Source organism: Colletes latitarsis, chromosome 14, assembly GCF_051014445.1.
Source record: "Colletes latitarsis isolate SP2378_abdomen chromosome 14, iyColLati1, whole genome shotgun sequence".
NCBI lineage: Eukaryota > Metazoa > Arthropoda > Insecta > Hymenoptera > Colletidae > Colletes > Colletes latitarsis.
The window spans coordinates 17,336,100-17,408,188 of record NC_135147.1 but is presented as its reverse complement, the minus strand read 5'-3'; the positions used below and the strand labels follow the sequence as shown (position 1 = coordinate 17,408,188).

At 32.8% G+C, this 72,089-nt stretch overlaps 3 protein-coding genes across 4 annotated transcripts; all 3 read left to right on the top strand.

Moving 5' to 3' along the window:
* Positions 1–41,617: 41,617 nt before the first annotated feature.
* On the top strand, positions 41,618–42,642 carry Uxt (Uxt prefoldin-like subunit). Of its 2 annotated transcripts, none has more exons than XM_076781464.1 (2): positions 41,618–41,895; positions 42,045–42,642. In XM_076781464.1, exon 2 carries the CDS (start codon positions 42,056–42,058, stop codon positions 42,488–42,490), a length of 435 nt encoding a protein of 144 aa, XP_076637579.1. In that variant the 5' UTR covers positions 41,618–41,895; positions 42,045–42,055; the 3' UTR covers positions 42,491–42,642. The 2 variants fall into 2 exon arrangements, with proteins under 2 accessions (XP_076637579.1, XP_076637578.1); XM_076781463.1 differs by having other exon boundaries at positions 42,025–42,642.
* A 209-nt stretch (positions 42,643–42,851) lies between these two features.
* Positions 42,852–49,132, top strand: LOC143350134 (cysteine sulfinic acid decarboxylase). Its single transcript, XM_076781996.1, has 6 exons — positions 42,852–43,191; positions 45,428–45,674; positions 46,131–46,338; positions 46,455–46,831; positions 47,886–48,077; positions 48,810–49,132. Exons 1-6 carry the CDS (start codon positions 42,920–42,922, stop codon positions 48,981–48,983), a joined length of 1,470 nt encoding a protein of 489 aa, XP_076638111.1. The 5' UTR covers positions 42,852–42,919; the 3' UTR covers positions 48,984–49,132.
* A 5,854-nt stretch (positions 49,133–54,986) lies between these two features.
* On the top strand, positions 54,987–70,841 carry LOC143349823 (very long chain fatty acid elongase 7). The gene is made up of 8 exons (XM_076781389.1): positions 54,987–55,102; positions 56,323–56,371; positions 57,811–58,001; positions 58,987–59,067; positions 59,151–59,313; positions 60,055–60,194; positions 67,230–67,420; positions 69,662–70,841. Exons 1-7 carry the CDS (start codon positions 55,037–55,039, stop codon positions 67,392–67,394), a joined length of 855 nt encoding a protein of 284 aa, XP_076637504.1. The 5' UTR covers positions 54,987–55,036; the 3' UTR covers positions 67,395–67,420; positions 69,662–70,841.
* Positions 70,842–72,089: the final 1,248 nt, after the last annotated feature.

Here is a 72,089-nt window from a genome sequence, read left to right as displayed (position 1 = left end):
GGGACACCTTGTATAGGACATCTGGATAATGAGGATAGTGAATACGCTACCTTATTTGAACTTTCCGAATGTTCCTCGTTACTACTCGACTCCTAAGTATGCCGAAAACGAACAGTAATTAGTGGACCGTGTAAAACTGGTTTGTAATAAACTGAGCAGTATTTAACGATCGGTAGTTGCAATTACTATACTACTTGTCGTTCAATTCTGCGAGATAAATTAGAAGATCTCGAACCGGTGGAAAGGAACGATGGATGCAGAATGAAATGAAGAGGGCCGTCGAGTACTAGCGACGAAATTTTATGATAAAACTTGGTTTACTACCCAGTTACGGTTTTCGTTGTTCATCTGAATGTCGAAGAGAGATTTATCGCAAAAAGTTATGTCTTTGCCAGAAAGCACGAAACTGACAGGGTACATTGCGTGCAGCAACGTTATTGGAGTTTTTCCACTATTATTACATAAAAATTCTTATCACAGGTTCGCAAAGCATAAAACGCGGAAATATAGAGCATAGAAAATTAAATGTATTATGTATAATAACGTAAGTTGTTGGGAAATATTAAATGAATTTAAGGAGGCAATTATTATTTCGCTATTTTACGAACTACGATAAAATTAACTTCGAATAAAATTAAATACAATTAAATTGACGTAAGTATAGCTGTACTGCTTACGTAATTGTACTTAAAATGTTTTTTGACGTGTATTTAACACTTAGAAATACAGTATTATTTTAGCTTGCATAATAAATGAAATAATAAGAAACATTTTCAGCAACTGATAATTGAAAATCTTAATTTTATAACTTTTCTTTGAGTATAATACGGTAAGATCAAAGTCTATTTTCTGATTTCTGATTTATGACGTATTTTTGATAACATTTAAATCCACATGTCTCAAAAACTTGTTTACCAATGAATCTGAAATTCTTATTCTTTGTTCAGGAATAAAATTTTACTCTTTAAATGTTTTTACATAAATTACAGAGGTATCTCTATTACATTCTACGAAGAAAAATAGAAAGATAAAGATGGTGGACACTGAAGTTGAGTTCTCGTACATCTATTATTACATTAATATAATTTTTAATATGCCTTTGTTAAGTTCGACTCTACTCCTTCAAACGCCTCGATCGAGAAAACAATGGCGGCCAGGTGTTTATATTGTTAGCAGCGTGGAAGAAGCGAATTAAAGTAACAAGTTATTACAATAATAAGACGACGATTAAAATGGAATACAGTTTATGTACAACAACAGCAGTCAGGATTAGAATGTCATAGTCTAAGCGACATGTTTGGTAGTTCTAAATGAACGAAACCTGTAACGATGCAAGAAATGGAAATTGTCAAGATAATTAGTAAAAACTCGCGTTCTGTCGATACGTTATCTAATTTTTGATGCAACTATGTCGTTAGCAAAATTTATATACCGACGCAGGCTCCTCTTAAGACCAATTTGCATTTGGCAGCTCTCTCTGGCACGCACTCGCTTTGGTTTTTACATTTAATTGTATCAATTATATCATTTATATCTTTGTATTATTTTTGGCACCGTTTCAGCCCCGGTTATAAAGGGAAAACAAAACGCGGTATTGCCAGGTTATAATTAGATCGTCTTCAATTACACATATACGTTCATTCTTCTTAGCGCCAACTTTTCGAACCATTTCACAAAATACACGTGTGTTCCACGAGCTGGTGATATGCACTCCATCGCGAAACAGAAGAAAGAGAGCGCTGATTGCAATTAATATTAGCTTGTTGCAAATGCACTTTCTACCTGCAAATATAAGCAGGGAATTCTAATGAACAAATACTCTGTATTCCGAATTAAATTACAACGTATCACGGAAGTGTTCGTATACTGCCAATTGAAATCTACAGTAAATCTGATTACGTGTTCCTCAATTTTTTCACATAATTATATTACAAAATTTCCAGTTATAGGATAATTGGAAGTGAGAAATTTAATTTCGCTATGTCAAAATTCTCTCAATACCACAAGCTTTTATTTGGGAATTTAGATCTAATTTTTTAATTATTAATTTAAAAACAAACACGATGTGAAAATTTGCACTGATCAGTCACTTTTTAATGATTACGTACAGAATTATGATTAGGTACAGAATATAAAAACTGGAATGTGTTTTTTCTTAAACAATTGAAATCAATTTTCAAGTAGCAGAATATAGTTATGAAAACATGATAAAAACATATTGTATCATAGATGTATGTATTCAGAATATAATAATCGTACACCTAAACGCATGCTGCAATAAAATACTTTTCTTAGATAAGATACAAAATATATATCTCATGAAATATTAATTTTTCAACGTACCTGAATAATTTGATATGCAGAATGTTAGAAGGAATCGATTCTATTTTAGACAAAAATAAATCTTACAAAACCGTGAAACATTTTCCTGCAGGAATTCTTTCTTCCTTCGTCTAAAAAAAGCTATAATCTAGATTCTAGCTTACAATTTATCGAGGTAATATGTCTTCATTTTCTTTATATAAAGCCTAACAAAACTGTATCCCTGAGTAAATACGATTTTCAAAATCACACCCAAGTAAAGTTATAATCTTTCAACATCGTCAGGAATACTATGAACCAATACATTTAATAATATATGTATTATGTCTTACAAACAGTACTACGATATATTTATAACTCAATTATCGATCTAAAGCGATAGAAAACTCGATTTTCCGACTCCCTTAATTATGCGATCAACCCTTGCTTCGATTACATAGGATAATACAGGGACTACTATAATTGCATTTGATGTACTCATGATGATACTTCAGAACTTTTAATTCAACTTACTCCGTACTACATTCATTACAGTTTTCAGTTGTGGTTGTTTCAAAATTTATAGACTTGCATACTGACTTAACTGGTTATTAAGATACATAAATAAATCTGAGAGACGTAAATAAAGATATGTAGGCATGTTTTCGAATGGCAATGATATATTTCAAAACAAACTTGAACCAGTACTGAAGCTGTAAAAAATTAACTCGTAATAACGTATGTATCTGGGTTACTATAATATTACAGTAATTCCTGCTTTCGAGTAACCAAATTGGGACCATCGCTTGAAAACAACTCATTTTCATTCCGAACTCAAGCCAAAAAGGAATGAATAATAAAAATCTCAACTTTCTATCCGTGTTTATTTTTACTAATATTTATACATCTTTTCGTTTTAATGTTCAGAAATAACGATAGAAAATAGAAAGAAAAATATAGATAATGTTTCTCATCTTTTTACACTTACTTGAAGAAAATATGCGTCCGCCTCTAGGGGAACTTGCTTTAATTACTCCCCCAGACGCCAAAATATCTAGTCACAGCCCTGATTGCGACTCTTGGTACGGGAAATCGTAAAGTGTATAAGCAACTTTACTTTGTATTCTCAAGCCTGTGACCAATACTTATGCAGCAGCCTAATGTAACTCTCGTCTGCCTCGCGGTTTTCTTCTTTTTCCTATCGCGCGCGTGTTCCTCGCGATTAAATTCGCCGCCAAATATAGTATTGTCGTAATAAAAACGAAACCTACGGAACCGTTCGCATTTATCGAAGTATAGACACGAAATTCGATACCCTTTCGTCGACACATTTTTCGGTTATTCCGAACGTAGAAAAGGACACCAATAATTTTAAGTAAAAGAAAAAAGAGATTCTGGATCGTGGCAGTGGCGGCTTCCTTACGGTCGAACATAGAAAAGGACAGTAAACGAAAGAGAGAAAAAAGAGGACTGTGGGTCGAGGCAGTCGGCGAAATTTAAAAGTCACTTTATTACTTATGATATTAGTACAACTTCATTTTTTTTAAATTTTGATTCTTTGTGTGTAAAACGTTTCTGATTAAAATAAGACTAAATCGGATCATATTTACTTAATTGATTAAGTGAAAGACGATGAGTTATGTATTATCACTTGTTTAATGCGTATATATGACCCAAATTATGTCAGATTCTCAACTAACGTTACAAAACTCATAAATATTATTTGTTAGCGATTTATGTTGAATTTAATTGATGTAATGATATGAATACCTAATTAAAAGAAAAACTGCATTTTAATGTAACTGTCAACACAGCGAAAAACAATAAAAATATTCACAACGAGTATCTATAAACCTAGTGTTAATTAGAAATATCAATATGTTTGTAGCGTACGCCATAGCCCAGTGTTGTGTTTCTTTTACACATCTAAAACTTATTACTTCTAATGAATAAGTAAATATGATCCAAATTGCATCGTGTTTAGTCTCATTTTAATCAGAAGAATTCGACAAATATGATAATAATATTTTCATTAACGAAAAGTTAACGAAATAGTTTTACCGTCGCATTAATATTGCTCATCGACGCGAGGACTCATCTACCCATTGTTTTTTTTGTTAGTCACCGAGCCGTTCGACGACTGGTCGGCGTGTTAAATAACTCGTGTGGCTTGTTCCGAGGGGGATTCCCCCCTAGTAGTGGGGATAAAATTTTTGCACTTAACGCAGCATCAGTTTCGCCGTTACAGCGACAACATTGTATTTCCAAACACGTAAAAATACGCGTTGAACTTTGTTTTCATCGTAGACGCTCCCGCGACGTGTGCAAAAGGCTCTAACGGTTTATTATGTCGTGGAAATAAATTGCAAATTATCGACTCGCGGGTGAAATTCCCGAAATAGTGGTTTGATTTGAATAATTTTGAAATATTTTTGAACACCTTTTTCTTTTACCAATTATACACGATCTACTCTCATAATTCTACCTATACGTACACGTATACGTGCAGCGTGTGAGTAAGCTGGCACAGCGTTGTGTGAGTTCACTGTCGCGGTTTATCATGTGTTTATAGAAACCCGAAGCGAGATGCTACGTATCGGGTGATCTTTAGAGACGGACTTAATTTTTATCCACAACAGGAAATAAAATATAGTCAAATCAATTATTGCAGTTAGCCTTAATTTTCGAGTAATTTTCAAAATATTGTAAGACGTACTATATAATTGAATTCTGTTCTATATAGAATACGTCTGTTAGAGTGTCTTGTGTCTATATTTTTATTAATAGAATTCTTGAAATAGGAGCTTTGTAGAGGATTGTCTCAACCTCCTAAATATAATAATTCGTATCTTACATATTTCTTATATTTTTTCATATTAAGTGCATTCTGTAGTTTTTTGAGAACTAAAATTTCCCATAAATGCATAAACATTCGCAGAAAAGAATATACACGATATAAGAAAAAACAAAGTAGCCTATATTTCATTTCACCTTGAAAATTAATAGTTTTCTTTAACTTATAAATATAAAAAAAATAAAATTATTACAAAAATGTAAATCTTCATTTTTTATAATAGCATCTATAACTATTCTAAAAAATAATATTAAAGAAGAAATTATAGAAATTACAAAATAAAAAAGACTGAATATTTATTATTTCTTATAACTAATAAATAAATTATAGATATAATAACAATTTCTCCTATTCCTTGTGTTGGAGATACGAAATTAAGTTCACGTAACGCTGTACGTATCGAAAAAAAACTTTGATCTTACGTATTAGTGGTAAAGGAAAAAGTTGTTTAAATGCATTTTTCAACGCGTTTGAAAATCATAAAAATCGTCGATGAACCGCTCTTTCGGAAACTTCGCCGAGTTGCGTAATCGACAAGTCGGACGAGTGAATGCCAGCGACAACAGGATTGGTGGTTGGAATGGACGACAGCTCGGCGACAAAGTATCACTTTTTCGTCGCAGTCGAGCCGAACTCGACACCGCCAGTTTCCTCGGATGCTGGCAGCGTTTTGTTAAGGACTGTACCGAAGCAGAAATAGCGGGTTGCCGATCGGATCGTATCTGATCTCGTTGTACCGTAGCTTATACACACCACATGTGCGAGAAGTGCAACGTGCGTGGACCATCACAAAGTAACGCAACAGCGACATTACGGGTCTCGTAAACTATTTTTGGGCGCACGATGTACATTTCGAACGGATGCGCCTCTCGCTATCCGCTAGTAGGCGTCAACTATTAGAATTTAATCAAAATGTTGTGGCTCGACAAATACAGCGGTGTTTTCGCTTGGAAACCGAACGATGTTTTGACATTAGTGGCATCGAATCGACGCGCATAGAATTTGTTCAAAATGCGTTGAACTTTTCAGTGCACGTCGTCATGATAATAATAATAATACGTCTTTATTGCTGCATGCAGATACAAAGATTAGAAGGTTACCACAGCGATAATTATTTTATCGATACTCGTTTCATGTTTACGATTTTCCTACCACTGTCTACAAGTTTAACACATTGAGTGCCATACAAACATAACTGGACATACATAAGTATTGGCACGGAATGGTTGTGGAGGTACAAATGCTTATAACTATTAAATAAATTGATTTGAAGGAAAAACTATTTTACATATTCGTTTATTATCTATTTTAGTTTATTAGATAACAGAAACAATAGTATACAGGATATTCGACCACCTCTGAGAAAAATTTTAATGGGAGATTCTAGAGGCCAAAATAAGACTAAAATCAAGAATACCAATTTGTTGGTTGATGTATCGTTAAAAAGTTATTAACGTTTAAAGTTTCGTCTGTAGAACAGCAATCTCTGCGCGCGCGCGATAGTAGTTCTCACCACAGGCGAGGTATAGGAGTAGACCTTACACCTTTTTTCGGTTCCAGAGCTCCATTACTACGTACTGATTGAATTGTGAATCATTAAAATCCTTCAATCCGCCCAGAAGTTGATTTTTTAAACATACGCATGAAATTTCGAGGAAACATTTCTGGCCACACAGTATGTTTTCAGTAAAGAATTTTTTTCTCGAAAGTGTGTAGGATTTCGGGAGTATGTCTATTCACCAAAAATGATTATAATTGACCCCTGCAACTAATATTAATTTTTTTAGAACGATTTGAAATTTTTTTTCTTCGTTGAAAAATTTAGGCACCTACGCCCTTGTCGATTTTTCTTGAAAACCCGTTTTTCATTTTTAATAAATTTGATTGGCGCTGTACAGAAAAGTTGTCTAATACTTTTTTGTAGGTATTCATGAAATCTACTTCTCAAAATTTGAATGAAATATATTCACTATTGTAGGAGTTATGGCTGTTTGAATATTGGATCATTTTTATTGGGTTTTTCTCATTTTGCGGAATGAAGGAATAACTTTTCGAATATTTTTAAAATTCCATAATATTCTTCACCGAAATATGCGTTGTTCGCCTTGTGAAACATTAATATTCCCCAATCCGTTCAGAAGTTATGACATTTTAAAGATAAGTATGAAATTTCAGGAAAGCATTTCTGGCCTCAGATACGATGCATGAAACAATTAGTTCTCAAGATTAGATGTTAAAGAAAATAAATCTGGATAGGACTCTTGAATTTTAACGAGTCTGTAAAAATAAGTTCAATAACAAATTATGGGTATGTTAGTTTCCAGTTGTCTAAAGAAAGTTTTATTTTCGTGATTTAAGGGATTTAATCTGGCAGTAAACGTGTTAAATAAGGAACCAATCTTTAAACTTGGCCAAATCATCAAACCTGACTTTGACATTGTGATTTTATCGAAATTGAATTTTTCAAAAAATTCTAATGGCAAAGACAATATAATATATTAAACTGTAAAATCTGTTAAATCGATTAAATCTAACACACTGTGATTACGTATTACTTGTAGTAGCTATTCCAAATCCCACCCCTCAGGAAATATAAACAGAAATAGAAATCTTAAAGTTTTAATGATTATTCATTTATCAAATATTATAGCCACCATTATTTAAATACTTTGAATATTGTCATAAAGAACTTTCTTATCCTGTTTTAGTATCTACCACAACTTGATGATAGTATGATAGCTGATGAATGCTAAGTTGTTTGCTTTTTATTACTTTTCGTTGAGCTCACATTTGAGATACGATTCAATTACTTGTACTGTTCCCAGAGAAAGATTAGTTACTTTTACGAGGATATTACTTACGCATAATTATAGAACCTTTAAAATAATTACAGTATCTAACAAGCTTTTTGATTTCTATACTAACAGTCATTCACACCTTAATCGTTGCTTTAGGTCAAAGGTCGGCAGTGAGCATATCAGTAAATGGATGCTGGGATATGCTGATCTGTAGTTAATAAATGAAAGCAATAATAATAGAATATAATGTATTATTAATGATATTTTAAGTACTTTTTATGTCGCGAAGTCATAAATTATATCAATTAACGTGATTATTAGGCAATAAGCTGAATGAGGCACGGATGAAGAATGTAATCTTTACTTTTTTTCATCCGTAAATACCACAAATATTAAGGGTGTCGATAATTTATCAAAATGTATGCCAATTAATGTTAAATAATACATGCTATTCTTCTGTCTTAGTCCCTGCTAATTTCTATACTTTGCTCTTTTTTTAACTGCTACTTTCATTTGTTTGCGTTTTCCTATCAGATATTTATTTCGTAAATAACTGCTTGGCGAAATGTATTATTTGTTTTAAAAAATTGCGACATATCAGTGTTTTTAAGTTAATTTACAGTTTTACTTTTGGATAAAAAGATCATCTGACTGTTATACTATTAGTAAAAAACTGGTGATTTATAAAAACAAAACTAAGGAAATTGATGTTTATACGAGATTCCTCAAATTCTTCTACTGTGTTATAGGGGGGTTACCTGTATTTGAACTGCACGAATTCAAGTTTGTATAAATTTCAGATTCAAGAAAGGTATTTTCTGCAAAACTTTTTTAATGTCGCCTTCTCTGCAAGAAATTTAGATTGTAATAGATCATTTCACTGTATCTTAATCAATTCCAATTGGACATTGTCTGGTATGGTGCCGAGTTTCGCGTCAAACAAAATGCTAAAATGTCTGAAATCACTTTTGATCGAAGGAATGTCAACAAAACGAGAGGTAAACTCAGTTTGCAATTCACTTATCACAGTCATAAATATTTTTGCGTCAGTTGATATAGTGTAGAGAAACGAGCATAGTTTGGTTTCAAAAGCTGACATTCCCAGAGTCGTAGTTTCGGCGTTCATAATTAGTAAACACCTCAGAACACACTCATATACACGTATACCACAAAAGATCGACATTTAATAATATCAGTATCAAGCAGAACATGTCTGTTTTTGTCAAAAGTTACATTTGATTGGTCATATACTTTAAAAAATTCACTTTATATTGGACATATTAAAAATATCCATATGTGTATAAGAATATGTCTACGATTGTATCGATTTAAAAAATGCATGTATAAATAAATATTTCTTGCTTTTATATTAAAATTAAGGAATTGTAAGTGCCAATTTCGTCTAAAATGGTTACATTCTTAAAAGTTTTAGAATGATACTACGTGGCAAAACAACATGAAAGTCAAGAATGATGAAATCATATTTATGTATTATCTAAGGTATTGTAATTCAGACACTAGAAAATATTACATCTAAACTGTTGAATAGACTGTACACACTAGAAATCATTTTCAGAGTGTTATGATACGTTTCTGATGAATATTAATTTGCTCAGTGGGTTGATAATCTATTCTAGATTTTAAATGTCGCGAAGTTGTTGACAAGTTATTGTTATTTCGTAATGATTTATGCAGCCCGTTGAATGTACGACATAGTCGCATCGAAGTTAGATGTTATTAAAGGTTCGAGGCCCCGTATCGTATGGTCGGTAGCATAATGATTCTGTGCACGTCGTTGCATCGTTGTAGTAACACGAGTACATTTAGTATACGTAGGTGCAGAAATTCCTGCCTGACCCTTTCATTAACTTTATCCGATCCGCAAAAAGTTAAAAACGACTCTTTTACAATTTTTAATCAAGCGATGCAGCACATTTATTTACAAAACTTGGCAATTATGAACAAGAATAAAAATAAAACCACCGAATCAATTGAGAAATGGAAGTCTGTATTATTTTTTATGCAACATGCATTCACTTCAAAGAGCAATTAACAAAAACTCATAACAAAATTCGTGATTTTGAGAATTCGAAAACTCCAACCTTAGAAATTATAAATAGAAGCGATTAAAATTAAAAAAGTAATTTTTTTTTTATTAACGTGACCCAAGTTCCTGAGTTTCCTTTTCTTGTATCCGCCACTGTACAATACTGTACATTCTCCATCGATTGCACTGACAATGGGAAATAAATACCAATCTGAATTCATAAATCTTGAATATCGCGTGGCTTTAACGATCTAGTACATAAAACGATATTTTCATCAATAAAATACATACGTAAAATCATATTACAGATAACACTTATTCAATGATTTGTGAGAATTTGCAATCCCATGGATTATACATTTATAAAAAATGCATAAGAAAGTTGTAACTTGTTGGTTTCTAATGGATGAAACTGTTGGCAAAATTTGTAAATTCATAAATTTTGTTTATAATTTTCTTTAGTATAGGAAAGAAACGTACAAAAGATATACAAAATGTGTAGTTTATTCGTTAAAATAGTTACTTTCTGCGAACGAGAAATAAGTTTATAAATTCCGCTTTTATAGAAAATTGCGATCTTTAGAGTCTAAACAGTTCTCCAGTAGCTGTTTTTACAGCTTCGTTGCTTTTGAAGCTCTGATTCCGTAGGTGATTATAGTGCTGGAATTATTACGAGCAAGGACGTGCCTAGATATTATAACGCCCGGAACAATAATGTCTTCAAAGTAGATACACATACCCAACCACCTTAATTTTACCACTTGTTATACGTACATGTGATAAAAGAATACAAGATTCACTATTATTATAAAGAAGTTAATAATATAGGTCATTTTACTGTTTTCTTGAGAGAAAATATTTCTAATAAAAGTGCAGCGAAACCTCGATTATTGCAAGAAATCGAGATTGACAATTTTTTGACAATAATCAAATTAACTGCTATAATATGAAGTTATTTCATGTAATGTACTCGCATGTTTGGTGCCCCTAATCTTACTTTCTGCTTAATAACTATCCCGACTACTTGTTAACACCATTCAATGAATTATACTCTCATACAATAGTCGAAATTCTACTATGTATATATAAAAATAGTTCTTTCGGTGAATAAAAATTAATTTGTACTGTACTGGGCATATATGTATATAGGTGTTTTGCATTCTTATGCAATGCATTATTAAATTTTAACACTAAAACTACCTAACTGGCCAAAATGACCTATTCGTAATTTCTAATAAAAAATTTTACAAGTTTACTAGACGGAATTTTTGCAAAGCCGTGGTTAAAAATAAAAAATAAAAGAATGAATAAATATTTATTTCCATTGCATTATACGTTTCTTCAAGTATCTATTATTCAAATTTAAATAAATATTTACTTAAATTTGCATATAAAATATGCAAAAATATAAGAAATACATAAAGTAAGGTACGAATTATTATATATACAGGTTGAGGCAACCCTCTGCAAAGCTCCCACTTCATTAATTCTATTAATAAAAACATGAATTTGCATAAAGATTCACAGACTAGATATCAAAATATTGATTTCAAATTTTTGGCGAAAAAAACCGAATCGAATAAAACCATTCTCGTAAACGTATGGGAAGATTTTACGCGAATTATGTGCGTGATAAATTGTTAACGCAGCTGATTTAATTTGTTGTTTCTAATTTTAAAAAGGCCTTTCGGTAAAAGGAAGTGTAGTTATTAAAGAGTATACTGACGAGTCTTCGTCGTTATGTATGCAGATAGCATCAAAAATAACGATAAAAAACACAATACCGGTTTTTGCTCCCTCGGTTAAGAAAAATCTTGAAAATTGTAATGTTACAGATAGCAGATTAGGTAAATATATACGTAACGGTAACATTATAAATAACGGATAACGATTATCTAACAAAAGTATTCGAACAAAAATATTTTGTCCAGATTCTTTGGCACAAAAATCTGCCAATTACTACAGGCTTTCTACGCCGCGTTGTATCTGTTCATACGTGGCCTAACGAATGAAGTCGATCGCGATTGATCCGAAGAGAAATGGTTGATGATCGTATAACAAAGTCTTGCACGGTATGCAACGCTCGTTCGCGGTAAAACGACTCTGTCCCTTATTTTTTTTACGTCCCTCTATTCGTGTCAGTCGGTATCGTCGAGGATGATCCCTTTGGAGAACGCACACACCGGCCTTACATTTTGACAGCGTGCAACACAAGCGGCCATCCGTTCACGTGCAACGCGCATCGGCGTCCGCGTCACGATTTCGCGATTACGCGCGTGTAAATACACTAACACGCATGCAGGATCGTAAATTGCTTGGTGCCCTGGAACAAAATACCGTACTGCGGTTTATACGTTCATGTTGCTTTTACGTCCGAGATTTTTGCCCGCGCTGCCACCGTCTTGGGTTACAAATTCTGCCGGTACCTCTTTTCTCTCCCTGTCTTATTGTTAGCGCACCGATTTTTTCTCCTCCCGGTCGCGTCTGCATCGGTATTCGCGTCCACCCGTTGATTGTCTCGTTCCCGGACCGATCGCTCGGACCCCCACGATCGAATCGCGACCGAGAAACGCGCGGGAATACCGCAAAAACGTGACGCCGTCGCGCGCCAACGTCGACTAATCGACGCGCGTCGCGTACAATGATCGCGATTGCCCCTCCGATTTCACGTTTTTCGGAGCGGAATCGCGTGAGATATTTATCTCGGTCGATTTCGAGGGGATTGCTCCCAGCGAGCTGTCCGCTTCCACAGAGTGAGTGAGCAACGACATCCCTGGAAGACAACTTGTCATGCGCGGCGCAGGGATTTTAATAAGTCGAAAAAGGGTCCGTGGGGCGTACGAGGGGAGGAGGGTGGGAGAAGAGCGGGGCCCGGGCTGCTCGCGTACACGGTTAAAGTAAAAAGGTATGAAAAAGAATAGACAAAGAGAGGGCCAAAAAGATGGAAGGGTAGATGGACGCGAGGCAGTCGACGGCGAGAAAGGCAGCCGTACGAAACACAAGAAAAAGGCTCAATAAGTCCTTTAGTGTCCGAAGGTTGCCTTTAACAGATCGCTGTCTTGTACATGTTGTAAATGGTAATCGGTGCTATTCGATGTATCAAACCCGGAGCCGCTCCTTTTACTCGCGGTCGACGTGCCACGAGGAGCGCCGAAGAGAGTCCCTCGATGTCTGTTACGCCAATGCGGGCGCCGCCGATGATCGGTCGGCTGCGCAATGCCGACCGCTGCGTGTTTCTTCCTTGCACTCCTCCCTCTACGCGCGTTTCTCTAGCTACCTTAAGGCCGGTTCACAACGCGTGCGCCGTCCACGCCGATCCGCGCCGTTCCACGACTCGTTGCCCGCGTCGATCGCGGTGTGAATCGGGCCTAATTCGGCCTCCTGCCGTCACATCGACTGCTTCCACATCGTATGTCTCCTCGCCGACAAAGTAGCAATGTTGCAGTCGGTCTTCTTCCATACCATTCATCTTCCTTGGAGCTAAACTCTCCATTCAAGATTATACTTGGACCAAGATATCAGCCAGTGGCGTAAGCAGCCGATGAATTCTTGCGGACTCGATACGCCGCAATACACGCGTGGCTTTCGACATTCGTTTCTCCTTTTCCTTTTTTCCTCCGCCTAGAACAGATATTCTCGCCGACAGGACGACTGTATCTCTGCGATTGTTGACAAGCTGTCATATTATTGTTTAGGATTCGGGACGCGCGTTACATTTTCCGATGTACAGTTCGTCGCAAAATTGTTGGCAAAGGTAAATATTTAATAATAATGCCGATAAGTGGTGTTCGAATCGCTTCGAGGCGTGCATCTGTTGGGGATGTAAAAGTTCCTAGCCCTTACAAAAAATATCTTGAAGGTTATTTCAAGGTCATCGATATTTTTTTGCGACGTTGCACTCGACATCGAGGAGGGTTCAACGATCTACGATGTTACGACCTTGAAGCGACCTCGAGGAAGAAAAATGCGTTAAATTGGAATAATGTAAAAATGAAAATACAGAGAGAACATTAATAAATCACCGGATTTTATGTGCGCCCGCATGAGTATATTTCTGCACACGGTAAATGAACGATTGAACGGTATTTTTCGTGGCGTTTCCGCGGTAGATTAATAATGCACGATGCGTGTATTTAACACTCGGACTGTTTTGTAGCTGTCATAAAACCCATTTGCGAAACTGAATACGATTTTTTGGAAATCGTCATCACGATTTATGTGTATACATAATACGAATGATATTCTTTTTAACATTCATCACACAGATCATCGTGTTATTCCTGGTGGTTAACATTTTGAACACATAAACACATCTCGTTTCAATTTAAACTCATTTTTCTTCCTCGTGACCGTTTCAAAATCATGATGATCATAGTCGTTAAATTTATCTTAATGCCAACTACAAAACCTTTAATGCCTTGAAACTATTTAAATCCCTCTTTGTCATGTTTTCTTACCTTTTATAGCAACGGAAATTATCCAGACGTTCGATTTAAACGAGACACTCTGTGTAGTTCAGGTGACAAGGAAATTAAATATTTTTATTGCGTTTATTCGTTCAATTTCTAAAAATAAATGTTCTTATTTTAAAACAGGAATATCCTAACGTGTAGATCAGTCTCTGTTTTATACTGTTTCTTATTTCGTTACGCCTTCTGTATTAATTCAGTTATAAATATTAGTCATTCAGACGCTTCGGAACAATTATGTATTTCTAGGTGCTAATTTAACGCGATTAATATTATCGAGAGCAAAACAATATGGTTTTATCCATCCCAGTAACTGGTTTTCAAATCACGTAAACTTATTACAGCCGTCAAGATCTTAACGTCCAGACACAAGAAACCCTTATAAAAATCCTCTCGTCTGTGTTTCACTCGTATGATTTGATTTTGAGTGACTCGTGCGGTAATTATCTCGAGAGGCGGGGGCAAATCAATTAATGGTTTCTCAGTAATAATACGTTTTACGTTTCATCATTTTATACTCCCAAGAAAAATTAAAATTCCCTTTATCTCCGGACGCAGACTGATTGTAAAACAAGAGTAATTTATATTAACTCTTTGAAGTTTGAAATATTGTTTAGGATTTTAGAATTTTATAAACAAAAATTGAATCGTGATTGAAGTTCAATCTTAAAAATTATCGTTTTAATATTATGATTCTATGGTTCACAATTTCTAATGAGAATTAACCTTACTGTTATTATTTTGATAACTCTAAAACAAATTGTGCATGTTTACACAAAATAGAACCAGATGGAGAAAGGGAGTAGAAACGATAATATTACGAAAGTATTGTAATAAATATATTTACGAGGGAGTATTAAATTTGTATAAACCGGACAGAGTAGATAAAATAATTTTAATATCGGAGTTAAGTAATCTTGATCGGAGGTAACTGATAAATTGTCAATTACAATTAGCAATTGATAATCCAGTGTCCATTGTTCATCTATTGTACATTTTGTCCAACACTTATGTAGACCCAGCTTTGCACGCACGGTGGAATTTTAGCTCGAGATCGAAATCATAACCTACTTACATTGCTTTTAAACGAACTTGAGGTCCCAATTTTGTCACTTAAAAGCGGGAATTACAGTACTTGGAATTTTACTCCCTTCTTAATACATGCTCTGGCACGTAGTTGTTATCGATGATAGGTGGTAATGAATTGGTCTATCATTGTCTTAAATGATATCCTCTGCTCATTTATCGGTAGCGAGCAGATAGCTTAGAGTTAAACATGATTGCAGCGTCATTTATACCTGTAATCTATCAAGTAGAAGAAAAATTAGTATGCATTAAATTCTGCATTAAAAATGAAACAGCTGGTGTAGAAACATTACAGTCGCTGAGAACTGTTTTCGTGATAATTACACGAGTTGAATAGTAATTTACCGAGACCTTAAAAGATTTCTAGAACGCTGGGAATCCTTTAACACTACAACTACCGACCACTTAGGTGTATCCAGTTCTACCAAAGGGTTATAAATGATTTATTTTTGAAAATAACTGGTATTAAGTATCAATAAGCATATTCTTTGCATGAGCGTGAGCAATGGAAAATGTAAAATAAGAATAGATATCCAACAATTGAGCAAACATAACAAACAAAGTTTTGTTGACAATTCTTGTACAACGTATAAGTTCTGTCACATATTTACTTTTCGAAAAAAATATTTAAACTTCTGAAATCACAACGAAATCAAAAGTATACCTAAATTCTGTAAGGAGTCAAAATGAAAACAAAAATTTCAGAAATAAAAGTGTACTAAAAATGATTAATTATCACAGTAAAGATTTGCTATATGTTAAAAAGATCTCTACTATTCAAGTAAAATTTCGTTCTGTCCTTTTGATCTCCTTGGTAGATCTAGTGTTAAATATGATCCTAGATTGATTTTCATTGAATCATATGAAAAAACAGTTGTTCAAGTTCTTGAAACTATCCTTCCTGATTGCTATTTAAAGATATAGATCTCTTGAAAAGCAGGCTATATTAACTCCAGAAAATAAATTTCATTATATTAAAAAACTAAACTAATAAATTTAGTTCTTCTCCTATTAAGTTACAAATTTTATCCTCACCAGTCTGAGAAGGGTGAATGTCTTTCAGTTTAGGAATTTTTTACCAAGAAAAAAATTTTCATACCCCACTGTGACTTTGTCCTCTTTTAAAACGAAGCTAGGAAAGAGAAGATACGATGTCATCGACAAAAACAAACCGTAACAAAGAGTGAAATTTAAAATATTCATTTGTAAACTAATTTTTGAAATAAAATTTCACTCTTTATTACGGTTTGTTTGGATTTAAAATATTCATTTGTTATTCGTGAATAAAATTTGCTCAACTCTGGTCAATAACCTCTCACAGAAAAATTTGAAGTCTTATTTTCAGAAGTACTAGGGACGTTGGAGTAAGTTGTATATATATTTTTTTTTAAAAAGACTATTAGTGCTCAGCGTACCTGTACTGAAAGTTACATTTTAATGGAGAATTCTTAATATTTTCTACCGCATCTTGTACGTTATAGTAATCAACACCGTTGTTATAAACAGATTACATTTGTATACAAACTACATTTACATCGAGTGTAATCGAATCACATAATGATGATAGAGGCGAGCACGTTACGGTTGGTAAGAATGTGGTGGTGAAATTTCATCTAGCCGCAACAAGCTGTCGATGATAACCGACAATGTGTGGCGTGGTCTGTCATGTCCGTCGGATCCACGGTGAAGTCTGATGGAAGCGAGACTGCGTGGAGGAATTCCTTTTCTTCAGGTGCCTACAAAAAGCGGACAATGCAATTGCGGTTTCATTCATTCTGTTGTTTGTTTTAGAGAGGAAAGTTGTTTGCGTCTTAACTGTAATCTCGATTCAGATGTGATCTTAATTGTTCACGATACGCAAAGGCTGATGATTAAGTTGTTTCCTGTTCCAAACGACTTGCTCCGTATAATGAAATGAACAATTGCCTACATCAAAACTTACAAAGCTCTGTTTTAATGCGCGGATCGCTCTGCATTAATTATTATTGACAATTAGTCGAATATATGTTTTTTCTTAATAGATATGTGGATAAACTTTGGGTCGATAAATAGCTAAAAATGTAACAAAAACGGGGACTTATTGCCCTACCTGTTCACAACCATCGTATTTTTGCTTAAATTGTTTTGAAGCATAAAATAAAAACAATTGCAATATTATATACGGTTACTACTAAAAGCTCTTGCAAATAATTGGTAAAGTCCCGCTAATTAGGCGAACAAAATTGTTACATATATGGAGGATGTGGCGATTAACGTGTTAAAGCAAAGTATAATATTCTGTCAAGATTGTAATTGTGAGGGGTTAAAACGTTCTAGTCGAATAGTTTGTAAGTTTTGTAAATAATTACCATTAACCAACCGAATCTCTTATATTTGCAATTGTACATGCAGACATAGAAATTAAATATTCTGTTACGAGTGCGAGCGCGAGATCCTGGATTCAGTCGAGGGCAGTACTCGACCGCTGGTTTTAAGTATGGTTGTGAGAGAGAAGAGTGTTCCGGACGAACCAGGGGTTCTATACCCTGGGAGCCGCTAGAAGGAATGGACGAACCAGGGGCTTTATACCCTGGGAGCCACGTAGGTTTTTAGGAAGATACTCCTACTCCTACTGTTAATAGGGTTCAGGGTTGTATTAAGTGAATAATGCAAGTGAGGATAACTACTTGAATATATTCCAGTCGATGCTCAAGTACAATGGTCAATTAACAGAACTAGTACTATTGCTAGGTTACCTTGACGGCGAAAGTTCTGTCAGCTTTTACGCGGCACGTTTGCGAGAGCTACTTCTTGATTAGTCTAAAGGACACTCGCTAATAAAGCCGCTAAGGTAGGTACGTTGCTTGATGGGAATTATAGCCCGATCTTGCCTCGAGTGTCAAAGTAACGTTGTGTCGACAATTTTAGAAAAACTGAGCTCGCCAAGTCAGAAACCTCGGTTCTTATATACTCGAAATTGCTCTGTACAATGATGGGGTATTACCATATAAGGCAATGAAAATTGGGTGCTCATTTGCGGCATGAGTCAACCCCGGCCGTGGGGTTTTACGCTAGATGATCGGGCCAACGCCCAAGCCACCAAACGTTCCGGTCCCATACATGAGTGTTATGTAACAATTCAACGAATATAAAATTCACTCTGATGTATTTTCGTTGAAACTTCCAAAGCTTTTGTTTAATGCAAACTGGTCGTAACAATATTTCTGAATAAGAGAAATGGTCCCAATAGTAGGAATGAAAGAGATATTGTGCATCTAGCGTATCAATATTTTTACAGTACGTAATTTATGCAGCATGTTGAGGTATATTCGCGTATTGAACACCTTACTAAGCGCATCCTCGTGACGTTTCAATTATTTTGGGAGGTGTAAGTTATGTGGACTGCTTGTTGATAGTATAAATTACCACCCTATGTTTGCAGCGGAGGATGTTTTCGATCTTGCAAGGAACGCAAACCTTGGCAGAAACCGCTGTAGAATAACGTAAACCGTGCAACACGTTTCATGCATAGAAAATAGAACGTTACATAATTACACCTACATAATCCGTACTTTGTTTCCAGTGATCCATGCAATAAATTGCAAGCTCAAACCTCCGAGGCATTCTTTGGACGCGTTGCATACCGTTCTTGAAACCGCAGTTTCTTGTATGCCACTTCGCCTTCGCGAAACCGCGTAATGATTGGGCATCGAGCTCGACAAAATACGTACCGCTTCAACTTGATTCCATAGATGCTACCAACAATTACCAACGAAATACCGATGATTCGTCGATAAATTTCAATTTGTTCGCAATATTGTTAGTAAGCTTGAAACGCAAATAGGAATCGGCGTAGTAAGTGTAGATTCGAAGTTACGTGGGGTGTTTCTGAAATAAGTAGCTAAACTCTTGGAAATATACTCCACCATTGCGAGAAATGCTTTCTTTCGGAATTACAGTTATGGTTAGAAGCATAACTCTTCAAGACTTACGAAATCTTACAAAAAATATATTTGTTATTCGTTTTACGTTAGATTTTGTAATTGAGTATGCACTTGGATCAAATGAAAATTTGAATTAAAGTTTTTGAGTATACGATTTCAGAGCAATTTGGTTCTATGCTCTTTAAAAGAGACCAATTGAAGAATTAATCCGAGTGAAAAAAGGATTCGAGCAAATTTTTGTATTGTTAAAGACACGAATGTTAAAAAGAGTTACGAAATCTTATAAAAAAAATATTTGTTATTCGTTTTACGTTAGATTTTGTAATTGAGTATGCACTTGGATCAAATGAAAATTTGAATTAAAGTTTTTGAGTATACAATTTCAAAACAATTTGGTTCTATGCTAAGCTATTTAAAAGAGACCAACCAAAAAAGCTTTCGAGCAAATTTTTGTATCGTTAAAAACACGAATGTTAAATTATAGTGCTCCTATAAGCTGTTATAAGACAACAGATATTATTCACTTCACGCTTTAACGATCAAATACAAATATAGAAATAGTATCAGTGGCTAATAAGCGTCGCGATAACATCAACTCATTTGGTTTCTAACGATTTCGTATCTAATATTTTCCTGTAGGTATTAAATAAAATTGATCCTGTTTGATATCCATACGATTAAACCGGTTCGATATAAAATGGTAAATTATTCTCTGCCATACTAGATTCGGTATGACTCTCGATACTGCCAGCGATGCAATCGGTAACTTGTATTAACCTGGTATTCTAAACGTATCTTGCACCTCCCGTATTATTAGTTCCCATGAACTTTGATGTATCAGTAGCATTTAGGTGAATTGTAATGAACCAGATCGATTATACAGCGATTCTCGAGATTCTTCGACGTTCGTGTGAATTCTCGAAGATGAACAGTTCCTGAACAGATCCTGATGGTACGCACAACATTGTAACTACGTTCTGTCCTTTTATCTTGGCTGCTATCGGTTAACTAGGACTATGCACCGGTTTCCCCCTTTCTGGTTCCACCGCGCGATAATCTTCGTTCGATCGACTGGCAGGATAGCTCGAGAGCACCCAGCATTACTGGCAACTCACGAAAGAATCTTTATTGCTCCGTGACTCTTATGCGTGCATTTCATACTTGAGAGGATTTTGTTTAGTTCGTTATTTTTCAAACCCCGCCTTTCGTTACCTCTCTCTTTACGAGTGCGCAATAATTGAGGGAATTTTTGTTCGGAAATTCGATTGTAGGCAAAAGCTTTTTACGCCGATAAACCAGTTTCTTTCGCCGTCGGTCGCGTTTTTCGCTTTGCTCGAGCCGCAACGCGATTCTCTCCCCTTTTCGCGTGTTTTATGTTGTATAGCTTCAGCAGTTTTTCTCGGATCAGATTGATTTACAATATCGAATAAAAGTGATATATTTTGTAATCGAACGAATGGCTGAATCCAAAAAAAAAAAAGGTAGAACAATTCGCTGCGACGTGACTTTCCTGCAATGTTTAGCCCCTATTGTTACTGAGGGCTTTACATTTCTATGGAAATAACTGGTTTAAATTGTAATAAAAAGATTCTTGCCGGAACAGTTGTAAAGAATCTTTATTTGAAATAACTGGTATGAAGAACCAAAAAAAAATAAATGTATCGATTTCCGCTACGTTTAAATGTGTAAACCACCATGTTGTAAAAATAACGTATGTTGTAAGTATTTAATAACAGATATAATGAATTCACAATTATAGTTTAGATGCATGTTAAATGTAAATAAATCAACCTTCTTTTAAGGCCCTCCTTTATAATAATGTAACATTGAAATAGAAACAGCACAAAATGTATAATTTATAGCAAGAAAGTAAACTTATAATATGAAAAGAGTTCTAAAAGAGATATACAAAATATCCATTTATATAATAAAACTGGATAGATAAGTTAAATTAAATAATCCCTTTGAAACTGTCTCAATTATACAAGGTGATCGGCCACCTCTGGGAACAATTTCAAAGGGAGATTCTAGAGGCCAAAATAAAACGAAAATCAAGAATTGCAATTTGTTGATTGAGGATTCGTTAAAAAGTTATTAACGTTTAACTAAAATGTTCGCGAGTCAACCCGAGCCATTGTACTATTCAAAGTTGGAAAGAAGGCGAGTCTACGGAATGCTGGTCCGATTGGATGCAGTTTCGACTGTCGCCTGCTATTGGCCAAAGCGGTCGTCAGCATCTATCAATCAAAACATCTCTCTTGTCCTCGTCGTCATCTTTCGAGCCTCGAACAGTACATTGTACACCGTACATCTTTTCATCAACCGTATTTGTCGTGGAGGGAATCCGAATAATATGCATAAATCGATCTTAATCCGTCGTGGGTGATCGGTGGGGAACGCGTTGCGTCTGACATTCGTCTGGCGAGCGACAAATGTTTGCAAGGCGAGAAACGAAAACCCTTCGTAACGAAAACTCGCGGGTCTGCTGCGAAACAGTCAAATAATCTGGTCATCTGGCGGTGAACCGAAATTATTACCCCTCTAAAATTGACCTGTCACGGCCGTGGTTTCTGGCGATTCGCGTATACGTAATGCACGTAGGGTACATACGTGTGGTTACTTATGATGTACGCCGGCGCGCGAGGGGTCAGCCACACCGTAGGTTATTTTCAGCCCTCCCGCGCCACGTTCAGCCCTCTTGCGGGCACAAGTGACTTCTTACTGACACGCGTGTCTTCTCTGACACGTTTATGCCTCGTGTGCGTACGCGCCGCGCTGGAAATGTTTGACCAGCACCGTGGCAGAATATAGTATAAGCAAACGCGAATAGAGCGATGCATGCGCATTCTACAGACCTAGGCAAAATTCTTATCTGGACACAAATTTCAAATCCATGCTTCTGCACCAGTGGTTCTTAACTTCGGCTGGACCCCGTGTGTCCATAGATCTCTAAGGGTCACTTGCAAAAGTATTCGGACACCGATGTAATTTTATTTGTAAATTTCATATTTTAAATATACGTGCAATATATAAAGAAAAATATTTTAAGTTATGTTTAATTTTCCGATCTCAACAAACAATGTTTGTAAACTAAACGCAGAAATAAGCTACAGGGAGCATAAATCGATCGAGTGTAAGACATTTGTATTTTGAATTCGTATGGAATGAATCGTAAAAATAAAAATGTATGTTTTAATATGCGACAATTAGTAATTTTTTTTATTGAGAAACAGAAAAAACGTGAAAGTGCAAATATTTTGCTTTTTTTTATGAGATTCCAATTTCAAACAACTTTCCATCGTGAAAATTTATATTACACACGGCACAACGATAGTTAGGATTTCCTTTCTGTTTTCCAGATGGTAAGATATGTACAATCTTAGATGGAATAGGCCGACTGATTCAGATTCTGCCCAACAAACCACTCACGGGGAGTCTTTCACCTATTGACTTTGCGGTAGATACTGTGTGGGTATTTTGTTTTGTTATTAAAAATCGTTTTATTCTCAAATGTACAAGGAAAACATCAATAGTAAGTAAAAAATGAAATTATAAAAAGCTATGGTATTTAAAACTGAAACTTTAAATTACGAAAGATGAACTATTATTTTAATATTAATTATCATATATGATACTAACATAATACTTTCAGATAATTATTTATTTAAGAAAATACTATTTTATAAATAATAGATTGAGTGTTATAGAAATTAATTTAATTTCTTTTACTTATTGATTCTATTTTGAGAACTTAAAGAACATATGAAAATGAAAATATTCATTATTAATACTGTCAAACGTTCAAAACTATATTCACGAGAGACATAAATATTTAAAAGTAGAAGGATATCATTTTCATCGTTTAATAATATAATTATGAATCCAAAATTCTGGCTTCTTTCCGAAGTGTCTTCAAAGAAAAGTATTTTTCAAGATAATTTTTTAAGTATACATAAAAAGAAGTTTCAAGTAAATATTATAAATTTAGAATTATCCCATAAAAGAGTGAGGAACCTTCTTTATTTCTTTACTATCACTTCACATATCACTTGTCTCTTCAGAAAAATATGTTATACATCAAATAATTAATCTTCTTGTTCAATTTAATTAAATAAAAATTAATATTTGCAGTAATCTTAGAGTAAATAATTTATAGTTGGCCTACCCTGTATAGTCAAACCACTGTGCAACGCGTATCGAGGGACAACACACACTGGAACGTGACGTTCTTGGATTCTTTTCTTCTATGTTCAGACGCATAGAAACACAAATGTCAGACTTTCTTCGAATACCTGAGCGTTTACACCCTTTCAGGTGGATCCGATAGCTTCCTGCTAGAACAAAAGACTGCTATTTTCCGGATAACGGTTGTTTTGCGAGAAACTACTCTTCGAACGAACTATCAAATAAACGTTGTCTAAAATAACGTATTGTAACATACAAATTCTACTCTTTTTCAACATGAAAAAAGTTCACACAAACATAACTTTGGAAACTCTTCCTTTCTGTGATAGTTTAAAATTTTTTAATAACTGTAGAATCAGTAAGTTTTATATAGTAACGACATTTTATGTATTTTATAATTTAATAATAAATGTGTACAAATATACTTGCAAACAGTGGCAGATTGAAAATATTCTTTTATTATAATGGAGGGAGTAGTGGATAAGTCATTTGGATAAATACAACCAGTGAAACCTAAAGAAACAATATCCTTAAATAGGTATTGATGCCTAACCTTTTGGTATAATAATAATAATAGAGAATCGAATTCTACAATAGTGGAAAGTAATTTTGTCGGGGAAAGATAATTGTTGATAGTACAATATTAAATATTCTTTTGTGAAAATTATAAAAATGTTTCGATAAAAGTTCTAACTACAAAAAATAATGAAAAAGATATAGTGTTAACATAGATGAAGATGCTAAAGATGAATGTATGAGAATTATACAAAAATAATTATGTTTTAAAAGCTATGACTAGACAAAACTTTGTTCGACTATTCTTACGTTTATAATATTATTATTTTTCAATAAATAAAATTGTAGTTCTTACATTTCATTTCATTGCTTTGATCAGTATGAAGTTCCATTAATTATGTTGGGAATTTATATCAGTTATTGATAAACTGCCAAAACATAATCTGGTGTGTATTGTAATTCATGGATTGTTTTCATTTCGAGATTAGGCGACCATACTGGAAGTATCGTACATTGATAATTGATACAATAAGCTTCATAAATAGTAAATTTGCATCATAATTAATTAGAGGAATCTTTAAAAAATGTTTTTCTTTTAGTCACTCTTATCGCAAGTAATATGTATACGTATTATATAGTTAAGGAATGAATGTATTCTAATATTTTTTTAAATATTAACTGCACTATATTGTAACGCAATTTATTTTGCAGTGTTAAGAACAAACTTTTACAATATTGTAATACAAAATTTCACGTCACAATTGGAGTATAATTGTTATAATACAGACGATGCTTCAGACTACATCACGAATGAGCATTAGGTTCGTTTTGACTTCCGTTTAGTAGACCGATCGTGAATATAGGTTTCGTATGGTTGGGAATATCCCAAGAAGTGGCGTTTTCTTCGATTAGGTTCAAGATACTGGACGAAACGAAACTGGTAATTATTATAATTAGCCTGGGCGAAAAATTAACTGCACGCTGTATCCGTGCCTCCTTCCTTCTTGTTATTTACCTAATTATGTCTTGCATTGTTGCCCACAGAAGAACGCGGGAAGACGATCCGCCTCGAAATGGCTTCTTTTTTTTTATATACACAGCTAATTTAAAAAAATTGCTTCGCTTTCCTTTCGTATGATATCCCTGAGAAAAAAGTTACTACTGTTGCCTTTGTATTCATGTTCTGCAGAAGCTCGAAAGCAACGATCGTTGTTGCTAATTGTTTTGTTATGTGGTAAAACTTCGTAATAAATTGTTAAAGTATTTTTATCTATTTATTCATTAATATTTAAAAGCTGTGGAGAAAAATATATAATCAAACAGTAGGAAATGTGTGAAAATATGCAAAAGAAATTTTCTTCGTTAATTTTTATTCGTAATACGAATGAAAATAAAACTTCTTGCGATTGCTTTCAAGATTATAACAAGGTAATTTTGCATCTTTTAAGAGCATCGCATTATTTTTGTTTTAATCTCGTTTACAATTTATAAATGAACCTGGGTAATTTCATACGATATATTACGAACGAAGCTAACATTTTTATTCGTTATTTGAAAATAAAATTTGCTCGACTCTGATGGATATCAAGGTGGAGAATAATACGACGGAAGAAAAGTGAAGCTGATTCTTTCGTTCATCCTTGACACATGCAAGCGTCTATCGATTTTCTTGTACGTGTAAAGAATTGTATCTATTTTTATGTAAGGTGTTTCAGGCCTGCAGGTGTAAACTAACTACGATACATCGCGAATAAAGACACAGACTAGTTTTTTTAGATATTTCATTGATTACTTTGCAAGTCCATAGTATATACTTTTTATCTATATTTTCAATAATTCTCACAACTAGAATAATTTCACCTGAGTGTTCTAAAAGTATAGATTTATTAATTAACTGATTAAATTTACAATTTATAATATTTATAGCCAGTTAGATGCACGATAAAAAATTGTTATTTTATTTGTTTATTTTCCAAAATGAAAAGTTTCCTTCGTTGTGTGGTATCAACAAGTGAAGAGGGTGGACACTAAACAACAAATAAGGATAGAAACTACTTATACAATTGGTTAGCTTGATTATTACAGAATATTTTAACTGTAATTTTCTGCAATAATCGAGGTTCTATCAAGGTAATTGGGATTGGCTTATAGTTTCATGCAATTTTAAATAATTACAACGTTTCAGAATTTTTAAAAATTCCTCAATGAAATATCCTTTTCAACACCTGGCAGTGATAATAAACAGATTTACGAGAAGAATTTATTTCTGCAATTTGATTAACCGGTTCAGTACTAGCTCTGCATTCACTCCAATTGTATAATAAATGGATTGACCGAAGCATTAGTATAATATAGTATAGTATTAATATTCAATGGTGTGTGCAAAACGTGGCTCGCTACCCTTGCTATTGCAAAACGCCTGTTTTCAATATTGAAAATTTCATGTCGATTTCTAAGACTTTTAAACCATACGTAAGCACTTTCAAACTGTTTAGTCGTATATCAGTCGCTGGATGCCTGTTATTAAGATATTTTTAGATAAGTCGTGCGACGAAATGCCACGTTTGCTTCCAACAATTTTCTTCTCGCTAATATGGTTTTAACATTTTCAAACAGTTCTCGTGCTAATAATATACTCGTTATGCTTATTATTTATTTTTCTAATACAGTTCTTACACTTAAAAATAAACATTAGTCTTTTATCTGTAGGGATAAAGATTATTGTTATAAACAGTTTAACAATTTCAAAATATTGGATTATAGGTTCACAGTTCCGCCACAAGGGGGACGACATAAAATAGCGGCGTTTGCATTTCCCGTCAACGTCTGCAATAAAGAGTATTGCTATAATCAGTTTAACAATTTCAACATATTGGATTATAGGTTCACAGTTCCGCCACAAGGGGGACGACATAAAATGGCGGCGTTTACATTTCCCGTCGAGATTTGCGTATCGTCAGTTTCGATTCGAAAAGTTTGCGATGAAATGGGAAACTGAACTGTTAATAAATATTGGAAAAGGTTTTAGGTCAATTCAAACGTTAAATTAGCGTTACGTAAAAATGCACGCAGGCCTGATGGACGAGTAGAGGGAACAAAGACAACGCTCGGGAGCCGGGATTGGGAAAGCAAAGAGAAAAATAAGAAAATTTTAAACGCTGGAAAGCCACGCCAGTCGGTCGGCCCGAAACGTATAAAAGCGTTGCATCGTCTTAGCTATAGTATATTTTTGCGCTATATAAGCAATACAGTCTTTAGTTTATGCCCGGGACGCCGCAGTTAAACGTTGTGAAGACTTTTATAGGCTTATATGCGAATTCCCGTACTTATGCCGGTTACGACGCCCGGCGTGTTTCTACTTAAAGGCAGACACACGCGTGTGTACACGTGCATCTTCCCGTTGTCGTTTCTCGCACGCCCCGATGGGAAAGACATTCGCGATCCACGCTGCGAGATAGATGGCCCCGTACCGTCGGATAACGAAGTGTTAACCCTTAACCGGTAGCGAACATTTTTCAAGATGATTAAATGGTACCGGCCTACCGTGGTTCTCTCGACAAAAGACTTTTTGACGTTCAGTAATCGTAATAGTACATCATCGATCGATCAAACCCACGGAAACCTGTCGAATAAATTCGAGTAAATTTATTGGCAATAAATATCGCAATATGATGTTGCTCCCTAAATGTTGAGCGTACGCCTATGTTGGTAATGGAGAATCATTAACAATTTATGACTAGACTGCGGATGTTTATAGGGATGCATGCGTGTCTAGGAAATAGATAAAAGAGTAAAACCTAAATAAAAGTCTGCTTCATCACTATATGTCTTTAAAAATGTATTTTTTATTTTGTTTTGCATATTTTTTATGAAAACATATGTCGAAACATATTGCATATGCCATGTATGTTTATTGCATTTCTTTTCATAAAATTAATGCTTATTTGGGTTTCCGAATATCTATTTCAGTTTACTAATTAATGGTAACAATTTATAGATGCTACGAATAGTATTAATCAATAATTCTGAAGTATTCTTGGCAGATAGGTTCTACGGAAACGAATTTTATGAGGTAAGATTATTAAAGAACTTAAAACAATTAAAGTATGCTCCTTCAGTAAATTCAAATATGCCATATCTCAGCTTATAATCTTAAACTGTTGACAATATTGAAAAATACTCCTAATATATTGTAATTGAAACTATAATTTATTATTATTATGTGTAAGTAATAAAATTATTTGAACATATTTTGAATTTAGTTTGCATATTCCTGTATATTTTGACATATTATTAATACATATTTGACATATGACACTTTTACATATTTTATTGACATCTGCAGTTCATTTATGACAATATATATTTTATTTAGGTATATTAACAGAAAGCTTTTAAATAAACTAATTTAGTTTTATTTAATAAAGAATAAAACAGTACAGATAATCATTTTCAAATTTCGCGGGTCTGTATTGTTTTAACGTTGACGTTATTGAAATGAAAGACTCACGAAATCAAAATTAAATTACTACTTGGTATCCATAAATTGATACTTAGTTACAATATGGCTTATGAGAACCATAGATAAATAAATCTTATTAAGTAGAAATGTATCAACCTAAACTTGTATGTATAAAAATGAACTTAGTCAAAAAAAAAATGTAAAATTTTATCATATATTTCTAGACACTAAGAAATACAAAAATCATAATTATAGTATAGTCATCGTCTAGTAAAACTGTTACACAAAATATCAGTATAACTTATTTAATTAATGTATTTTATTTTTAAAAATAATAATTATAGAAATCAACAAGTAAGTTAGTACTACGATTAAAATATTAGTCAAACAAGTAACATAGCTATCGAAGATTCACGGTTAGAATGTATAATATTTACACATATTTGTTTTATATTAGTCAGGTGTGAAGGTCGTTTGAGCAACGATTCTTAATATCTATTTTAAGTTTATTTACTGTACAGCTAAGCAGAAAAATGAATATTTATATCCTAACCATATAAAATGATTCTATTTTGAGATATGTATAATTTTTGAATGATTTTCCATTGAGTTTATCTAATTTATAAAACAAGCTTCACATTTAGATTGAAGATGCAAATGGGTTCATGAGTAGGTACATAAATAATTTCCATTTTGAAGGATAAAATAAAATTCTATGCTTAACTACGAAGTTTTCGCGTCTTTAAGTCGTTACACGTGTTATAAATCTGGTCGACGAATGTGATGAAACAAACTTCTATTTAGGTTTCATTTTTTTATCTATTTCCTAGAAACATATGCATTTGCATAAACATCCGTAGCCTAGTTATTACCATACCAGTAAGCTCGATTGCTTGAAAATGTCTGTGTACGAGAGAATTTAGTACGAATCGCGGCGAGTATTTATTGTCGAGCCGTGAAAAAAGTGTTCTTCGTAAGGATTTCGTGGATCGTATCTTTTATTATTATGCGATCGTAAAGTATTAGTAAAACACGAAACTAAAAGCGGCGTATGTCTTTGTGCGCCGTCGGGATTTTATTATATTTGGACAGAATTTCGATTTTTATACATAAAAGTTTAAACTTTGCGTTCCAACGCCTATGTTACTGCGGCTATAAACACCGGAATGTAATCAAACCAGTGCTGGCGGAGTGCGCAGATGGGTACATCGCAAATGTTTGGGGTCCGTAACTGGAAGTAAAATTGATCCTTCCATACTGAATTAACTGTTACATGGAGTTGCGGCATTCCAGACTCCATAAATAAATTCTCGAGGAAGGGATGCACAACCGAAATGTGATTGTTTCCAGACTAAAGACGCGAGAATCTACCGACCCAACGACCGTAGAGGTTATCAACGGAATATAATATAAAACATGATACGTTAATTCCCGTTTACGAGCAACAATTTTTACACAGGATCATTTACACATCTTCGTGTTCTTTCTTTTTCCAATACAGGGGATCAATCTATTCGGAGCAAAGAAGACATGGTGGATCAAACGTTATAGTCAACCTTCCGTAAGATACAATTATTCGACGCTGTCCACATTCTACTTACTCATACTACCACATGCCCTTTAATCTGGGACTGTTCTTTATTTCTTCCTGCTATGTTCGCGCGGTCAACGGTCCCAGACGAGAACGATAAAATACGTAACAGGGATCGAATTTATAATAATAATAAAAATATGTCTTAAAATGGTATCAAGTATTAAGCGAAAAAATATGAATATGGAAAAGTATAAATTACCGTACAAAGGCGAAGTACAGCAATATTATTAACCTAATGATCAAGAATTTCATCCACTAATGAAAATTAAAATTAGTATACTGTCTCTCCATGAGAGAATTGGTGAGGTTTTCCCAATGAAAAGAAGTGTAAACACGATTTTATACTATTTAAAAAAAATATGCAGGGTGTTCGGCTACCCCTGGGAAAAATTGTAATGGGAGATTCTAGAGACCAAAATAAGACGAAAATCAAGAATACCAATTTCTAGACTGAAGCTTCGTTAGTAAGTTAGTAAGTTATTAAAAAATTAAATTAAAAATTTCAAATCATTCTGGAAAAATTATTTTCGGTTGCAAGAGTCGATTACAATCATATTTGGTCATTACATATACCCACGAAATTCTACGCATTTCCGAGAAAAAAATTCCTAATTGAAAATGTCATTTATGCCCAGAAATCTTGCTTGACAATTTCATGCGATTCTTTAAAATGTCATAACTTCTGAACGGATGGGGCGATTTTAACGTTTAAAAAAGCAAATTGCGCGCATTTTGGTGGAGAATATGTACAAATCGCAAAAATATTCGAAAAGTTGATTCTTGACCCCGCAAAATGAGAAAAACCCCATAAAAATGGTCCAATTTTCAAACAGCCATAACTCCTACAATAGTGAATATATTTTAATGAAACTTTTTTCTGAAGTAGAGCCCATAGGTATCTACAAAAAAGTATTAGAGAACTTTTCTGTAGGGCGTCAAACAAAATTATTAAAAATCAAAAACGACTTTTTATGAAAAATCGACAGGGGGTAGCTGCCTAAATTTTTCGAAAAAAAAATAATTCTTCAAATCGTTCTAAAAAAATTATTTTTAGTTGCAGGGGTCGATTACAATTATTTTTGGTCATTACATATACCCACGAAATTCTACGCATTTCCGAGAAAAAAATTCCTAATCGAAAATGTAATTTATGCCCAGAAATCTTGCTTGACAATTTCATGCGATTCTTTAAAATGTCATAACTTCTGAACGGATTGGGCGATTTTAACGTTTAAAAAAGCAAATTGCGCGTATTTTGATGGAGAATATGTACAAATCGCAAAAATATTCGAAAAGTTGATCCTTGACCCCGCAAAATGAGAAAAACCCCATAAAAATGGTCCATATTTCAAACAGCCATAACTCCAACAATAGTGAATATATTTCAATGAAACTTTTTTCTAAAGTAGAGCTCATGGGTACCTACAAAAAAGTATTAGACAACTTTTCTGTAGGGCGTCAAACAAAATTATTAAAAATCAAAAACGAATTTTTATGAAAAATCGACGGGGGGGTAGCTGCTGAAATTTTTCGGCGAAATTAAAAAATTTCAAATCCTTCTAAAAATATTATTTTCGGTTGCGGGGGTCAATTACAATCATTTTTGGTTATTAGACGTACCTTCGAAATCCTACCCATTTTCGAGAAAAAAATTCGAGAAGATGTGAAATTTTTCAACAAAATTAAAAAATTTCAAATCGTTCTAAAAAAATTATTTTTAGTTACAGGGGTTAATTACAATCATTTGTGGTGAATAGACATTATTGTGACAATAATTGTAAATTAACTGTGGTGTTATTGAATGTATCTCGTCTGCGTTATCCAAGAGGGATCTGTGTTATTTTAACAATTAGTAGCATTCTCCAAAGATCTAGTTACTTTTCGCCATTAATTATCAGATATAAGGAGCACATAATTAAAAACACTAGGAAGAATAGACCAAAATAGTAAACGTACTTAAATGACAGTTGCAAAACAGTGAATTTTAATTTTTATTTCGGTGTTGCCTACTTCACAGGTTCGAAAGTAAAAAAAAATATTATCGATACCTCACCATCTTTCACTGTTTTTAATTATTCTTAAGTGTTCGAACATTAAATTGCTCGATCGATCCTACGTGTTTCACTCGGAATAAATTGGCGTGCATAATATAGTCATTCCCTGTAATGTTCCCACATTTGTTGTTCACTGTTCGTTCAAATTGCAATAATTCGATTGCAATTACTCGAATGTCGTTACATCGTTCTCTCGACGGAAGAAAAAGCTAATTGCGTTAACATTTTGTCAAGCTGATCATAATTGCGTTCGTTTGTTAAATTACTTTTTTCCATGCAATGTTCCTCGCTTTCACATTTCGTACGAATTAAATCATCGATAGAGATAAGTCGTTCACGCGGAACACTTTGGCAATTTCTTCCTTACGGCTGGATTCTCCGTTCATCGTTGGAACCAGAAACGCCATTATCCAGTATCGCATTTGCCACCCAATATCGTCAACAACGGTATCAGATATTGAGGGCAATTAATTAAATTCGGAATTCCCCGCTGCAGAAGTCGCATATAAATTCTGATACGTCCATGGACGAGTACAGTGAATCGTGAAAGTATTCGAAAGCTCTCGATGCAAAGACTTAACATCTAAAACCGTCAAGTTACATAACGATTTTGACTATACTTTTATTGCATAACGACTAGAATCGTTAATTTCAAGGAGCATTCGACGATGTAAACAATATTTACCATGCATTTTTCCTTTTTAAAGATTGGCTATACGAACGCTACATCCGAAAAATATTTAACATAAACATTGTTTCAGTATGACGAAATGCGAAATTAAAAATTAAATCTCATGATTATTAAATGATTTTGTTACTGACTTTAAGAAAGTGCTAAACTAAATATTATTGAAAATATTTGCAAGACATGGTAAGTGATCACGGTAAATAAACAAAATATTAATGCTTCTGTGGTGTTTATAAAAATTCTGTGCAAAGTATTGCAGGATACTTTTCAAAATTAACATATATAATATTGGCATTTAAACGTTACTGTTGTAATGAAAGTATTTAAAAAATCGTAATGTAACTGCATCATTTTAAGCATTAAAAGTTTCGTTCGAACGAACTGAAATAGTTTTGTGATTCACTGTATTTACTTGCATTCCTGTGAGTGGCGTCTTATAAAGTTTTATCGAACAAGAAAAAATGTGCATCTCGTTTTCGGTTTATAAAACGATCGAACGGAGAAAGCCACAATGTTTTCGATGCGCCAATTAATCGATCGCCGATATGCGCACGAACTTCATTACTTTAAAATTATATCTTTCGAGCGGATCCTGTTATTACAGGAAGCTTCTTCTATGGCTTCTTTTATCTCCTCTGTTTAATTGCACCAACGTTCTTGTCTATCTGATTTAACATCAACTGGTGATTATAAAGGAGCAGAATTTTATTTATTAATAGCCACAAATGTACTTTCGATCGATAAATTTAAAGAAAAAATACGAAAACACTAATAGTTACGTTTCGATCGTCCTACAGTCGATAGCTTTTTATTTTTATCCTTGTTAATGTAACTCAATCTCAATCTGTTATATTAATTTATGATAGTGTTGAACATCTTTATAGTTTAAGATACGTTCAACGTTTAGGTAAGTTCATGTTAAGAAAATATAGCTGGATGTTAAATTCTGATTAGTTAAGAATTATAATGTTTTGTTTATTCTTTCAATAGCCCAATATCTGTAACGCAACAGTAATCGAACACGCGTTCGAAAGCTGCCTGAAACTGGGTCAATTTTGATCGCAATCGTTTCGAAAAATGTTTAAAATATTTATCGCTAACCGATCTTGCTGCATTCGAATAACATTATTCGTTTTCTTCTTGTTGTTTTCCACTTTCGGCTGCGCCGTGTCCAATGAGTCCTACTTCTGCGTCAATATACCAGTTGTCACAGCATGGTATGACCGATATCTGATTCTCTGAGCATGATATTGCACCTGATAAAGTCCAGTGACTTTGCAATCGTGAACGTCACTGGTTTCTTCGTGAAATCAATGATCGATTGCGGGAAGAAAACGATGAGACGCCAGGCAGAATGATTTTATTTTTACGACACGGTACGTTCGAGCATGGAACACGATTTCTTGCATTGCAATTTTAATAAATTGTTGTCTTTCGTACGATTTCAGTTCTAAGTAGTTTTGGCAAAAAGTGATTTATATTTATATAATATAATATACAGGGTGTTCGGCCAGCCCTGGGAAAAATTGTAATGGGAGAGTCTAGAGGTCATAATAGGACGAAAATCAAGAATACCAATTTGTTGATGGAGGCTTCGTTAAAAAGTTATTAACGTTTAAAGTTCCGCCCGTATTGAATTTTTTTCTAGAAAGTGAGTAGGATTTCGGGGGTATGTTTGTTCACCAAAAATTATTGTAATTGATCCCCATAACCGAAAATAATTTTTCCAGAATGATTTGAAATTTTTCAATTTTGCGGAAAAATTTAAACATCTACCCCCAGTCGATTATTCATAAAAATTCGTTTTTGATTTTTAATAATTTTGTTTGACGCCGTACAGAAAAGTTGTCTAATACTTTTTTGTAGGTACCCATGAGTTCTACTTTAGAAAAAAGTTTCATTGAAATATATTCACTATTGTAGGAGTTATGGCTGTTTTAAATATGGACCATTTTTATGGGGTTTTTCTCATTTTGCGGGGTCAAGGAACAACTTTTCGAATATTTTTGCGATTTGTACATATTCTCCATCAAAATACGCGCAATTTGCTTTTTTAAACGTTAAAATCGCCCAATCCGTTCAGAAGTTATGACATTTTAAAGAATCACATGAAATTGTCAAGCAAGATTTCTGGGCATAAATTACATTTTCGATTAGGAATTTTTTTCTCGGAAATGCGTAGAATTTCGTGGGAACATGTAATGACCAAAAATGATTGTAATCGACTGCTACAACTAAAAATAATTTTTTTAGAACGATTTGAAGAATTATTTTTTTTTCGAAAAATTTAGGCACCTACCCCCTGTCGATTTTTCATAAAAAGTCGTTTTTGATTTTTAATAATTTTGTTTGACGCCCTACAGAAAAGTTCTCTAATACTTTTTTGTAGATACCCATGTGCTCTACTTCAGAAAAAAGTTTCATTGAAATATATTCAGTATTGTAGGAGTATTGGCTGTTTAAAAATTGAACCATTTTTATGTGGTTTTTCTCATTTTACAGGGTCAAAGAACAACTTTTTCATTATTGTTAGAATTTCTACATATTCTACACCAAAATACGCGTTGTTTGCTTTTTTAAACATTGAAATCGTCCAATCCGTTTAGGAGTTATGACATTTTAAAGATATGCATGAGATTTCAGGGAAGCATTTCTGGTCTCGCATTACATTTTCGGTAAGGAATTTTTTTCTCGAGAATACGAAGGATTTCTGGAGTATGTGTAATGACCAAAAATGATTGTAATTAACTTCCGCAACCAAGAATCATTTTTTCAGAATAATTTGAAAGTTTTTAATTTAATTTTTGAATGATTTTTTAACGAATCCTCAGTCAAGGATTCTTGATTTTCGGCTTATTTTGGCCTCTAGAATCTGCCATTAATATTGTTCTCAGGGTTGGCCGAACACCCTGTATATAGAAGTAAATATTCATTGTTCAACGATACCTGTTCTGAACAATGTCAACATGATCTTTCAATATTTATCCATTGTAAGTATCTTAATTAGGTTAAATTGTATACAAAACATGCTTTGTATAGTCTATCATGGTTAATACTGCTACCGCGCAGAAAACAGTAGACTCACCTTGCGGTATGAGAGATCTAATCTGAAATGCATTTATCATCCTCGTAAATTGCTTCATAAAATAATTAATTCACTTAAACCCGTTTAATGGCTCTTCGATCACAAAAAGCGAGCAACGCAGCATCTGTTGCCGCATATGGTGAACCACTTAACACTTTTGGGCATGGGTTCTTCTCTTCGTTTTAAAACACGCGATACAGATCTCGTTGCAATATATCTAAAAATTTTCTACTAGTTTTAATAGTCGTGTCACTCTATTAAATGTCCGCATATTTAATCACTCGACCATTTTGCAAAAGTAACAGTTAATAAATATTCACGATAAATGGAAACGTTTACAATGCACCGTTAGTCGGACGAGAATTTATTGAAATTGCAAACTCTCATAGAATTCGAATAAAAATTTGCGACATCATAAAATTGTTCATGTTAAAAATTATTACATGTTTAAAGGTTTAGAAATCTACTGAATCTATTAATTGTGACCATCTTAAAAAAAATCAAAGTTCACTATTTACGTGCGAACAAAATATATGATTTGAGGAAAATAATTCATTTTGACGTTCCTGGTGGGAATCCCCTTTAATTATATAGCTTAAATAACGTGTCATTTACCGTATCGTCAGCGCAAAATTTCCTGAAACGTCAGGAATTAAGACTGCTCGATGGGCGTAAAGAGAGTAGTCGTTCCTGTGTTATTTTCCAAGTCTGTCTTTAACGTTTCGAGAATCTAATGGACGACGTTTCTAAAAATTTTTGGGTCGAAGGAAAATTACATCGCTCCTGGATACAAAATGTATACATGCCGCAACACGATCGAGACCAGGTACAAGGCATGCATAGTAACCAAAGTCGTCGATGGGCGTGAATGGTTTAATTCGAGCCAGAGGCAAACGAGCGTCGGCTACCAGGTCTGGGGCTAGCACGCAATCGTGTTGGTGAAATTTTACGAGAAACGGTTCTCGTTCCCATCGATAGGGAAGGGTAAGTGTCGCGAGAGTATTCTTTGAGACCCGTGGGGCGAGTTAATACGCACCTTAGAAACGAAGAGGCGATCAGCTGCAACCCACAGGCTGCAGTTTCTGCAAGTTGCTGGCCACAAACCGGTATTACCCGAAATTACTGGATTTAGGCAACTGGCGAGGCGGTCTTCTACACACGGATTTTCCTAAACATTGGAAACACATCCTTGATCGAGGATTTCAATAACACGCGAACGTTTATTAGTTATAGTTTCAGGAACTGACCGGATATTTCATCGAATTTTTTTTACTTTCAATAGCGCAGTAGAACTAATCATACATTGCACTGAAACAGATAAGTTTATGCAAATGTATATGTTTTTTGAAGATAGATAAAGAGTGAAACTTAAATAGAAGTTTTTTTAAATAGAGGTCTTTAAAAATATATTCTTTATTTTGTATATGGCATATGTTTTGCATATTTTTTGTAAAAACATATTTCATATATGTTTGTTGCATTTCTTTTCATAAAATTAATGCTTATATGTTTACTAATTCAACGTTTGTGTACGATAGTCGAGGCAGAAATGACAACATAACTATACATCTCGTGTTTGCCTATAGTGCATCATTCTTGGTAACAGTTCATGTATGCTACGAATGGTATTAATCAATAATTCTCTAGTATTCTTGGCAGATAGGTTCTACGGAAACGAATTTTGTGAGATCAGATTGTTAAAGAACTTAAAACAATTAAAGCATGCTACTTCAGCAAATTCAAATATGCCACAATCGCATCTTGTAACGTTGAGCGTTCATTCTCAGCTTATAAATTGACTTTAAACGATAAACGTCATCAACTAACTCTTGACAGTATTAAAAAAATACTCCTAATATATTGTAATTTAAATTATAATTAATTATTATTATGTGCAAGTAATAAAATTTTGAATGTATTTTGCATATTCCTGTATATTTTGGCATATTATTAATATATATTTGACATATGTCACTTAAATATTTTGACATATTTTATTAACATAAATATCCGCAGTCTAGTAATAACCAATTCTAATACAAAGAACTAGAATCGTTGCTCAAACGACCTTCGCACCTGACTAATATAATTCACTTGTGCTTTAGAAATATTTATTTGTAAATATTGACTTGTTGATTTCGACAATTATTATTTTTAACAATAAAATACATTAATTAGAAAAGTTATACTGATTGTCATATTGCAAATTATTTACGTATTTTGTGTAACAGTCTTACCAGACAATGACTATATAATTATGTTTTTTGAATTTCTTAGAGTCTAGAAATGTATTTAAAAATTGTACATTGGAAAATTTTACATTGTGTTTACTAATTGTAAGTACATTTTCATACATACAAGTTTAGGTTGATACATTTCTACTTAATAAGATTTATTTATCTATGGTTCTCATAAGCCATATTGTTGCTAATTATTAATTTATGGATACCAAACAATAATTTAATTCTGATTTCGTGAGTCTTTCATTTCAATAATTAAATGAAAGCGAAATTTGAAAATGATTATCTGTACTGTATTGATACATATTTGACATATATCAATTACATATTTTTACGTATTTTATTGACATAAACATCCGTAGTCTAAGTATAACACTTGATACCTACTCTAAATCTATCTCAAATCATTTTGAGATAAAGAATCGAGCATCAGTTTTTGTTTGAGCAAATTTTTAAAATTTTATTCTTAAATCGTTCTTCAATATTACATTGATGATTCGAGCGTTGTTTACAACTTGTAAAACTGAGCGAATTTTATTTGAAATTAAAAGAAGAAATAACAGTTCAGTCTTTGTTTTCAGTAACGTTTATAGAATGAAATAAAATATGTATTCGAAATGACAAGAATTTTAAATAATGAAATGGTACTTTATCAAATTGTGAAATGTTTGTGAAAAAACAGACGTTTCTATGAACGACTTCCATTTTTTAAATTGATTTTGAATTATAAATAGGATTAAACGTTCCTGCAATATTTGTTTCTTCAAGCACTTTCCGTAAACAGCGGTTATTGTTCCATTGAAATATGATTCTTCGGAGATTGTTCAAAAAAATTTACCGACGGCAAGTACCTTATTATTAGTCATTCGTCTTATTTTCCACGCATCTTTAGCCGACCCATCTTGTGGAAGATTCGAGTTTCCTTTGTCGGACATTTCACTGCGTACGACGAATCGAAAACCATGATTTGCAATAATGGAATCTACAGATTGCAGCAATTTGAATACTAGATTGTCACCAGAAGGTCGACGCAAGCATTCACAAAAGTAAAAAATGTTTGTCGTTATCGATAAGTGCCTCTACAGAGTAATTTTGTGTTCCCAAAATGGTGCAACAAATAAAAAGATATGAATTCTACGCTACAGACAGTTGAAAAGCTTTTTTCTTTTGCAATCAGAGACATCGATTTTTAAATAGACATAGTTTAATGTTTCTTTGTTCGACTTTTATGGCACGTTATTCAAATATCAGACGTCTTTACATTCTTTCACTGACAGTGTTCCAACACGATTACGCGAACATTAATGCATTATTTACTCGATGAGGCAATATGTCATGCAACGAAATCTTCGTCGAATACGTTTTATTACGCAGTCGCGTAAACCGTTTTTCCATTCAAAGATAGTAGGAAAAGACGACTCGTTTGGTTTAACTTTGCATGAAAAGAGAAATTGCAGTCGTAACTTCAGTGAACTGCAATAATTGCATGTTATACACATGGCATGAACACTATGTATACCGAATATACAGGGTGCTCTAACAGAAACAGTCGATCAATTTGTTGATTTTCAATATCGTGCTGGGGTAAATACTAAATAATTGTTTAGCAAAGAACTTCATGTCGAGGATAAAAAATAGTTAATATTCATAAATCACTTTTCTCGAAGCAACATACTATTGCATAAAATTATTGTGGTTTGCTTTAATTTCCATTATTATCGTGTGTTACGAAATACGTATAGTTATATATATCATACACATATAGATATATTCTAAATTGTTCGATCCTTTTCTCAGATCACTTTATCTGGATAAAAGTTTGATCGACATTTCTGGACGGTTCAATTTAATTGCCCGTTTAATTTCCGCAATAAAGACGCCACGCTGCAATTATTATCCAGAAGCAACCAATTTCGTTTCGTTTTGTACGCATCGGTTTTCTCCTTACCGCTGACTAAACTATACCTGGTACGTCGATACAGGATCGCGGGCATCGTGAATCAAATATGGAAATGAATACTTTTTTGCCGCGGCTATGGGCATTTTTAAAATTGTTAGTTCCATATTTATCTGCGCGTGACTGAATTATTATACGCTTAGGTGGGCAAAGGTAAGCCCGAGCATCGTGCGGTCCCTCGCTATTACATAAATTTCCATCGTGCGCTGTCGCGCGGCGACACTACGTTGCCGTGCGCTCGCAAATTACCGAATTATCGTACTAATTAACAGAATAGTGACGTAGTAATGGCTGATCGTCTTTGGAGGCCATGCCCATTATTAGACGTGTCTCGGTTGATTCATAAATTTTAATGCAACTCGGTTATGGTATGTGCGCCTGTACCCGTATCAGTTTTAATCTGGAAATAGTATTTTAATTTATGGCAAGACGATACGCGCCGAGGGTCTTCCCGCAACCCCGCCTCCTTTTCGTGCGATTCGAAGAAAGTGTACTACATTGACGTTATTATTCCATCCAGACGGTCTGCATAATAGTGCATCATTACCGACACATTCATTAAATTCGTTCAATTATTACCTTGGTAGAACAACTGGAGCAGTTTCTCCTGAATGTTAGTGTTTCTTTTTTTAAAAAAATTTAGCGTCGCAACAATTACACCTATATGGCTATTAGCGACGATTGTTCTCTATTTCGAAGCAACATGAATTTAATATTAGAGGCATTGCATCTTTCTAAACCAATAGTAATTGACAAATTTTGTTACTATTGTTGAAATTCCCTCTTGTTCCAATATGTTTTATGTATTAAGTTGGTAACACTGTACTTTCAAGTGAAAAATGATTTGTTCCCAGAATGCCTAGTATTTGGTCTGTACTATTATTTATTATATAATAGATTCATGAACTCCTTTCTCAAAATGACGTTTTAAAATATTAGTTAAATCAACGCTCTTTAAATCAGATAGAAAATAATTGAGATCTCCTGTAATATTTTTGGGTACTCGCAGATTTCGTTATATAATGAAACTGATACAGAGTTTTGAATTTCAATTACGTCTGAGTAGCACTTCACATTTTAAAGTACTGAAAGCGTTATATTAATATTTTTAAATGTAACGTATGTAACCAAATGAAATATTTAATAATTCCCTATACAAATCTATGATTTCTTGGGGTTTGTGGACCAGGTTAAGAACTACTGTAATAGACATTTACAATTATCAACAAATAGTAACGAAAAGATTCTAAGCTTTGCGATAATACTGTTTTGAATTACGATCACAAAAGATCTGTAGTACCGATGGAGCTTTGAATTCCCTGGATCTCCCGCTAGAAGAACATGTGGCGTTCTCGATCACGTTACTTGACGTGTTATTGTAACACTGTGCTTTATTTACTTGAATATATGCATACAATTTTGTGTATATCAAGAATGATTAAAATTAAATATCATAACGTGTATCAGATTTACGTGATTCCATAGAACGTTAAAGTAAAAGTTGTTGGGTTATGTTTATGAATACGTTTACGTTAACCTCAAAAGTAATAAAAGTTTTGTTTTTAAATTCGATTTCTGAATCGTAAACAGTACGTAGTGTTCTCGACAAAATTTTGTACACTCTAGTTCATCTTTGGTAAGTGAATGTAATACTATAATACATTTATATGCATGATAGTACACTGTAGAGTAAATCTAACCTATACCGTATACGCTTTCTTCGTTTGCTCTGCGTACTTTGATGACACACTAAACGAATTTCCAGCACTTTTCTATGTTGTAGAGGCCGTTCGATTATGAATCCTGATATTCAACAAAAGATTTCACAATTCGAATCATTTGTTAATGATGTATTGAAAGAAGATCTAGCTAAACTCGAGAAGAAGCTCGACGATAAGAACGCAGATGTTGCTGAATTTTTGCAGTTAAAATCCATAATCACTACTCTTCAAAGTAATAACTTGGATAAAAATGGTTTCAAAACGCAAGTAGATATTGGACAGAGTTTCTTTATCGAAGCACATGTTCCTGATGCATCCACGATTCTGTTAGATGTTGGCTTAGGACACTATGTGGAATTTTCTCTGAACGATGCTTTAACGATCATTAATGTGCGAATTAAATTGCTAGAACAGCAGATTGCACATTTCCGCAAGGAGGTAGCTAAGACGAATGCTCACATTAAACTAATTCTCCTTGGTATTAATGAACTACAAGGTTTCGAAGACTAAGTCGATGATAATATTACTATATGTGTAAAGTGTTTCGTAGGAGACAATGTCTATTGTTTTATATAAGTTTGTAATTTCACTTGTGTATATAGGTTCGAGCCAAATGTCTCTGTACATATGAAAACATTGTGAATAAACGTTGTTTGCATGTCCTTAAATTTTTGCTCTTTTACTGTTTTCTCCTTTGTGGCTGCTTTGCATAATTTACCTGATAATCTAATTTAATGCAAACCCCTGTCTGCGCTCCATTAATTTACTACTGCGAACGGTGCGCTTTTGTTTCCTCGTTAAGCGCAATTGCCTGAATTTACAAGGACCTTGTACTTTGCTTATATACGATAGAGGTCAATCGCAATCGGATCAGTACGTTCTTCGCTACAAGCTGTTTTCTTATATTCGCGGCGCTTTCTGGCGCGAAGCGTTCCTTTAATGTCGGATTGGCGCAGCACACCATGCGTGGAAAGACACAAACAGTTTCTGGAGAAGCTTGTCGCGGCCTTGATCGATTACACCTTCCAAAGTGTGTCACGTGAGAACCCCGTATTGAGATGGAGGGAACCAGGTCATTTGCGGAACATCATAAATTTCGATTTGGAAGACGAGCCACGAAGTCAGGATAGTCTGTTGGAAGTCGCGATTAAAATTTTCAAATACAGCGTTAAAACGGGTCATCCTCACTTCATGAATCAGTTGTTCTCTGGGTGAGACAATCAATGCATGAGTTTCGTTTGGGAACAATTACAAGCTTCGCATGCCTTCTTTTTACGAATTTCAGAGTGTATAAACGTGTGTATGATTTGGCGAAACTTCGAATCTGTTAGAAATTTTAAGAGTATGGACAAGATTAATTTTTTTCGATCCTCGAGTAGGTACACGGAGGTCTGTTAGATTCTCAAATTGTTTTGCTTTTAATAATAAAATTCAAATTAAATCGTTTTTTTTTAGTGTGAAATATGTTACAATTTATTTGAATATTGTGTGATTTTTACAATCTTGAGATTTGAATAAAATTCACTGTAATTTTTTTGTAATCGATTTTATAATATATTGTGAATAAAAACATTATATTCAATAATAATTTACACAATTTCTCTAGTCTGGAATATTTTCAGATTTTAATTAATAAAATGAATTCTATTCGATTTATCATTAAAGGAAATATTCGTGGAAGCTTACAATACTGTTGTTTTTTATTTCACATTATATAATGCAAAAGAGTTTCGATACCAGTACCATAACATTTGTAGAACACGCCTTAATTCAGAAAAGAAAAATGTTTTTTCATGGAAGAACTACTTTTTCCAGCTTAATAAATTATTTTTAAATACATCACGTAGGAAATAAATATCAATTTTAAAAAATAAACAATTTGGTATTTAATCGGTTAATTTATGATACAAAGTATCCAACCCAGCCTTAGTGTTGGGCTCAAACCGGATCGAATGAACATTATTCGAATCCAGACGGTCTTGAAAGTCTCGGTCGATTTTGAAACTTTTGATCGATCTTGCAGTCTTGATAGGCCTTGAAGTCTTGATTGGTAATGGGAGCCTTCGTCGGTCTTAAATTCTTTATGAGTTTTGGAACTTTTAATTCAGTTTCATTTATAGATTCAAGAAGCTTTTTTTTGTTTTTAAAAATATGTATAATGTACTTTAATCATTTGTGTATAAACAAATTTACAAACATAAGTTAATACTGTACAGATTTGTAAATAGAGATTTATTATGTTTAAGCTACATAATTATAAATATAAGAATTTATTAAATATTTTGCATGTTGCCATATTTTTGAAAACACAAAAGATCAATGGATCTATGAATGCATTTACTCATACAAAATGTTTCAGACTTATTAGAAGTTTCGAAATCTATAAAAAAGTCCAATCGAGACTTCAAAACGAAAACGATTCGAATTTTCACAGTCTTTAAAGTTTCGAATCTTTTGCAAGACCCAGATTCGAACGTCTATCGTTAAATGTGCATTGTTATCTAAAACTAATTGATTTTTTGTTGAGCCAGTTAACGTACGTATCTATTTGCATACAAATTTTTATTTTATATCTAAAAATATTTGAAGATAGTGATTTTCTTATAAGTACTGAATTTTTTGTATCGTTTAAAATGTTTCGAAAGAATGAAACTGATGATAATTCAATGGCATTGGCTTAAAGTAAACTGCTGAATGGTTATTTATTACTCAAACCGAATTACGCATCCTCCGTCAAGCACCTCTTTCGTCAAGAAGTGCAGCCATTTTGTCTTTAAATGTAGTGTTTAACTTGTGCAAATGTTGACAATACCTTTCAGAGTTAATGGTTTTACCTTATTTTAAAAGTTCATAATGAACTAGACGTTCTGTGTTTAATCATACCCAGTACGTAACTTCCTTTCTCGGTTTGCAACATACTTTTTTCCTTAATATAGTTACGTACTCTTCATTTTTTGTCTGTAATAAACAATTACTAAAACACAGCTTAACATTATAACGAATTCTTATTTGATCGAATTAGTATGTCTCCAATTCGTATGGAACCTAAATGTTTCATTTTAACTGATTCGTTGGTAAAGTTCGAACGTTTAGCAGATGCAATGTGTTTGGTAGGCGCGTTTAGTAAACATATTCACCGAACGTCCATAAGCTTTTAACGCACATATGCAGTGTTTCATTGAACGTCTCTAGCTATCTATAATAGTGAAATGATTGAAAAGTTCATTTGAAAAATTAATTCAGAAAATATACAAAAGTTTGAATTCAGAAAAACGGCCGCCATTTTGAGTACAATGACTTATAAATTAAAAACTAAGTATCTAAAATTAACAGTTTCTGACTACGTTTGTTATGACTTTCTCGTTTGTTTTATAGAGTACACTTAAACACCTTTTTGCACGTATAGTTTATTTACACTTTGTACACGAATAGATTTATTTGATGTAGGTTGGATCCTTACGGTTTGGCCGGACAATGGCTTACCGACGCATTAAACTCTTCGGTGTATACATACGAAGTGGCACCGGTCTTAACACTGATGGAAAAAAGTTTGATTACAAAATTACTGAGTATGTTTTATAAAGAAGAAACTGGTATTACGACCGGAGATGGCCTTTTTTGTCCAGGTGGTTCCTTTTCCAATGGCATTGCCATTAATCTGGCCCGGTTTTGGTTCAAGAAGAAAAGTCAAAGTGTGAGTACTTAAAAAAGGAATACTTTCGATATGAAGTTGATTGACCAGAAAGGAATTGAAATCAGTCGAAATCTTTTTTCAAAATATATAATTTCATTTTATAGCTCTGCAATATTATACTAATCGAAAGTATGGATTAATCAATTTTTAATATATAAAAATTCATGTTTTACAATTTTAGTTTTTAATAACTTCAAATTTCTTAATTTCATGATATACATGTTTCATTTTATAAATTGTGACTTTCACGAAGCAAGTCGTTTTATGAATTCAGTTGCACATATTTTTGATTTTTCTTTTTCACGTATTAAATTTGAAAAAAAATAGTAATTAAAGTATATTTCTCTACAATATTAAAATAGCACTTCCACTATTGTATACGTATTTAATTTATAGTTTGGAGAACAAAAATTATATGATATAGCGATTTCTACCTATTGAATGTTTTTATTTCAGAATAAAAGTGTACCATCGTCGAATTTAATAGTTTTTGCATCAGAAGATGCGCATTATTCGGTTTCAAAATGGGGGAACGTTTGCGATGTGGAAGTTATTCTCATAAAGAGCGACGAGCAAGGTAGAATGGATGTTAACGATTTAAGAGCTAACGTAATTGAAGAACAAAAAAAAGGGAATTACCCGATTTCTGTCAGTGCTACTGCAGGTACGTTAATAATTACGATATAAAATATTCACGTGCAAAAATGTGGAAAATTATGTTGCACGTATATACTATATCTTAACGATTACGTATTGCTAACAAATTACGTTCATTTTCAGGAACGACCGTGTTGGGTGCCTTTGATCCGCTAATTGAAATTGCCGACATTTGTCAAGAATTCGATATGTGGCTACATGTAGATGCAGCCTGGGGAGGTGGTTTGATATTCAGCAAAAGGCACAATTCCCTTTTGCGGGGTATACAAAGGGCAGATTCCATTCTGTTTAATCCCCACAAATTACTAGCTGTCCCTCAGCAATGTTCATTGCTTCTGACTAAACATCAGAATATTTTTAAAGAAGCACACTCCAAGCAAGCTTCCTACCTCTTTCAAAAAGACAAATTCTACTCCACAGATTTAGATGTTGGAGATAAGTACTTGCAGTGTGGTCGCAGACCAGATGTGTTGAAGTTTTGGTTTATGTGGAAGGCTAAGGTAACTTTATATAAAAATGAAATATTTAATGCTATCTGCCATTTGTTTGTTGACAATTGCTTAGCTTATTCCCTGCATGAAATACTGTCTATGTAAAAATTCTCATTCCTTGAGTATCGTGCAGTGTGTGGCATGACATGCCCCGAACATAAGATAAGACCTATCCGCATGCTATGGAGGTGCCTCTGTTCCCCTTATTAATCTTTAAGTGTTAACCACTTATGCAAATCTGTAGAAAACTAGCTTTGGTAGCACTTTTTCCCCTGACCTTCCTTCAAATGTGCATCTTGTACTTTGAGGTTTAAGCTGCAGTTGCAGTGTACTCCGTAGAAGTTAAGGGTCTGTATGCTATGTTTCAAGTGTTTGCCAGTATACTTATGCATATATTAACTTCCCCTGATACGAATAAAGAATGTTCATACTGCACCTATTCGTTGGATTTTCAAGATCATAAAAGAAGCTCCTGAAATTCTCAAGGAGGTCTGTTGATAGCAGTGCATTTAGACCAGGAACTTTCAGAGTTCCTGTCTGTTACTCAAGCATCATCAGACTATTATTTTCAATGTTTTGTTTCAAATCATATTTTCTTATTGTTTATAACATAAAGACGTTCACAAGAATATTATTTCCATACATGTCAAAATTCAGGAGCTACTACTTTAGTCAATCCTTCATAATTTAACAAGATATTAAGACAGTCGTAAGATAAGATTAAGAGAGTATATTAAGGTGTTAAATGTGTTACAATTAAATATATAAACATTCGAAATTTGTTAATAACATACAAATATTATCAGTAATAATGCACATTTTTTATGAAGTAATAGTTCACAAAGTTCTCATAAGATGTCATTTTAGTATAATGCATTATGTAAAATGAAGCATATGTTACTAACTCTTATTGTTTAATTATAAGCAATCTGCAGTAATGCATTGGCTGCTTTATTATTTGAATCACTTCGTGTATAGATAAAAATGATTTTTACGAGTATTTATTTGTTTGGTTGGTAAGTAAGTTCTGTTTAAGTCTGTTGTCCATGTTATTTTGTTTTAGGGTGCTTCAGGTTTTGAAAAACACGTCGATCATTTAATGACTCTTTCGGCTCTCTTCAAGGAAGAAGTTGAAAATAGAGATGGCTTTGAATTAGTGATAGATCCGTGTTTTATAAATGTGTGCTTTTGGTTCATACCGCCATCTTTGAGAAATCAACATTCAACGTATAATTACAAGGAACGATTAAACGACGTAAGTAAAATAAAGTTTTTGAATTACAGTTACAGTTTGATGTGACAATATTAAAATGACACATTTCTCACTGTGATAAAAAGAACATAACATTTAATCGTAAAATATTCAAGTGGTACGTTTTATTCATTGTATTGAGCATGGAAAAAAATGTTCGGTATCAGACAAAATAACGAGTGTTATTTCAAATTATTATGTAGAATATTAAATGAAACCAAATTATGGTATCAACAGTGAATAATCGCAATACGAATTATCAAATTTTAATAAAGGATGTACAAGTATAGGTCTAAAATACATACTAAATAGGTGATTTTTCTTTGATGGTATTGAAAAAACATTTTTTGTTGATAGATTCTTTAGATAGGTGTTTCAGAATAAATATGGAATTTAAAACACGATGATATGGAAAATAAATTTTGAAAACCGATAAATTCTTGACATTTTTTATTTTTTTTTACAAAGTTATCATACCGACAATAGATATAATAGAAAACTGTATTATCGTTTACAGATATTTTAATCTTGTTATCAACTGTAGGTATTAAACTCGATCGTTTAAGTGAATTTCGCTCTTACTAGCAATCGATAAAAAAGTTTATTTTTGTAAAATTGATAACAAAGTGTTTATATTATAGAAACATTCATATTTCAGAGCAAATATAAGTTCAACGTATTAAATTTGCATAAAATCAAACAACAAATATTTAAAAAAAATTGTTTTCCAATCAGGTCGCGCCGAAGTTGAAAGAGAAGATGACCAAAAGAGGCAGTTTAATGATCAATTATCAACCACTTCGTGAAAAACCAAACTTTTTCCGTTTCGTGATACAAAATTCAGGAGTAGATACCCAGGATATTTATTATGTTTTTGACGAGTTGGAAAACCTCGGAGAGTCCATTTGAATTTATACATGGCGTACGAATGTTATTGCATATACACAGTTCTGTGTTAAAAATAAGACAATTATATATTATGTATGTGTATAAATCACGTTACAATAAAAAAGAAGAAAAAAATACAAAGGAATATTAAAACTCGAATATTAATAAAACGAGGTTTTGTTTTCGTTTGGTTATTTTCCATTAACTTTGTTTACGTACGTTGCAACGCTGTGTTAATAAAGAATAATATACGTTTCGATTAAAAGCTTTTCGCTGCGTTGGGTAAAAATGTCGGTTTTATCCGGTTATCCACGAACGAAGTAACAAATTCTAGCCACGACAATCAATTCCGCCGTTAACTAGGCGAAACCTAGCAGTCAGTTGATCTGATTAGGCGAGGGACCGCCACTAAATTTCTGATGCCAAGGTACGAAGTCAATTCGTGACTGCCTTCGTCGCAGAGCCCGCGGCGTTGCAACGTATCCGCCGACTAATCCTGATACAAGTGACAGCATATAGAGAAGCCCTATGTACATTTATAGAACTGCGTTGGTACTATGTAGAACATAATGATTTGCAACCATGGCTGTAGCTCATTCTATCGAAACGGGTGCCTTTCGGTGTTGTTTTCGAACAAATCTTTCCATAACAAAGAATCCATTGCGATTTAATATCCGATTGTTTTCCACCGATCGTAGCACATTTTCCACACAATAATTATTTAAATCAAAAACACTCGTAAAAACAGACATTTATTCGTTTTAAAATGTGCTTCCTATTTATTTATTCCGAAATCCATTATCGCGAAATATGTTTCGAAGCGTATCGTTTGAGTTCGTTAAAAATTATATCGCGGCAAATAGAAGAGATTCATTTTACAATCGTACTGAGTTTAGTACGAAGATAGAATTCGAGTTTACGTGATTATATTTCTGTTGACGTATTTTTAATAATCATAATATTTTTATTTTTTTTGACACGTACCTTTACGCGGAGGATTATCCAACAGAATGAGATTACTTCGACACGTTCGTCGTCTTTGCGACACTTACTACATTTTTGTGGCTTTTCTACCTAAACTTTATTGTTCGTTTAGTATGTTTGCAGTAGACGAACGTAGCATTTTAATTATACGATAGCCAGTTCCATCCTATGACGCGATGTATGGTTCAAAGCTTTTAGAAAATGATGTTCTTGGATAATTCAGGCAAATAAGCTATACATGAGTTTATATGGGGTTTATATAATATACATTTTCATATTGTATCCAGAATTAAAAGATATTTAAGTCTTGTCGATAGTTTCATAAATTATTATTTACTTTTTCTTCTCTTTTCACATTTTCCATACGTATTATTATTTTCATACGTTATTGTATAGGTTTTAGATTTGTGGCGTTGCTTCCCATGCTCGCCACCAGAGGGGCCGCGCTCTCACAAGCGCTCGATCGAACTCTCGATCGCTATATATACAATCCTCGACCGACTTCCCAATATCCCAATTATCTAAGGCAGGGCCTTTCCTTTCCTTTTCTGTCCTCCTACGATTCCCACGAGTTTTCCAATCCGCAGCGACATAGCGCCCCACAGATTTTTAAAGATTCTATCTTGTTCCTAAAGAGAACCACCAGAGTGTAATTGAAACATTTAATATGAAAATTTAAATATACAGGCTTGTAAAATGAGGAATAAAAATTTGTCATACAAAACTTGTGTTTCGAGAAAATTGACTTTGAAAATTCATCAGTTACATGTTCACACGTATCATTCGATCACATAATATTACGCATGATATAATAATATGTTGTTAATATACTTATTTGGAATAAAAGGTATAATTAGATTCAGTTTCTGGAATTTCTATTTACCTGCTCCCGTTGAAACTTATACAGTGACAACTTTTTTTGTTTAAAACAGATTCTTTTTATCTGTTTAAATGGAACCTCTTAAAATACTTCCATAACAGTTTAAATGGAACCTATTAAGAAAGTTCCATAACTGTTTAAATGGAATCTATTAAAAGTTTCATAACGGTTTAAATGGAACTTATTGAAAAAGTTCTATAACTCTTTAGATGGCCAACATATTGGAAACAATGTTATAATTATTTCGATCTTTTGTAACAATTAAGAGTTCTTTTGTATCTTGCTATACGTAAAGCTGAAATTCTTTCGTATCTCCTCAATTTTCTTTAAAAAAATACAAATAGTTTCCTTCTTTTTAAGTTCAAAACACAAATGAGTCGATTTTCAGGATCGATAATTTACTCGCAGAATGACACTGATTTTATCTATAACTTTCTTGGACAATTCAAAGATTAATTTATATATATTTATTACGTTCAACTATTTTAAATCTTACACGATTTCATTGTAATTTTCTTACCCGTTACACGTCGAATATTTCCACGAAATTTATTTTTCTTCGTGTTTATATTTTTCTATGTATAATTTTAATTGTTCGTGAAGACTATATCTCTTATTTCTATATTATTAACTATTAATTTGAAATACTTCTCATATACGAGTTTGTAATGTCTAACTTGAATAAAATAAATAATTTTTGCTTCAAGCTTGTTGCAGGTTTGTTGCATTTACAATAAAGGTTTCAGTGAAAATCGAAGTAGTGTTTGTAACGAAAATTAAAAAATTCCACGTACACTCAAGTAAAATTATTTAACCGTTTGCAAAAATAGTGTCTGGTCTGCCATTTAATTTGACGAAGCAGTTTGGCAATTTCATTCCTTCTTTAATAAAGCATCATGAAGTCCCATAGATATACAAGGTGTTCGGCCAACCCTGGGGAAAATTTTAATGGGGGATTCTAGAGGCCAAAATAAGACGAAAATCAAAAATATCAATTTGTTGATGGAGGCTTCGTTAAAAAGTTATTAACGTTTAAAGTTCCGTCCGTACTGAATTTTTTTCTAGAAAGTAGGTAGGATTTCGGGGGTAGATCTATTCACCAAAAATTATTGTAATTGACCCCCGCAACCGAAAATAATTTTTCCAGAACGATTTGAAATTTTTTAATTTTGTCGAAAAATTTCACATCTTCTCGAATTTTTTTCTAGGAAATGAGTAGGATTTCGAGGATATGACTGTTCACCAAAAATGATTGTAATTGATCCATGCAGTTAAAAATAATTTTTTTAGAACGATTTGAAAAATTTTTTGTTCGCCGAAAAATTTCAACACCTACCTGAATTTTTTTCTCGAAAGTGGGTAGGTTTTCGGGGGTATGTGTATTCACCAAAAATGGTTCTATTTGACCCCAGAACCTAGAAATAATTTTTTTAAAACAATTCGAAATTTTTTTTTTTCGTCGAAAAATTTAGGCACCTACCCCCTGTCGATTTTTCATAAAAATTCGTTTTTGATTTTTAATAATTTTGTTTGACGTCCTACAGAAAAGTTGTATAACACTTTTTTGTAGGTACCCATAAGCTCTACTTCAGAAAAAAGTTTCATTGAAATATATTCACAATTGTAGGAGTTACGGCTGTTTGAAAATTGGACCATTTTTATGGGGTTTTTCTTATTTTGCGGGGTCAAGGACCAACTTTTCCAATATTTTTACGATTTGTGCATATTCTCCACCAAAATACGCGTAGTTTGCTTTTTTAAACATTAAAATCGTCCAATCCGTTCAGAAGTTATGACGTTTTAAAGATTCGCATGATAATTCGGGCAGACATTTCTGGCCAGAAATTATATTTTCGGTTAGGAATTTTTTCCTCGAAAACGCGTAGAAATTCGGGGGTATGTGTAATGACCAAAAATGATTGTAATCGACTCTTGCAACCGAAAATAATTTTTTTAGAACGATTTGAAAAATTTTTTTTTTGCCAAAAAATTTCAGCACCTACCCGAATTTTTTTCTCGAAAGTGGGTAGGATTTCAGGGATATGTCTATTCACCAAAAATGCTTATAATTGACCCTCGCAACCAAAAATAATTTTTCGAGAATTATTTGAAATGTTTTAATTTAATTTGTTAATAACTTTTTAATGAAGCGTCAGTCAAGAAATTGATATTTCTTTTTTTCGTCTTATTTTGGCCTCTAGAATCTCTCATTAAACTTTTTCCCAGGGGTAACCGAACACCCTGTATACTTCAAGAGTGGTTTTATTGCACGGATTTGCATTTTAGCCACGATAAACCGTGCTATTGAAACGCTTATTATTTAATGATTGCTATCGTTGAATAGAACGTGTAATTCTGACAAACAATTCGAAATGCCTGTATGCATAATTAACAATAAAAATAAGGATAACGATCATGGTAATCGCGTGGAGTTTTCGATCGTCAAAAGTCATGAGATTCCGTTCCACAATTGCCTATAAATTGCAAAATAGAACGAACCCCCGTTAACATAATACGAGCCCCGAAAGCCTGTTGTATAAACATGCCAATGTAATTCTCCCTCACTTCATCGTTTTGTTTTCGACGGGCCGTAACCTGTAATAGAATTAAATTCATCTGACGCGTTATAATCATCCAGCTCCATTTTCCGCCGGTATAAATTACCTTTTTCTCTTTCAAGGTCGACAAATTTCCATATAACATGAAAGTATTCTTTGATTGTTAATTTAATAATGACTCTGGTTATTTTGTTTCACGGTTATTTCGCTTTAAAATACAGGTACTACGTGTTCCAAAAACCTTTTAAAGATAAAAAAGAATTTTAAAAATATTTTAATTCTAAACAATTTTTTTAACGCAGTAATTTGTATTATATTATTCGTTGACAATTAGTAATTGTGAGATAAATTACATAAATGTTTCATACCACTTTTTAGGTCTTCCTCTTCCTCTAAAGTAAAATATTTATTATATATGTAAATGATATTAAATTTATTTTATTTTAGATATTTTTTAGAACAGTTTTTAATCCAAAGAAGACCCAATATTGTGGTCGAAAATGTTTATGTCGTTTCATGGCCAATGAATAATACGAATTACTTGCACGAACCTAATTTGTATAATTCGTACACTGTTGATTTTAATATTACAAAATTAGATTGACAAAAGATGATTATAATTCCGTTCATTGTTCAATTAAAGTGATTTTAAAATATTATAAATCTGGAGCACGATATTTTCATTAGTACTTAAAATGTTAAATTCTATTTGGTCAATTCTTTATATTCCAAATAATGTTTTTTAAAATAAATCCATCAAACGTTATAGAAAAACATTCGTCGTTTTAATTTTAAATTAAGTTTGCCATTGTTTCACGAATTTTAAAAGAAACTTCGTTGAATACGACTATTTCAAGAGTATTTGAAAATAAGAAAAGTAATTAAATGGTTCCATTATTTTTGTTTCATAAATTTTACTTCAATATTAACAATGATGCCTTTGAAATTTGTTCCGAATGTGATTTCTTCACCAACATTTAAAAACAAGGAAAATAATCAAATAATTTCATTACTCATTACTTCAAATTATGTAACGATTTGTTTCACTCTAAATAACCTTCAACAGCCACGCGAAACTATTATTTTTTATTTTCAAATTAAATTTATTATTATTTCAACTTGAATTAAGCATCTTTAAAACATCAAGAGAAAATCGTACACGATTTTTCTCCAGTAATTAAGAATAAGGAAGCTGGTTCCATTAGTTTATGTCGATAAATTGATGTTTCGAAGCGTTGCACGAAATCGTTATTATAAATTTCAAATTTATGAATTTTCCATCGTTCTGAAGCATCGTAGAAAAATGTCATGTTGTCGATGGGAAGATATTGTGGAGGCGGATTTCTGAAATTTCGTTCGAAAGATTTTCAACTGTTGGTGTGGTTCGATGGAAAGTGTAACGATCAGACGTAATCGATAGTAAATATGCAAATAATATGCTTCACTGTACAGGTCTTGAACGTGTTTCTTTATCGTATTAAGATAGGGTGTGCGAGAAACCCTTTGCAGGGAATCGGGCTTGTGTGTTACGTTCCTGTCTCCGAGTCACTGCTAGGGGTGCTTGCCCTGCAGATGAACTTAGACAGTAGGCTGCTGCCGCGAAAGACGGTGTTAACGTCGATAGTAACCATTCGAAGCGTTCACTAACCCGAATGTCAGTCGATATCTGCAAACTCGATGGCCAGGATGGGAAAGGTCTCCCAATTCACGTGTCACAGGTACTTCTTTTTCATTTCCTCGACCATCTTGTCGACAATACAAAGCTTTACTGCCAATTAACCACTCTTGTTTAGAAAATTTCAAAATTACATTGCGCCTGTTAACAGTAGATTGCTTATGTTTCCATAAAAAGCTTCTAGAAAATTGAGAAATTTATTATCGCGTGTTAGTTTCTACAATTTATTATTTTAATGCATTATTAAAATACAAAGTGTAGAGTTTCGATCGATCACGTACAAAGCTAGAAAATTGAGAAATTTATTATTGCATACTAGTTTCTACAATTTATTATTTTAATGCATTATTAAAATACAAGGTGTAGAAATGTTTCGATCGATCTCGTACAAAGTTAGAAAATTGAGAAATTTATTATTGCATACTAGTTTCTACAATTTATTATTTTAATGCATTCTTAAAATACAAGGTATAGAGTTTCGATCGATCACCAGTGCTCGTCGAAACAAGAGAATATTTTCCATAAATCATTTGTATCGGATTTATGAAGTATTACGTTTTGACGAATGCTCGAAAATGTTTCTTCGTAAAATTCCAAATGGTTCGAAGCAACCTATCATTGTAAAAACATAATTGAAGTTATGGTTACGAATTCTAGTACCTTATGAAGAAGCTGTATTTCAGTTTTTATTAATTATCGTCATTTTTCACGCTTGTATCTTTTCCTAAACTCTAGATTTAGTTACTTCTTATTTGGAAATATACTACAAAATTTTTATATTATCTGTCAAGCTTTGGATTAGAAATAATTTTATTGGTTTTTCGAACGTTGATAGCAACTTAGTGCTAATAAACGAGTATTTAAAGATGGGAATTATTATTTTTAAACGGTACATTTTTTACTCAATGCACTGTTTTACAATTTTAACTGTGCATCGATGCATCGTTAGAGATGCAATCGTTTAAATGGTTCGTCCTTCTCGTGTCGTTCAGAAGATCTACCTAATATCACTTAAATTATCGATTATTATAATACACATTCTTTCCAAGCTTTGTTTTCGTTTAATCGATTACTTTTCACGCTTAAACGTGATTTTAACTTCAGCTTTCTTTTGTGTTGTCGTCGTACGTTTGATAGTGTAAATCCAATCCACATTCGTAGACATTATTATTAATTCATTTTTTGTTTTATGTTTTATCGTGATTATTTCCTGTTATCGACCACTGCATTGTCGGAATTCTCCGATATCTTTGCTACCTGAAGAACGTGGGATTCCTGGAAACGTATCGTTACATCATGGAGGACGCAGCAGGTCAGTCTTCAAATTTATTTCAATAATCTATTTTTCCTGCAATGCATCTGAAGTGTATTTATAATTTGTTTTATCAATAGTCTATCCTACTTCTATTTTCTGCAGTATTGAATTTAATTTATTTTGTTGAAATGTTGCTTTTAAATGTAAAAAGACACTGAAAATTAAGTTTTTCGTACTCCATTACTATGTTTGGGTTAGAGTTCTTTTCTCAACACTTATCTAATATTTGAAAAATATTAACAAAGCTTTTAATCGTTTTTAAAACGTAACAGATGGTATTAGAAAACAAATTTTTACAAGTTTTATTGTTGGAATTACTATAATTAATTTATAATATTTGCGTTAAATTTCCATTCTTTTTTGTAATAATTGTTATACATATACTGATATTCTCATGGATTTTATGAAGTGTTTATAGAAGGTCTACATATTCTGTAGTTAAGAAATTTGGAAACATTCTTCGATATTTATAGAAATATAGTTCTGAACTGACAACTGTTCAATGTAGATATGTATTTGTCTAATTTGAAAATTAAAATTTTTCGGTATCGTTTTAAGGCTCGGACTGGATTTGTGCAGAGCACCCTGTATATGATTGAAGATATCGGTTTAACACATTTAACACATTCGCGGTCAGAACGTTTATAGGCACCGTCTGCCAATTTATACACGATTGAATGTCTAATGACGTCATGGATATTTAACCTCTCATCGACACGACGTGGTCTTTATCAAAAATTAATGATGATAAATGGGAGTCTTGTCAAATAACTAATAAATAATTTTACAATTTAGCTGCATAAGCGTAGTTTAATTTTATTAATGTTAAAGGTTTCGATCCCAGATTTGAAATATCTTTATTGATAATGGTCTAAATAATTGTGGACCAAATAAAAATAACTGTATGATACAAGAAAAACATTATTAAATAATGCAACTTAGCCATAAGAGTCACAAATGGTCTCTTGGTGTTTATTTATCTTATGAATTTATAAATTTAAAAACTTTTTTTAAAGATATTGTAGAAGTTTTTACATTTTCACAAAATTTAAACATTTTTGATAAATTCTCTTTATCAATTTTGTACAATATTTATAAAAATTTGATACATTGGTAAAGTTCAAAATTTTACATATTTATATGTAACTTAATATTCATCGTTCGTATTATGCTATAATTGTATTTATTTTTACTTTTTTTATAATTATTCAGTTCATTTTTACTGAACATGATCGAAACCTGGAACCAATTAAACTATGTTCATAGAGCTATATTGTCAAATTATTTATCAGAAACTGCCATAAAAACCTATCTAGTCACTGGACGCCATATTGTGAGGACGCAGTCAGACATCCTTCAAAGACATCCTTTACTTATTATTTGTAAAATAATATTTTTTTAAATCATTGTTTACTTGAAACTATCTTCTTTTATAGATCCTAGAGTAGCGGACTGGTTCTTAATGGGCAGCCCAGTTCCATTGTTAGGAATTACATCCCTTTATCTGGTGTTCGTTCTTCGCCTTGGTCCACTTTATATGAAAAACCGAAAACCGTACAGCCTGAATAGAATAATGATTTTTTACAACATCTTTATGGCAATTGCAAGCGCTGCGGTATTCCATGGGGTGAGTTCAATATTTTGTAGCATAGTTTAACTATTCGATGCAATTAGATTGTGATTCTAACAGAACTACACACAAATATGGAAAACGAACGATACATTAGTAATTAAAGGAATACTTAGCCCACTTACTGCCGATTTATTATGTTTTCAAAATTGATGTTTAATCGAAGTTTAATCTAATATCTTAAAATTTCGACAGGCCTTGTAAAAAAACACTGGCATCCACCAATAATGAAATATTTCTACAGTATCGAGTGTAAAACAACAAATAACAGTATCATGAGTTTATACAAATATTTTTTTTTAGTGAAAAATCATAATAACGTAAAATAGAACAGGTTTTATTAATTAAAATTTGGAAATATTCTAGATAAGAAAAATCAAGTAAATTATTACTGACTGTAATATTTTTTTTCACTTCATTATATATTACAAAAAAGGTTACAGTATAGAGGAACTGCAGCATATTTGGAATATCAATTTGTTTAAGATGAATAAAAAATTTAACTTCAAATTTAAATTCAAACTTTCAATTATAACGAATAACGAAAAGTATCTGAAACATTGCTCTAATCGAAAACCGACAAAAAGTGACAAATTTGAAATAACAGTATTTCAATTAATCAATTTGTATTAAGAACTAACAATATAGTGTAATTAATTCTTTTCATTTAAAAATGATAATTTGTGTCTCTTTGGTACATAGGTGTATAATTTTTCTTATACAGAATACACCTTTAACTTTAAAATAATATTATAAATTGTACAGGTGACTTTATATTCCAACACTATTTTCAAACATAAAATTCATTGAATTATACGTTTTCCATTTTAAAAACCAAATAGCCACAAAAGAAAGCTGTTTCGTGCTGAAAAAAGTTTGGAAAATACTGCTCTATTTTACACTATTTCGTTACAAAATTTTATTGCTATCGTCTATTGATCTTCTATCACTTAAAATATTTAATGTTTTTTCAAATTCTCAGCTGCTTACTTCAGGGTTTACTACGAGATTGTCCTTAGGATGCGAGTCTCACACAGTTTCGTACGATCCTGAATCTCTTCGCGTAAGTAGAGAGGACTTTTTGAAAACGCAAATCTGATTAGTATAAGAGAGTCTCTAGTGTAAGAGTTATCTTGTATTTAATAGATGGCTCGATGGATATGGAGGCTCCTAATACTGAAAGTCTTCGAGCTGAGCGACACCGTCATTTTCATTCTGAGAAAGAAATACAATCAAGCATCCTTCCTTCACGTTTATCACCACACGTCGACCGTTTTACTTTCGTGGATAGCGTGTAAATTTGTTCCAGGTAAATCGTTTCGAATTTTAGTTAGCTTGTTTCATGCTTAATCTCGTTCATTTGTACATTTACCTCTTCAGGCATACTAGCAAGGACACAGATACTGTGTGTTTAGTATGCACGTCATTTTACATATTCTACGGTCCAAATACCCAATAGTATCCTGATCAAATATTCCAAAATAAATTTCACCATAGAACACAGTATCCATATCATAAGTGTGGACGAAAATTAAATTTTATCAAAGCTAATAAGGAATTATTTAAATTTTAAAAAATTATTACAATTATTCAAATAGTTAGTAAGGAAACATATTTTTCCATTTACGTTTTTGTATAAACGAGATGCGTTTTAAATTAAATTATTTCTGGATCAGATTATTGACAGTATCCATGTCATAAGTGTGGACAAAAATTAAATTTTATCAAATCTAATAAGGAATTTAATTTTAAAAAAATTATTACAATTATTATTAGTAAGGAAACACATTCTTTCATTTACGTTTCTGTATAAACGAGTCGCGTCTTAAATTAAATTATTTCTGGATCAGATTATCGAAACGATATATCATATTTGAAAAAAATTATCACTCGATGCAAACGACACACTTCGCTAAAGATAAAAAAAAACACAAATTGAAGTTTTTCCAAAGAGTACATTCCTTTTCACGATCTATCGCGCGACGATCAAACTTTTATTCCCATCGAATTTCCAGGAATCCCTTCAAACGATGAATTGTATTATTTCCAGGCGGCATGTGGACGTTCGCGATTATGCTAAACTGCATAGTGCACGTGATTATGTACACCTATTATCTCCTTGCCTGCTTGGGCCCAGAAATGCAAAAGAGGATCGCACCTTGGAAACAATACATTACGGGATTACAAATGGTACGTTTCCATTTTCTATCTGACTTCACTATCTGGTACGTTGCATACAGCCCGCAATGCATATATATTCTCGTGCCGCTCGTTGCGCTGACTGAATTGCCGTGCTGGGAGCGTTATTCGCTCATTTCACCGTACACGCCGCGTATCGCGTAATCGTAAAATTACATTTCGTCGCGCGGCGAATTTTTCAAAAGCAGAATTGCTATTGACGTTTGACCGCCCCGCCGCGAACCCTGTGCAAAGTAAATTAATCTAAGCGAACAGTGGCCAGAATGGAAAACAACGAGCAACGAACGACATTTTCGTAGAAACGCCGCCATTGAACGGATAACGATGAACGGAACACGCACGATGATACGTTCTCATGGTAAAAGTAAAACCAAAAGGGAATAAGGACGGTTATAAGTTTTGTCACAAGATGTTTTTAAAACACTTTCTATTCAATCTCGTCACAAGCAAAGAGAAGTTTAGCTTATTTAAATTTAATTCGAAACGTTTTGATTCTAGTTTGAGTTAGCTTCAAACTAACGAAATAATATGAAAAAATTGTACAATATCAAAAAGTAAAAGTATATTTGAAAGTAAGCTATTCCAAGAGTCATCCTGAAACGCCGCCATTGAACGAATAAAGGGGAATGGGGATGGTTATAAGTCACAAGATGTTTTTAGGTGTCTTTGGTTGCGCATGAAACAATAAAATTTAGTGTCTCAATCGTTTTTGTACATTCATTTTTACAGTATCTATTCTTTCAATTAGTTGAAGTAAATGGAACAAATAAGTAGCTATTTAAAAAAAAATTATTTTAGTTAGAAAGTACTAGTTGCCAGAATAACTGTCAAATTAAATAAAAAAATTCATAATAACCATATATTTCTTACACTTCAGTCCAAGACACTAATAAAATTAAAGAGTAAACGGTGTTGAAAGTCGTATAATCTTACAACCTTAGTTTTAGGAATAAGTAAGAAAGTCACTCTTTTAGAGCATGGTTTTTTAACATTAAAAAACACTATTCTAAGTGTTTGATAACTAGGACATGCTCGATTACACTATCTTTTGTTTTGTCCTGTTTTTTTATTTAGGGGATGAAATTACCTTTGAAATTTTATAAAGAGAGGTACAAATGTTCCTATTACGTTGTTAGTTTAAAAAATATTATAATATTGTGTTGAGTAAAAATTGATATAAATTTAATTTACGTCATAACTTACTGTATCAATGATTTTTTGTCAATAGTCATTCTTATCAGGGTTGCGAATTCTTTTATACGTTTCTTGCATTTTTTATACATATTTAAATGATTAAGAATAGTTAGTCACCTGATAAGGGTGATGGACAATAACATAATTCACATAGTTATGACATAAATTAAATTCATGTGAATATATAATAAAATAGAAATTATTGTATCTCTTTTTGTAAACTTTAAGGGGTGGTTTCACCTGAATACAAGTACGTGTCGAATATTTCTTGATGTTTTAGAATCATTGTTTCAAATGTTTCAAACCAATTAGGGAAGAAATTTTTATTGAGCTGTCACAAGCAAAGAGAAGTTTAGCTTAAAATTTAATTCAAAACGTAAAAATGTTAGTGTAAAATTGATGGAAACGAATGAAAGAAGGACTCAAATGAAACTAGACATAGTGAATTGTTACGACGAATGCAAATTATAAAAATATTGGTTTCTTACAAAGTGCACCATATTCTTAGTTTCAAATTTCAGTGCAAGTGTTTTTTTGAAATCGATTCTGTAGGTGAGCAGGAGTGAGAGAGACACTTAAAATTGTGGTAACGTCACGTGTTAACACGAGTGAGAATTCTTTTCTCTTTTGTCCAATGTGCAGCGAGAAGAAAGATCGAACCGATGAAAGGAAGAAAAAAGAATTCTCACTCGTGTCAACATACGATGTTACCACAGTTTTACTCCAAGAGTTTCATTCACTCCTACTCGTCCACACAATCAACATTAAAAAAACGCAGACGTGGAAAAGTGTATGTCTCCGAAATTTAAAACTAAGAATATTGCACGCTTTGTAAGAAACCAATTTTTTATAATTTGCGTTCCACGTAACAATTCACGAAGTCTAATTTCATTTGAGTCCTCTTTTTTTCTTTTCTTTATATCAATTTTCTTTCGTATCGTTAGTTAGAGAACAGAATTTTTAGCGGAAACATACATAATAATTATTAGTCTTCTTTAATAATTTGCACCTTAAAACCATAGTACTGTATGTGTTATTTGATTTAGTACAAACATTGATTACTATAACGCGTCTAGTAGTTCTCATAACATAAGAAACTTTAAAACTGAGGCGTAACTTATCGATTATTGAAATTTGTTAGAAGAACGTGTCTCGAAATTCTATTTAACCCCAGATTTTAACGATTATCTTTTATTTCTATATATTCTACTGTTTAATAAAATATAATACAATATCTGAATACTTATATAAATCATTCAAAATGGTAATCGTTATCGATATATTCTAGAAACTGCAGCTTTCATATTTATTTTCATTTTTGTCGTTCGTATCACTGCGATAACGAATTAATTAATTGCATACAAAATCATTGGAAAAGATCGACAGGTTCAAACAACGATGCAAAATTCAATACGTTTCACGTAACCAACTGTTACAGCTACAATGCAATTGTTCTTTATGCTTCTACTGGCGTGCCAAGAATTGCAGATGAAATGCATACAGTCGTAAAATATAAATGCCAAAGGGGATGCAGAACCAACGCTTTTTTAGAATAACGAAATACCACAAATAAATCTAGTTTAAAAAAATCGATTTATTTCATTTTATACTTGGAATGTCGAGTTCTTGCAATCTACCTAGAGAGGCCAATAACATTAATATTAACATTAATGTGCTAAAGGCAACAATTATAAAATGCGTGTAACCTTCCTCAATTCTTACAAAATTTTATTCAACTTGTTATTTCGCATATCGATTTTAATATTTCGCGCTGAAAATTCATCCAGTTTGCGAGAACGAGAATGATGTATACTGGTAAACAAATTTCCGTACAATCGAATCGAATTTATTGTTAAAATTACTATTATTTCCTACCGTGCTTGGAAATGTTATTTTTTTTATCAGATTGTAGTCTGTGGAAATTTCATAATAAACGTTACATAAAACAGTAATAAATTGATGTTAAAAAAGCTTCTATACACAGCGTAGCGACTAGGGTTACCAATCATACTTTCCTGAGAGAAAATATACTCTTTTCGAGGTGGTAAAATAATGTACTTTTACCTCGTACTTATCGAAGTCAACCATATTCTTTTATTTTTATATTTATACTACAAGCTTCGTTCAAATTCTAACGACATTTTTCAAATCATAATTTTATATATAAACATACATTTTTGTTCTTTGACTTGTAATATTAATAACATAAAATAATTGGTAACTTTTTCATAGTAATACGCATAAAAATTCTTGCAAGTATAGTACATATTAATAATAAAATCGTTTATAAAATTTTCCTAGATTATGGAAAGTTTTTTACCTAGTATAATTGTATTCTAAGATTGACAATAAGATTGAAGAATGTTTCTTCCAGTTCCTCCCAAAATTGATCGTTTTTTCTTTTTATTATATAACATAATACACAGGGCGTACCGTTATTCGGGATAAAATCGGACAGAGGGCGATTCTTTATGTAAAAATGAAACGTAAAGAGAGAATAAAATTTTTTCATACGAAGCTTCGTTACCAAGAAAATCGTGTTTGAAAATTTATTAGGTACGCGTGCAGAGTTCGACTCTGACATCAGCGCAAGTAGAAACAGTGAGTAATGGACAGACGTGCCAGCGAAATCGTATTCAAACGCACGAGTATCCGATAAATTTTTAAATACAATTGTCTTAAAAACGAAATATTTATATGGCAGAATTTTATTCTACATTTTCTACTTATATTTCTACGAGGAATCGCTCTTTGCCCAGTTAAACTACGCATTAAAAATGCAGTGTGCATTGCAAATAAATTTTGAAAGTAAGAGTTACTTTAATAAACATAATAAAATGGAAGGAAATTTATTTTATTCGATTTTTACATTATTCGCGATATCAAAAAATATTTTTAATGAAGGCTTCAGGGTATCATGGGGTCATTATATAGTCTCGTACAACCATCAGTGTTGCATTTATCTAGTTCAAATTGTACATATATTAGTAACGATCATGCAAGATTATTTTGGAAATATCTAACTAGTTATTTTTCACTAGTCTTGAATATTTCAAATGTAACGCTACAAGATAAAAGTTAGGTTTTAACAACAGTATTTTTAAGAGCATTGAGCCTCGTTTTTTATGTATTTACATAATCTGTATTTACGTGAATTTGTTATATATTCAGGTACCTGGGTTTCCGCACATGCGTGGTGAAAATGTTGAATAATATTAATGATAATAATCGTCTTTTGAAACTCTTAAGCGTTCCATTGAAATTATATAAATTTTATTTTAAAAAAAGATTTTCTAAATACATATATATTGAAGAACACTAGAATTTCTGAATAAGTAACAGTAAGGTATTTAAGTAAATTGTTATTTAGAAAGCTAACATGGCAAGAATTATATTAAAATCAAATGTAAATAGCTCAAACGAAAGGAAAATGTCTCGTTTAATAGGAAATATTTAAATATTAAGACTTACAAACAAATTACTTCTTTATAAAGTTATTTCAATAGGAATATTAGAAAACGATTGAGTCTATTGAAAAATTGAGATGCACGATTCTGATTAAAACACTCTAGGCGTATTTGCAAAGTTTTTTGCGATATGTCACTAACGAAGTCATCCATCATGGTCTATGGATATCCACAATCAAATATGAAACGGTACGATCTAGCAAACTTTATCGTGCACTTAAAAATATTACAACCAATAAACCAGATGCAAAGACTAAAAAAACCTATTAGATCAATCAAATAGATATTTTATGAGAGTTCTCTTGTATATCTACATACAATGTGTTCTACAATACATGGAATCAATTTCAGGAATGGATTTAGTTCTCAAAACACACAATATTATTTGAAAAATATAACCCTATTGAGGTTAATCAGTATTTAACCAACAAGAAGTTACAGTTGCTTAAACTTAAAAACAAATTGAGAATAATTCCCATAGAAAATTAAGGTCACTGTTATATTTTTAATTGGAAGGTTATAGTGTATCAGGTCGTTACAATAGTGTAACAATACTATGAAGTTAAAAATATCTAGTTTCAAATGAAATAAAATTATTTTTAAATAACAATATAACAGTGATCATAATTTTTTTATCGAAAATCAATTTGATTACGAATTTAATTTAATATATATCTTCTAGAAGAATTATTTTTAAATACTCGAAACGAATAAAAAGGAAAGAGAACGTGGAATGCGTATGTTTAGTTATCGAATGGCTGTCGAAAGGCGCAAAACGAAACATGCTGTACACATCCCCAAAGTTTCATAAATTTCTGATTCTTCAGATGTTTCTTAGTAAGAAGAACTCGTCTAAAAGTTGCACAGTTACGAATATAATTAAATTTATATTTTCTAGTAGAATTATTTTTAAATACTCGAAACGAATGAAAAGGGAACAGAGCGCGGAATGCGGTCGTACCTTTAGTTATCGAATGGCTGTCGAAAGGCGCAATACGTTCTTCCAATGAATACGAAACACACGGCCAGGTAAGCGTGTGTTGCACTTGGCACGGAATGCGAATATCGGGCCATATTCGACGATCGTCCTTCCTAACTCGATAACCAGGTTTTCACGAGAGCTGAAAAGGTCGTAAGTGCCGGATGCAGAATTACACGTGTAGTTGCGAACAGCGATTCGATTTGGGTTCGAGCCCCGAGAGGAACAACAGCGGGATGAAATGGCGGCCGACGAAAGCGCGGCGCCGGAGGACGGGGAGAGTGGCGTCGGCACGGTTTTTAATTAAATAATCCGCCAACGGAGAACTTTTATTTCTGGCGAGATATCGACGGAACGATTTATTGGGTAACGTGGTCGTTTAATTTCAAGCAAAGCGTTTACACTATACGAAGCAGAACGGGGGGGAATGAAGAGGACTGCGACAGGGTAAAGTGTTATTTTACGTGTACAGCGTGGAGAGAGAGAAAGAGAACTTAATGAGCCTGTTGTACGCGAACAACGATGCTCTATATTCACGGTTTCTCTCTTGAAGCAGACACTTTTCTTTCTTATCTTTCTTGCGAATGGATAATACGGTTCTAATCCCTTGGCGTATTGGCGACCATAGACAAATGATCAGTGGTTCTACGTTTCCAGTTGGTACAGAGCTACGAGAATTATTAGACTACAACGCAATGTGTTCACAGTTTTTTTTTAGTTACCTGCGCATGTATGAGAAAATTGTGGTTAAAGGGATCTTTATTTATGAAAGGGGGATAACCAAGATATAAACAGTGATGTTTAAAAAATTAAAAATACTACGTTTATTCGGCGTACAGTTTTTGCGGAAGAATCAATAATTACATACTTTATTCAACTTCACTTTGTATTAGAATATTTATTTGTTCCGAATCATAAATTGCTTATGTCTTGAGAACGAAACATATTAGAAGACTGAATATTTGTATATAGTTTTATTTCAAACGAAAATTTTAGCTATTAATAATATAAATTGAAAATAGTATACATTGAAAAAAAATTCAAAATCTTTAAATATAATAATCTTGACGTCGTAACAAAATAGTTTTAATTTTTACAATAATTACTGTAAGAGTCTTGCTTTTATTTTTACGAACGACAGTGATTTTTCTCATTTTGATAAACGTTTATATTCATGAACAATTTTGAAACTTACGAAGTGTTAGAAAAAAATAGAGAACGAGTACAATTAAAATGTAAACAATTGAAGTATTCAATTATAGGTTAAATTTAAACATTTAAAAATGTACAGTAAACGTAACCATAAGCACTAAGAAGCAAGCTGTACATTTATACTATGCAAAACATATAAAATAAACTATGAAAATATTTTTTCTCTGTTTGCAGATCCAATTTGTGATTATGGTGTGTCATACGTTTCAAGCTCTGTTACCCTCCTGCGAACCAAATCGAAAACCAGTGGCTTACATTTACATGTCTCAGATTCTTACAATGTTCTACATGTTTTGCGACTATTACAAGAAATCGTATCTCAGAAAAAAGACAGAGTAATGTTTCGACGAGCCACGAGGACGAAGGTGAGCAAAGCTCTTAATATCTGGTCGATTTGCAAGTAACCGGTACGTTAATACGAGTATGTTTTCACCACATCGTCGGACTAACGGATTGTAAAATAGAAATCTTGATATACTTCGGGAAGTTTATGCTATAATTATGACGATACGTGTACCGTGTATAGTGCCGCGGTCGTTCCGGGAGTATAGTGCTTATAATTAGAGGAACATGCAATTTGTTGCTCGTAAGAGGAAATCTTTAGTAGAATCGGTGAGACTATCGAATGAAAATCTTTCCAACTCATTCTGTTTCAAGCTATATGCAAGCTGTCAGCATTAAATAACACAGAAATCAATAGCTACGTTTCCACTGTCTTAAACCATTTTGTAGGATTTGGATAGTATAAAAATATTAACTCTAACTGTCTGCATACTTATAATAAAGACATCATTCATAAATACGATAAATGAACTTTGTAAGAAAAATTCAAGAACTGTATCGCAACTAGGTTTCGATCAGTTTAGTATAGAGGAGAAGGAGAGACAAAATGGTCGACTAAGCTACATAAGAAATTTCAATCGACCGACATAATAACAAAAAAAAGAAATATAAAAGATGTTCAAAATAATTATCTTGCATCTCAATGTCAGCCTGTCTTATCATCGATCTTTTTATCTTTCTAACACGTCTAGAATGTACTTGTTAGAAACCTTGTTAAATTCTTTGGCAGACTATTTCGATATTGTTTGCAGACCGTTCTGCAATGGATTAAAATCCGGAGATAATGTTTTCAAAATATTCAGCAAAGTGGTACGTAAAAAATACCCAACTCTGTTTATAAACAGTTGAATGGAACCAGTTGTATTTATCAAAGTGAGTGCCAAATATTTTGTCTGGTCAGGAATCGTAAATAAAATATATACACCCGAAAAATATGAATGTCAAAGAGCATGTAGAAATAACGTTTCTTTTAGACTAACGAAATACAAATAAAAAAAAAAACATTGTTGAATTATTTACATTATTGTGCGTGTAATTAATTCAAGTAGAATTTGTTTATAATAGAAATAAAACAATTCAGATCGTAGAAGCTCTTTGCTTTAATAATAGTGCATTCAAATAACATTGAATCGACTAACCTGGTATTTCATAGATGCTCTGTGAGATTTGCATCAGGAGACTAGACTGCACATGCCAACTTTAGAGCATTAATTTTCTCTCTGTATAATAATTTTCGAACTCAATTGGTCGAATGCTTCGCGTTATTATCATTCTGGAATAATCATTTCCTTCGTGGCAAATGGCAGCATGTGGGATTTCAAAATGTCTTTATAACCCTGCCAGTCCATGGTTTATTCAATTCGAACGAGAGGTATAATTTCAATTCAAGGAAAATACTCTGACCATGATATTACCGCCTCCGAATATTAAAATTGCTCCAAGATAACGATCGTTCTATTTACCAAAACAGTGAAATATTTTAGTACATACATTTTATATATATCAAATAAAAAAAATTACAATAACTCGTGTAAGTTTAAAGTCTCTTAACTTTCGTTCGTAAGTGTACAATTGAAAATCGAATAATTTTTATTTTATTATTTAATAATTTTTTTTTGTACAACAAAATATTTTGAATTAATTTTAAATAATTTAATAAATTTATTTTTCATTTATTAAATAAATAATTATTTAATAATTGAAATTCTATAAAATTCAAATCATATATAGAATACCTGTACAGAACGACAATATAAAGAATAAATTTTCTATTTGCTCTTTTTGCAAGTAATCAATAAAATAAAAAATGTATGCCTACTCGTACATAATTAAACAATTATTCTAATATCACTTTCATATTATCGTGAAATTATTTCCACAAAAAGTAGGCGTTACGCCGACAGAATTAATTTGTTTTCGATGCAGAAATTAATTCGTTAGTCTCAAATAAATTGCTTCGTTAGTTTCGTTCGATCGAAATTTCACGCATCCCTATCTTCGCGCGGTTCAACAAAGGAACGGCCCATCATAATCGCGTGGCAATAATAATCCAGCGGTTGATTTAATGAATTTCACTCGAAAATTCACCGACTTTAACCTCATTATTGTTTTGCAATCGTTTCGATATCGCGAGCGTGTTGATTGCCAAGTTTAATTTTATCGGGTCGATCCGGCACACGCCCAATCCCCATACATTTGTTATTAAAACTTGCTCGAAAGTTACGCGGATTAATTTTATTCGTATAAGAACCTTTTGTCGACAGGTCGTTTCGAGAAGAATAGCAACGTCTAAAGCCGCCAGCCGCCGTTAAAATTATAGATTCCAGTTTTTGTGGTCGACTCTTCATTAGCTCTTCCGCCCTCGAAAGCCAGGACGCGTGTTCGCGTGGTAATAATTCAGTGGACAAAGTCAGAATCGAGCGATCCCAGCGGTGGATACAGCGACGCGTCGTGTGATACATCGTGCGGACGGTACACACCTAAAAGATATTCATCAGGAACCAAGGAAACACCGTTTCGATACGAGACATACCGCCCGATAGAAGAATAAAATTCGTATATACGAGTCAGCTCGTGTTTTGTTCGCAGGAATGCTTTTAGTCAGACTCTTTTTTTCATTGTTTTTCGTCCTTCTCCTCCAATGGATAGGAACGTATTACATTTTGTTGCGTGTAATATCGACAACGGGGGCGTTGTATCGCGAAACCGCAGTCGCGACCGTGATTTCGTTAAAATCTGGCAGATCGTAGATCAACGTTAGCGTTCCACGTTCTCGCGGTGGATTTTCATTTTTATCTCCGCGGATTTCAGGCACGATTTTCTTTTTTTACGATTGCTGGAAGCATTAGGTCGCCGAATAAGTTTCCACCAATTTCGAATTTCTATCTTAAGCGAACGTAAGTCTGGCCGGAATGAAGATTATTATGGAAATAAGTGCCATTCTCTTCGATATTGATGTCAGGTTTTTAAGGCAGCCTTTGTTACGATCACTTTTGTTACGATACGTAGACTTTTTATAATTTGAGTAATAAAAACGTTATAGTAGTAATAATAATATAATTCCGTCGATCGATACGAGTACATTTGTGTCGTAAAGATCAGTTTCGTTTAGAATTCATGATATGAATGCCATAAGATTAGCTCTGCTATTGAGTGTTCTTCCTGCCAAAACGTTAAAAATTTTTTTAAATAAACTGTAGTTTGTAGGTGATAAGCTCAATAGGTATAGAAGGTGGAGGAAGTGTTTTATGTTCAAGTCATTTAACTTGTGAAATTATTATCTTTAATATTCTATGAATTTTACAATAATTTATAGGACAAGGTAGACTATCTACAAGTTTCTACTCCATTTTTCAAAAAGGGAAACACTAGTTATGAGCTAATTTTATACGAATTTGTCTTTGCAAATTAATTTGATTTGAATAAAAACGACAATGTAGACGATATGGTATGCGTATAGTAGAAGTATAAATTTTTAGAAATAATCGTAAGATTATATCAGTTATACTTACAATTATAGACTTTGAGGCGAAATTTATTCGATAATATATTTTATACATGTATTAGACTAACATACCAAAATGTTTGTAATAAATATTATTGAATACACGTATTGCATTGTGTTGTGCATTACTCAATTATTTCACAATTAATTTGAATATATTTTAAATATTTATATGTATTTTACTTAAAATACTATTTTAATTGATAGTAATTGGGTTGTCAATAATACGGTTAAATATAATTTTGGAGTGACAGTAATAGCTCCCAAAACATTCATTTTGAATTACTAAATGCATAAATAAACATATGGATTTGAAAGTCCCAGTGTTTTTTTTCTTAAATTAGAGATATTAAATAATAACAGGTGAGAAGAAAAATCTATGTTTTTGACAAATAAATAACGCAATATTGTCAGAGTTAATCATTCAGGTGTCAGTAATTGAGTCTTTTGACTTATAAATAATTTTCACAATTGTAAAAATAATACAATTCTTAAATAGCTTTCCAATCAAAGTGCTTGTGTTTATAAAGAGAAAGATCAATATGGCGTTAAGAGGAATATGGTATCACGAGTAAGTAGAATATTTGATATTTTTAGTATTTAATAATTTTTACTTTACGTTGGTTGCAGAAGTTACGAAGATTGAAACGTCTGAAACGCAATTTCTTTCTGGACTGATCTTTCCCTCTCCTATAATATAATATGTACTTATATCATTGAACCAATCTTCCTTATTCTGCGGTACAAAGCAACTTACGATCCATTGTTGCTGTAATAGAATAGAGAATCATCCGCAAATGATTTTGTATAATTAGTGCATTCATTCTTCACAAAAGGAACACAGGTTTACTACATGCAATTATAATAAACATTTGCAAAGTGTATCTTGACGAACATAACTTTGTACTAAAATTTAATTTTACTTGATCAAAGCTGCTTTATATACTTCGACATATATAAAAATACTATTTAACTCTATTAAAGTGGACCGAAAGCTCTGGTTTTAATAAAGACATGCTAGTATGGACTAACAATACGTCTAATTCCCTTTGACGAACAAGTACTCGTACAAATACATTGATTTAATATTTACGATAAGTCTGGATTAATATGTACTTCGAAGCAAGGAGGAATGTATAGTACATCGTTACAGTCTTTGATAAAAATACATGAACTATGCATTATGT

Coding starts and splice junctions, on each gene's coding strand:
- Uxt (XM_076781464.1), top strand. CDS start 42,056: ATGAATCCTGATATTCAACAAAAGATTTCACAATTCGAATCATTTGTT.
- LOC143350134 (XM_076781996.1), top strand. CDS start 42,920: ATGTCGGATTGGCGCAGCACACCATGCGTGGAAAGACACAAACAGTTT. Junction 43,192..45,427: donor ATGAATCAGTTGTTCTCTGG/GTGAGACAATCA, acceptor TATTTGATGTAG/GTTGGATCCTTACGGTTTGG. Junction 45,675..46,130: donor TCAAGAAGAAAAGTCAAAGT/GTGAGTACTTAA, acceptor TTTTTATTTCAG/AATAAAAGTGTACCATCGTC.
- LOC143349823 (XM_076781389.1), top strand. CDS start 55,037: ATGTCAGTCGATATCTGCAAACTCGATGGCCAGGATGGGAAAGGTCTC. Junction 59,314..60,054: donor AGCGTGTAAATTTGTTCCAG/GTAAATCGTTTC, acceptor TATTATTTCCAG/GCGGCATGTGGACGTTCGCG. Junction 60,195..67,229: donor ACATTACGGGATTACAAATG/GTACGTTTCCAT, acceptor CTCTGTTTGCAG/ATCCAATTTGTGATTATGGT.